General features: G+C 31.7%; 4 protein-coding genes and 1 long non-coding RNA gene across 7 annotated transcripts; 3 read left to right on the top strand and 2 right to left on the bottom strand.

Annotated features, from left to right (window-relative positions):
- Positions 1-4,571: 4,571 nt before the first annotated feature.
- Positions 4,572-5,737, top strand: LOC148784494 (uncharacterized). The gene is made up of 2 exons (XR_016063757.1): positions 4,572-5,245; positions 5,420-5,737. It is a non-coding gene; the product is annotated as an uncharacterized LOC148784494 (long non-coding RNA).
- Positions 5,738-24,843: 19,106 nt separating this feature from the next.
- On the top strand, positions 24,844-28,346 carry LOC105176874 (gibberellin 2-beta-dioxygenase 1). The gene is made up of 3 exons (XM_011099809.3): positions 24,844-25,379; positions 25,453-25,792; positions 27,920-28,346. The coding sequence occupies exons 1-3, from the start codon at positions 24,985-24,987 to the stop codon at positions 28,166-28,168; spliced, it is 984 nt and encodes a 327-aa protein (XP_011098111.1). The 5' UTR covers positions 24,844-24,984; the 3' UTR covers positions 28,169-28,346.
- Positions 28,347-42,316: 13,970 nt separating this feature from the next.
- Positions 42,317-47,704, top strand: LOC105176875 (coiled-coil protein (DUF572)). 2 transcript variants are annotated; one of them, XM_088877123.1, is made up of 8 exons: positions 42,317-42,716; positions 43,451-43,600; positions 43,789-43,923; positions 44,093-44,158; positions 44,314-44,364; positions 44,503-44,616; positions 45,722-45,803; positions 46,558-46,676. In XM_088877123.1, the coding sequence occupies exons 1-8, from the start codon at positions 42,519-42,521 to the stop codon at positions 46,596-46,598; spliced, it is 837 nt and encodes a 278-aa protein (XP_088733249.1). In that variant the 5' UTR covers positions 42,317-42,518; the 3' UTR covers positions 46,599-46,676. The 2 variants fall into 2 exon arrangements, with proteins under 2 accessions (XP_088733249.1, XP_011098112.1); XM_011099810.3 differs by lacking the exon at positions 46,558-46,676 and adding an exon at positions 47,159-47,704 and having other exon boundaries at positions 42,319-42,716.
- Positions 47,705-47,876: 172 nt separating this feature from the next.
- LOC105176876 (interactor of constitutive active ROPs 4) lies at positions 47,877-50,789 on the bottom strand. Of its 2 annotated transcripts, none has more exons than XM_011099815.3 (3): positions 50,470-50,789; positions 49,385-49,475; positions 47,877-49,283 (listed from the first exon to the last, which is right to left on the bottom strand). In XM_011099815.3, exons 2-3 carry the CDS (start codon positions 49,396-49,398, stop codon positions 48,152-48,154), a joined length of 1,146 nt encoding a protein of 381 aa, XP_011098117.1. In that variant the 5' UTR covers positions 49,399-49,475; positions 50,470-50,789; the 3' UTR covers positions 47,877-48,151. The 2 variants fall into 2 exon arrangements, with proteins under 2 accessions (XP_011098117.1, XP_011098118.1); XM_011099816.3 differs by lacking the exon at positions 50,470-50,789 and adding an exon at positions 49,565-50,441.
- Positions 50,790-69,222: 18,433 nt separating this feature from the next.
- Positions 69,223-71,389, bottom strand: LOC105176877 (polyphenol oxidase I, chloroplastic). The gene has a single exon (XM_011099817.3). It carries the CDS (start codon positions 71,144-71,146, stop codon positions 69,389-69,391), a length of 1,758 nt encoding a protein of 585 aa, XP_011098119.1. The 5' UTR covers positions 71,147-71,389; the 3' UTR covers positions 69,223-69,388.
- Between the last annotated feature and the right edge of the window lie 700 nt (positions 71,390-72,089).

Genomic DNA, 72,089 nt, shown 5'->3' with positions numbered 1-72,089 from the left:
CTTGGATCCCCTCTAAAAAATACGGAATTATATTTTCTCCAAGAAAATTTTAAAATTAAACTGCACCGCTTATCAAAATTCACTGTTTACGCCTGACCTCATTTCGTTACGATTTGGACGAAAAATTGGTAAAATAATATGTAAAATTTAGTTTTGCCCCTGATTTAACATCCTTATGTAATAATTTTGTACTTATAAAGGAAAAATAATAATAATGTTAACTCACTTCATATCTATATATATATATTGTATTTATCTCCTTATAAGTATAAATATTTATATATATAGGAATGTTAAATGAGGAAAATTTATGGAATTTCTTTTTGTTGATGTCTAAATTTTTCGTCCAAATCTTAACGGTAGGAGGTCTTGTATAAACAAAGAATTTTTGGAGTGGGTGTAAGTATAATTTTAGTATTTCTTTAGGAGAAAGTATAATTTTATATTTTTAGAGGGGTCTAAGTGTAATTAAGTCATTTTTTGTCATAATTATTTATCATGATTAAAAATAAAAAAATAATACTGATTAATATGATTACACAACAACTAGAAATCATCATTTTTACAGGTAAAACAAAACCATTAGTTATAACGAAAGACCAATCGGACCAACTGACGTTGTCAGTAAGAACACTTCAACAAATGTAGGAGGTGTTTGCAAAAACATAATTAATTGCTCTTTATATTCTAGTTAGGATTAAGTTAATAAAGAGTTTGGAAATACAATTTTTAACTATGCTTTATTAAGTTAAAATAAGTAAAAAGTTGTAAGTTGGTGGGCATGTGATTATAGTTGTAATTTTTAAATTACATAAAGAAATTTATAGATTAATTTGAGAAGAAAAAGAGAAAGTGGTTTGTCTCATATAGAAGAACGATGAAAGAAGTAAAGGAATTGATAAGTATATAAGGTGTTGTGGGGGGGGTGTGAGTGCAACACACTCATAATTTTTAATCCCACGTAAGAAGTTTATTGGAACAATAAACCCTTTATATTAAAGTTCAAATCCAAAGTTGAGTTTGAAGTATTATGGAGACTAAGTGAACATTGGGGTGCTCCATATGTGTGTTGTCTGGCCTTTGTTTTGTGTATTAGGCTCAAGATATATCTTTTTGTAGTAGAAACATTTGCGTTTAATCGACGGTTACAAAACCAATGGTCAAGTTCCAGTCGTTTTTGATAGTTTCAAGAGCACATTCTTGCCCTGTTTAATGCTGCTGGGTGAGGAGTGTCTATAAAAGGTTGCAATTCCTTCATTCTCAACACACCAGCAACGAACACAAAAGTACACCTCTCCACTTCTCAAGCTATTTCTATTCTCTCTCGTTTCCCGAGAGCATTCGCTCTCAAATTATAGTTTTTGAGCTGAAGTTTCGGTAAAACAGATATTGAGTGTATTTTGAGATATTCATCAGTATAGTGTTGTACTGAATGAACTGTAACATTTTTATCTTGGGAGAAATAACGTTGTACCCGTAGCACTTGATACGGGACGATTAATGTCGTCAAGGCAAGTAATTCTATTGGGATTCGGTTAGGTGTGATATTATTCAGTTGAAATGTCGTCGCCAGTCATGCCCAACCGTCCGCTGTCGATAAATCCTGATTAACATTTCACCAGTTTCATTGCTGAATTACAATAGCAATTGCGAGACAGGATTTGATGAGATGGAGGAACTACAGACCTATTTATCTAGACAAGCCTACTACCATCACTGGAGCCGAACGGAGGGTCGATGAGTTGAATGGCAAGAACTCAATTCTTTGATGGGAGATTGAAGCTTTAAAGGCAGAACACGAAGTTGAAATAGAATAGCTTCAACAAGAAAATCAACAATTCCGTGATCAAATAGATGGTCTCTGAGAACACATAAACCAACTAACTGAGATGATACTAGACGAATCGGAGGAGGATCCTGAAGAGGACCCCATGAAATATCCGAATGACGATGGTGAACTGACTGATGGGCAGTGTTGTTGACTGAAAGGTATAACCTCTGCTGAGTTGTTGGTATACAACTTAGATCTTGATATTTATTGCTTCACGTATTCATTATTTTATTAAATCTGCTATATATATAGTTATATATATATATATGCTCAATGAATGTAATTAATTTTCAAATCAGTTTTATCCAGTAAATTTCAAAACAAAAAATGACATTGAGATCAAATTTCTCCGACAATTATTACAGCTTAAGACATTTTTTTTTTAAAATTAGATGAATTTCTTTAAGTTATGTCCTCCCAATAATTGCAAAATATACCCACTTACCAAGATAGTAAAATAATTTCATAAATATGTCTACATCAATTTTGTTCTACTTTTAATAATGAAAAAAATTAAATTTACATCTCTTAATATTAGGCTTAATTATACAAACATCTCCAACCCTTTCAAAAATTATAAGTACATCATTAAAGGGTATTAGTACAATATATTCAGGGAGTGTTTATGTCAAATTTCAACATTCAATAAGGAATGTACTTGCAATTACTACTACAAGTGAAATATCTTTAATTTTGCAAAAGTCAAGAAATATTTACGTAATTAGTTTTAACTTCAGACACTACCAATAAATTTATCATAAATATTTATTTTCAAACACTCACATCCTTTATTTCTTAATTTCTTTTTAAAGAAACGATTATATATACTCCCCTTGCCTATTTACACAAACCACCCGTCCATTATTTTTTGCATAATCAAAGAAACCCTCTTAGTAGCCAAAAAACAGGGGTAGTTTGTGCAACGATATTGACGTTTCTAGTAGATGTATGTACAATTATCCAAAAAATACGATTAATCTATACAGATAATATTAACATTTCTAATATGTGTATCTATAATTTTTTTAAAAATAAAACTAATTTATATAAATAAATTATAGATAAAAAAATATAGATAATATTATCTTCTCTCCTATTTTTTAAAATTAAGCACTTTCAAGGAATATAAGGTTTTACAAACACACACATCAACCATCGACTACTTGTCACCCAATTAAAAAACCTCGAAACGTGGCCATCAATGCGCCCATGCAACCTTTTCCTCGTAGCCTTTACAGCAATCTACCCGAGCAATCTGGGCAATTTTGGGCCACAAATATTCCAAGCCAGAAGACATTGTCACTTGCCATAATAATGACACACCACAACTATCATGAACCCCCATATTCGGAGGAAATCAATAAAATACATTCTTCTGATATAATTTATCCTAAATTACATTAATGCCCACAAAATTACATAAATATTTTTTATTGTTATAATATTATTGACACGTGTCTTATTTAGTGGCGAGAATTTACACAGACAACTACTGATGTACGTTACATTAACATCCCTAGAATTATAACTGTAATTTTTTTATTAATTAGTAGGAGATATTTGTGTAATTTAAATATAATCTTAAAGATTGTTGATGTAATTTATCAAATAATTTGTAATTCTACATAGAATAATTAAATGTTTTTATACTTATTGAGTTATAAGTACATTAATGAAATCATCTTGAACATTCCACAATAATCAAAAGAAGAATAATTCATAATTAAATTAGAGAAAATTATTATATTGGTTGTTCCTCGTTCCATACCCTATATATTAATTTATTTATATAGATATATTTCTTTTAAAAAAAAATAAGAAAACACACACACACACACATATATATATATATAGGTAAGAGATATTTGATTGAAAATGTGGTGGGGTTGGGCGAGCTGGCTGTGACCATGCCTACTTGCTGTGCTCAACACCAGCAAATATTGCATGTGATGTTAATCGCCGACACGCAAAAGAAAACACTAACACAATGACTCTCCCACGTTAATGTAAAAAAGAAATCCACTTCTGAATCATAATTTACGATTTGTAGCACTGTAGTATTGAATTTTCAAATATTAATTATACTTTTAAATATATATATCAATACAATGAGTTATATTTATTTAAATGGTCCATATATTTTAACTCTACCATCATTTATTTTTATTTATATTCAACATTTGCTTTGATTTTTAACATATATTAATTTTTATATTTAAAATTTGTATTATAACGTGCAAATATTATGTGTCGCACGATGGTTCATGAATATATGGATATATAAACCAAATACAACAAAAAGAATATATAGATATATATATTAACATTATCGCAAGTGAGAGGCCATACTTCACACACGTCTACACACGGCATCAACGGCACCTAGAAACACATGACCTCAACATTGACCACATAAATTGCCATAGAAAGAATATATATATATATATATATATATATATATATATATACTATTATTAAAAAGTTAATTTATCGTACTAATTTTTGAATACTCAAATTTGCAGTTTAATTTATTTTTTTGTAAAAAATATTTAATCAGAATAGTAATTATAATGTTCTTTGATAATATCGCAATTACAATTTTTTTTTCCTCTTAACCTACTACTCCACGTTTCTCTCTCACATACTAGCTACAAATTACATGTATGGAAAAAATGTTACCAACCACAACAAGGCATTTGAGAGTATATCAATCATTGTGTTTTAGGGCTAACCCTTTTAAATTTATACAAAGTAACTTCAAGTAAATCGAATAATTGAAATTCGTGTAAGCAATGTAGAAAATAATGTTGCTATCTTACACATAACTTTGAATATATCACGCAATTCTAATGTTTCATTAAGTTAGTTACCTTCCTAGTGAGGGTTATTTGTCGATCATCAATTCTGTTCACTCTGCACATTTCTACATTGTATTACCTGAAATTTTACGATCCATCCCATTTTGCATCCAAGTTATCAATAGATTCAATGGCTTCTGTATTTCTCATTACTGGTTTGCCTTCTCGAAAACCAAGAGGGCTCAATCGGTCGTTGTAAACTTTCATCATCTTTCTCTTGTACACTTGTACTTTCGTTCTCGACTTTTGTTTCATTCCTCTACCAAATTCTAATCCTCTTTTTTCAACCTAGGAGTTCAACTCTAGGTTGAATAAATTTATTTACCCAAGTTTTCTTGAATCAGAGAAGCAACTCTGTAGGAGATTTTCAGACTCGAGCAGAATCGTTTCTTGCGGTCCTTCAGAAATGATCCCAATAATTTCTCATCAATGCTAGCATGTTTTCTTTCATTTACTTTGTTTCACGGAGTTCTATCCATGCTCTAAGGTCTTCTCCCTTGCCCCAAGGTTATAGGTTCATGATATTGGTGGAGTGAGTATTAGCATACTTCTTAAGGTAACCTCTTTGAATTTGCTTTGTTATTTTATTTTTTAAATGGTAACAATATTCAATATCATAATCCCGATCTTTATGAAATTGGCAATATGTGCCAGACATTTGCCATTTTGGATTGTCCTTGATCTTTCTCGATCATTACACTATACCCTGTTGTTCGGTGTTGAGATGCAGGATGCTACATTGCAGCTGACCAATAAAAACAGCAAAGCACTCTCAGTCGAGCTAAGGAAGAAGAAAGAGTACTGTTCTGAAGTTGTGTTCTTTACTTATAAGGTTGTGCTTTTATTTACACGACTTTTAGTGTACGTTGGTTGATGTTCTATTTATTAGTTGGGTTAGTTAGTCAGTTAATTTCAGTTAGTCTTCTTCCTTTTCATTAGCCGTGTACAGTCAGTTTTTCTTTCTCTCTCTTTTCTTGTATTCTGTAGCTACTATCTCTGTTACATTTTTCTTGTGGTTCAATGGAGTTTCTTTCTTCTTTTATGCTCTTGCGACTTGTCAACATGGCATCAGAGCAGTAATCCTAATTCTATTATTTCCGAAATTCGTATTCCAATTGATCTGATTCAATTATAACAGTTGAAACACCGATTCTTTTCCAACGACAAACAAGAGTGCCATTGAACAGAGCAACATGAGCGACAATAAAGCTTCACATTTTTCAAAGAACTTCAAACTGCAAGGCAACGACCATCCAGGGATGAGTTTAGTCACCATACCACTTACAGGGAACAATTATTTCTCATGGGTGAGATCTATTAAATTTGCATTGGGAGCTAAAGAAAAATAGGGTTCAATGATAGAGCATTCCATAAGCCAACAGATGACGCCAATGCCATGGAACAATGGCAAAGAAATGACTGCATGGTGGTGTCTTGGATCCTGAATTTCATGTCGAAAGACATAGTGAAAGCCTTTCTCTATGTTGCGTCAGCGAGGGACCTGTGGCGTGAGTTGGAATCAAGATTTGGTGAGAGCAACGGTCCAATGCTCTACAAAATTCAGAGGGAGATAACGTCAATTTCACAAGGTAACATGTCTGTAGCAGTGTACTAAACTAAGCTGAAAGAGTTATGGGATGAATTAAATAGCTTAAATCCTTTACCCATATGCAGTTGTGGAACTAATAACAAGATGTTTAAAAGAATTGAATCATACTAGTTGATGCAATTCTTGATGGGTCTGAATGATATATACAACCATGTAAGGAACCAAGGGCTCTTGATGGATCCACTTTCCACTGTTGGGAAAGCCTATTCTATGGTTCTGCGAATGGAAAAACAAAGAGAAATCCACTCAGGGATCATTGCCATTGATAGAGAGGGAATTATGGTTGTTCAGCTGGGAAATGAAAAGAAATTTAGCTGGTAAAGGATTTCAGAAAAGGAAGCCTCATGGACAAAAGACTCTTGCATTGTGAACAATGCAAGAAGAATGGGAATTCAAAGGATACATGCTTTGAGTTGAACGGATTCCTAGAATGGTATAAGAATCTCACAGAACAGAAAAAGAAGAATAGTAGGATGCCCAACTTGAAGGCTCTAAGTGCAGAAATTGAAAGAAATAACAACTCACTAAGTACCCTTTCAAGCCTGATTAGAACAGAGATCCCAAAAGCACTCCAGAGACCAGACATCAACTAGGAATACTCTAATTTTCAGACATCGAGGAATTTGGAGTTATGACTTCGTATCTTATGCCTGTTCAATGAAGTGCACTAACCCCTGGATAATCGACTCTGGAGCATCAGCTCACATATGTACTAATGCTGCAATTTTTACTTATTAGAGCAACTTAAAAAGGAATCATCCATAAGGCTTCCTAATGGACCACTACAAAAGGTTAAACTAGCTGGTAACATACATATGTCTGAGGATATTACACTTAAAGAGGTGTTATATGTCCCATCATTCAAATATAACCTCTTATCAGTTTATCAACTCTGCAATGAAAATCATGTAAATGTGATCTTCACACACAAGAATTGCATTGTGCATGACCCTCAGACTGACAAAGTGATTGCAATGGATAAACAAGAAGAGAAATTGTATGTTATAAATTAAGAGATAGACCTCGAGAAAGAGAATAAAAGCACAAACCTAGCAAATATAGCAGAGGAATGCGATTAAGAAAAAAGAGTTGTATCCAAAGCGAGAAATATGGAAAATAGAGATTTGTGGCACTGCAGGTTAGGACATGCTGGGGTGGATGTAATGAAACATTGACATCTTTGTAGTAAAGAGAAAACTGATCAATTGAGTTGTGAAATATTCCTTTTGTTCATAGTGAATCTAAAACCAAATTACCATTTGAATTTGTGCATGTGGATGTTTGGGGGCCGTACAGAACGTATTCAATTTCACATTGCAGTGTTATGAGTACCATTGTGGATGATTTCACTAGAGCTACCTGGTCTTACATGATGATGCATAAAGCACAAACACAACAAAAACTGGAAAGCTTTTATAACATTATTCTTACTTAGTTTAATAAGAAAATCAAACAAATAAGAACTTGTGCATCAAAGGAACAGAATTTGTTAATAAACAATGCCAAAATTTCTTTCAAAATATAGGAATAATACATCAAAGGACTTGTGCATACACCCTTTAACAAAATGGAAGAGTAGAGAGAGAACATCAACATTTACTACAAGTGGCTAGGTCTTTGATGTTTCAAGCAAATATGCCTTCAAAGTTCTGGACTGAAGCCCTATCAGTTGCCACATACATAATGAATAGGTTACCTACACACACCTTAAATTGGAAAGCACCCTATGAGCTCTTATATAAACGAACTCCTAGCTATAACCACATTAAAGTCTTTGGACGCATGTGTTTTGCTACAAATGTTTTACCCTCTAAAGGAAAGTTTGAGACAAGGGCCATCAAATGTGTATTCTTAGGATATACACATGGACAAAAGGACTATAAAGTGATGGACTTAGAAAATGAAAAGGTATGCCACTAGGGATGTTATTTTTCATGAAAAATCATTCCCTTTTGTTAATAACTCCGATCAGAAACTTATCTGCCCACTGCCAAATATACTTCAAGAGGAAGACTTTGAACAAACTGAAACTGAAACCTACAAAGTGACTAGTGAGGAAGTTACCTCAAAAGCATACACTGAACATAGAAGAACCTGGATGAAAGATTATGTATGCAATTACTATGAAAATATGAAAATACCTATTGATATATGTCTAACTTATGAATATAGATGCTTTGTGGAAAGTCTATCTTGTTTACAGGAACCCAAAAATTACTTAGAAGCTCGAGAGAGGCTAGAATGGAGGCAGGCTATAGAGCAAGAAATAAGTGAACTGGAAAAAAACAAGACTTGGGAAATTACAACTCTACCTCATGAAAAGAATACTGTTGGATGCAGACGGATATATAAAATCATACTTAAGCCTGATGCCACATTAGAAAGTTGCAGGCAAGGCTAGTAGCAAAGGGGTATAGCCAAGCTAAAGGAGAAGATTACAATGACTTTTTTGCACCTGTGGCAAAAGCAATTACTGTAAGAACTTTCTTGGCTATTGCTGCAGGTAGAGTTTGGCCTTCACACCACCTTGATGTGAATAATGCATTCTTGCATGGAACATTGGAGGAAGATATCTACATGGAGGCACCAAAAGGCTATCAAGTCCCAACAGGTAAACTCTGCAAATTAAACAAGTCTTTGTATGGGCTAAAGGAAGCTTCAAGGCAATGAAATCAAGAGTTCACTGATAAAGTCACTGAATATGGGTTCACAAAATCAACGCATGACCATTGTCTGCTTGTTAAGGGAAAAGGTTCTCACTTAATAGCTTTCTTGGTATATGTGGATGACATCCTTGTCACTACTGCTAATGATGAACTTATTGCTGAGATTAAAACCTACTTGAATGATTTATTCACCATAAAAGACTTAGTAGCAGTTAGGTAATTTTGGGACTTGAATTGGCACGTTCAGACTAAGGCATTGCTGTAACTCAAAACAAGTATGCCATTGACATTATAAGGGATGTTGGACTTGAGAAAGGTGAAGCCACTACTTCACTTTACCTGTAGGTTGCAAGTTTACAATAGAGGCAGAGGCTCCATTACATGATCCTTCAAGGTATAGAAGGTTAATTGGTAGGCTATTATACTTAAGCTTCACAAGGCCTGACATATGCCATTCTAGACAACAGCTTAGCCAACATATGCAGCACCCTTACCAACAACACTGGGATGCTACAATACATCTAGTGAGATGCTTGAAGGGGATACCTTCAACAGGTTTTTTCTATCCCTTTAATACTGATTTTCATCTCAAAGCTTATTGTGATGTAGATTGGAGGACATGTCAGACCACAAGGAAGCCCTTAATAAAGTATTGTGTGTTTTTGGGAAATGCTGAATTATCCTAGAAAACTAAAAAGCAAACTATCGTTGCAAAATCTTCAGCAGAGGCTGAATATAGGAGTATGTCAACCACAACTTGTAACATAACATGGATCATGTACTTTCTACATGATTTAGGAGCTTCAGTAAACACACCACTGTCTTCTTTTGTGACAGTAAAGTTGCCTTATATATAACTGCAAATCTAGTTTTCCACGAGATAACTAAGTACTTAGAGATTGATTGCCACGTTGTGAGGAACAAGTACAAGGAATGTGTTATTCAATCATATTACAATGTATCCAAGCAACAGATTGCTAATATCTTCACTAAACTGTTAGGAGGTACTTCCTTTCTGCTTCTACGTTCCAAGTCAGGCTTGGTTTCTTTATTACTAAGTCCAACTTGCAAAGGGGTGTTGAGATGCAGGATGTTGACATTGCAGCTCAGCAATAGAAAGAGCAGAGCACTCTCAGTCAGGCTAAGGAGAAGAAAGAGTACTGTTCTGAAGTTGTGTTCTTTACTTATAAAGTCGTGTTTTTGTTTACATGAATTTTAGTGTGTGTTGGTTGATATCTATTTATTAGTTGGGTTAGTTAGTCAGTTCATGTTAGCTAGTCTTCTTCTTTTTATTTAGTCGTGTACAGTCAGTTTTTCTTTCTCTCTCTTTTCTTGTATTCTGCAGCTACCATTGTTGTAACATTTTTCTTGTGGTTCAATGGAGTTTCTTTATTCTTTTATGTTCTTGCGACTTGTCAACATTCGGATATATTAAGACTTCGACTTGTGGGGTTTTCAATGGCATGTATCACGTAAATCCACTTGAGGGCATGTATCAGCATCCTTCTAGGGATCAACTTTTTCTTCTTCTATATTGTTTCACTTGTTTGGGCTTGGAGCTTCCTTGATTAGTATATACGTCTAGTAACTTTTCAAAATTTCTCTAGTTATTTAGAGGCTTTCCTAGAATTAACTCTAGGGACTTCCATTTTCACAAATTCTAACATAGGGTATTTTTAATACTACCTCCTAGAATCATTGCACATAATTTCTAAAACCCTACTGCTCATGCTCTACTATTGCATGAGAAGAGATACAGTATCTTGGGGTACCTCTTGTTGATGGAAAAGTGATTTAAGAATCATCAAGACATTGTTCAAAATTCTCTATAGAATTACGGCAATTGATTGAACAAAGCCACAGCTTTCCCCGCAAATATGGTGCGGAAGATCTTACATTATGCAACATCACTCAAGTCTAGCAAATTAACTTTTTCCAAAAATTTGTCTAGGTGGTCCTGGAAATCTCCTGTGCCATTATATTCACTCGAGTGTGGGTTATGTTCACCTTGGAGAAGTGATTTCATCAAAATCCTCAGGGAGAAGAACTTCTCCTTGGCATTGCTATATCTAAAGGTGGGTTCCTGGGCTGTCATTTCCCTCCTATTAGTCGCGGGGAATTCCTCCTATAATTTACATTTCTTAATTGCTCGTCCTTCTTGTATTCTCTGTCTCTCGCCCACGGAAGCCATTAGGGGAGACTCTTTACTATTGATATCATCTTCTTCTATTGATATGTTGTGAGGACCATCTTCAACCTTGGCTAGGGGAACAAGGGGGAGAAGGCTCCCGAGGATGATTAGCTAAAACCTAGTCTATCGGGTCTCTGCTTCTTGGGCAGTGACATCCTCCGTCACCTTTCGGGATGCTTGTTAAGTAATCTAGACCATAAGGGCGGGTGGCGAGGAGCCGCTCCAAAGGTTGGCCCTTCCTCAATCCTAATTAAGTTAGATGAAGATCCATATTTATGTTTTTCAATTAAGGGAGTACCCTTCAAAGATGATTCTCTTCACGATCATCTCTGTCATTCATCACTAATTCTCTAGCCTTACATAGCGTTTGCACTCTCAATACTTTAACCGCTTCCCATAGATAGCGGCAAATTAATATTTCACAAAACAAATAACTTTACATATTGATAATAAGAGGTAAGATTTCAGTTCTAAGTATGAGGAAAAGGTCTATAATGATATAAGTCTTTTTTTTTGCTCCAATTTCCACTTTCTCTGAAATGAGCCAAGGAGGGCATTGAAGGAAGTGGATCGGTCAAGGAAGCATGGCAGAAGTGCGAAAAATCTAAAATTAACGAAATTAAATCGAAGTTAAACCTTATCAAGGGTTGTACCCTTGATCTTTCCCCGATTTCGGTGTACTAATAATAAAAATAATCCAAGAACACCAAAAAGACCGACATGAACATGTATTTAAATAAGAACCTCACCCTCATAGTTTTCTTCGATTAGCTTCTTGCGTTGTTTCAATTCTCCATTTCGGATCTATTCACAGTTAGATCTCAATGAAGAGACACTCTAAATCGTTCACACCACTTCTAGAGATCGTCTTCTCCTCGTGCTAGCAAGAAAGAAAAGGGAAAGAGCAAAAGATCAATAGGACATTATTGAATTAACGGATTGATCTTTCTTATTCTTACTTTGATTCTATATCAAGAAGATAAATAGAGTCCTTCGAGAGGTTTTTGGTTGTGTGTGTGTGAGAGAGAGATGGCTGAAAATTTTCTCTTCCAAAGGGAAAAACGTGTATATGGTGGTGGTTAGAATAAAACATGTATATCGAAGACCTAGCTAGGGGTTTGCAAACTATGGTAGGAAGTATATTTTATCCCCAACCACTTCACTTAGAATGATTTTGACTTTACATTCGCTATCCCCATACCCGACCCCTGTATGTACAGGCCTTTGTAGACCACCACCAAATCAAGAGGGTTTTGATAGATACTGGAAAATGAAATGGAATATTTGCACATTGAGTACAGATAAGCAGTTTTCTTTTTACCCTTCCATACCATATGGCTTGTATACACTTGATCTCATCCTATCCTCAACCTACAACCATATGGCTGAATTCTTGGACTTATTTTAAGCCAAAACTCATCCAAGACCCCGAAAAAGAAGTCATCTTCCCTTTCGGCCTAAACTAGGTCAAATTGGATCGTGGGTTTGGTTTAAATGGACTAGGCCTTGATTAAACGAATCAAGCCAAGGTCCAAATGACTTAAGTTAAATCCAACTTAATTCTAAACCCATTTAATAAATTCATGTCTCTTAATTCAAATAAAAGACTCAAGTTATAAATTTATAAACAACTTAAGTTAAATCCAACTTAATTTATAAATTAAATTGAGCCCAATTAAGTTAATTCAATTAACTTAAAAGGCCAAACCAAAAATTAATTAATCCAAATTACTTAATATTTGGGAAAATCCAACTCAGAGAATTTTTTTTACAAATGATCCAATTATTTAAGTTCTCCAAGAAATTAATTTAATTCAATTAAATTAATTCATTTCTTTCAAAATTAATTCTAAATTAATTTCATCATATTCTAGTGATAGGTGTTAGACTCTTTATGTTCACCCTCAGCTAGACTTGGACATGTGTGACCAACACAATTAATTAAATCTAATCTAATTAATTACTTTTTATCGTCCCATAACCAGAAATAGCCCATTACCATGGGTAGCAGTCTAACAATAGTCCATAGCACTAGAGACTAGGTGAATTGTGGCGTGAACATTTTGACTCTGGATTTATATGAGTACAGTCCTACTGTCAACCGTCTCCCAGCCTTAATTTAGGGCATGAAATTGGGCATCGATTTCTAGCCTTGACTATTCAGCTATGCTTGATACTCGAGATAAATTTACTCTATTAATACTATTTAGGAACTCTATTCCTGATCAATCAATTGCTTTGACCAAAACCTTTGAGAGTCTAAACCATCTCGAAGTACATAGGAGATCCCACTGTCACATTTTGACAACTGTACTGGATAAGGCTTATAATGACCATACCTCACAATACAGCCACCACTCGTCATATTCAAGATACAGTTTTCGTATCTACGCGACTCCCATGAATCCTACTTGAGGAATAATCTCATACTAACGGAATCGGGAATCTCAATCATATCGACCAACCTTTAAGAGGCTTTTATATGACGATACCCGCGAGTCAGTTCAGTCAGTCGACTACCTTGCCAACTAACCCACTAAAAATACACAGACAACCTATGTCTGTTGCCCACAAAACACGACTGCAGTACTTAGTGCAAGTCTATATAGGACCCTTAATGTTCTATCTCAAGCTTCTCGACTTGGAACATTTTAGACTGACCCTCAGGACTTGGTTTCATAGCTATCAAATCCAAGCGCAGCCTAACTCTACGGGTTTAACCTTTCGGCTGTGAGTATTTCATTGTGATATTGCAACCCCGTTCAACATTAATGATAAGCAAAACGAAACACACTGCCAACTTGATAAATTCTTACAATATTCGTCAATTCAAAATCATTAAATAAATATCAACGAATGAAAAACAACTAATCCAATTAATTTTTTATCACCCATTCCAACAGGCATTTTATAGTATTTTGTAATAATGCCCAAATTTTATTAATCATGACTATATTAATGGTTTCAAGAAGGGCATTTGAGTTACTATTCCTTAAAGCCCTCCTATCAATATATACTCCTTTTGATGGAGCCTTTTTATTAATATTAATGTCGAAAATCACGCCTCCTCATTATTGTTAATGACGTGACTTTTGCTCTTCTATTAATGTTGATGACGTAATTATTATAAAACAAATCTTACCATATCAATTTTTTTTTCCAAATTCAAATCATTCCATTCAAGTGTAATTTTAACGAAATCTCTTGGTTATTTTGATGTAGAAAAAAGAGGATTCCTCCTCTTTTCCCCTCAATTAGCAATTATGGATGATAAAGTGTAAACCAAATATAGAAATAATACTAATAATTATAATAATCTTCTTTTTCAAGTGATTGAGATGCTCACGTTTATGTCATATTTAATACTGCACACCTTTCTCTTTCACTATCATTATTAAAAAAGCAACTTTCGGTTCTATAAAATATATCTAATTTGAATCATATATTTATATGTCAAATACAATTTAAGTAAATCACAAACAACCAACTGAAATATATAATTTATATACTATAATTGCCGATTTATGATTCAAAGTTTTATGTTTTATTAAATCTTCATTATTATTAATTCAGACCAAACTTGAAATTTCGGCCGATTTCAATCTTAATATGCCAATTTTTTTGAATTGCAAGACCTAATTAGCAAATTAAATTCCAACAGCATACATTTGCCACCTTTTGTAGTTACGTACAGAATCAAAATTGCAATTATATATATGTATATATATTTGTAGTGAAATTTTGATTGTCACTATAAAAAATATAAAATTTAATTATGATTAATTGTCACGGTTAAAATGAAAATAATTATAGTAAATAGTCATTAACTACGACCATTCAACATCTATTACTTGTAGTTTTTGTTATGGTGGCTAAAATATTTGTCATGGCTAAAATATTTGTCATGGCTAAAAGCCACGGCGAATACTTTTGCCATGACTAAGAGCCCGGCAAATACTTTGACATGATGAATAGGGTATATTTTTGCATTTATTTTATTGAACCATAATTAATAATAATCATTTGCCACTGCTTTTAGTTCATATAAATTAAAAACATAAGAAATAATTAATCTTTTCCGAATTTGTATAAATCTCAAATTTCACTATACATATACATAATAGATGAGGAACAATTAGACAATTAAATTTAAAATTTAAAAAACTTAGGAACTCAATTAATATATAAAATCGTGAAACTACCCTAACCTTGAATGATAATACAGGAAAATAAATATATACAATAAAAAACCACAAAATATTAGCAAAACTAGGAACACCCTAACTGAAAGTCAATGAATTATTGCAGTCAGTTAAAATTACATGAAATCATCCAAAACAAAATCGTACATGTGGCATCTCTGTACAAGGCATTCAAGGAAATAAACCACGCTGATGCCAAAATGTCATAACTATTTTTAATACGAAATTTCTGTTCTTACAATATCTATATATATCTATATATATATATATATATAATGTGCATAATTTAATAGTCATCTTATTTACGTCGCTTTGTAGGATATGCTTTCAAATAGAATAAATGCAAGTAATTCTACTATAATATTACAAATGAGCAAATTATCCTTTTATAAGAAAAAAAAAAGAGCAATTTATCCTCTTGTATTTTTCAAAATACAGCAATTTAAATTGTTTTATTTTAAAAAAAAGCACAAGGGAGCAAAATAATATTTTTTTTATAGAGGGGTAATTTGCTTATTTGTAATATCACCAAGGGGTAAATTGCATTAAGCTCGCTTTCAAATAGTATACGTACATTTAGATTTCTCTTGACATAAGACTAATTATAAAGTAGAAAAATCTTAAGAACCACACTGGAAAGGCTTCGGTATAGCCCTGCTATGCCTAAACTAAACGGATCATAGAGGAGAACGCTTAAGCTCATAAGAAATATTAGGATAGCAAAAGTGGATTTAGGGAACAAAGAGCTGATACTTATAAATTTTCCTAATTATATTATTTCACATGAACTACATATCTAAAAGTAATTTATTGGTGATCATAAATTCGGATCAAACCAAAGCCAGATTTAAACGACTCGAATATAAATAAAAGAAAAAAAAAACTGATAGTAGCCTATTTCATAATTTGAGACGGGGCTAAGGATATTTAGTTTGTATACGACTTTTAAAAAATTATCCCACATCAATATATATATATATATATATGGAGAGAGAAAGAGAGAGAGAGAGAGAGAATTATTGATTGAAAGTGAAGGAGGATTGGAGGTGGGGGATGAGAAAATAGACCTCTGACACATGGGCTCTCATATCATTGTCAATCATAATCACTAGCATATATTCTTTGATTCGTAAGTCAATTATCATTCTACACAAATCGCAACTCGATGGTTACATGAACCTAAATTGCTACGGGAATTTGAGGTGATGGCCTACACCAAAATGCAGCATTTATTGCTAATTTATGTTGGTTCAACCCGCAAGAACCAGTCATTTTCAATTAAATAGTTCTTGAATTATTATTTGTTTTATCATATATTTCACATTAATTACATACGAAAAATGAAGCAGTTTATGAATTTTAATGCCTATTCTCCTTAGCTAGACGTATTTTTAAGATAAAACTATAAGACTCATAGGAAGTGAAATAAATAATACATCGAGCAACGAGGCACTTATTATGTTGTACGCTACATCAATGCGGTAGTTGTATTAAGAATCTATAAGTACACATATAAGCGACTCAATTTTGAATTTTATAAATATGTTATAATATTTTTCTGGGGTGTAGCTTAAATTTTGCAAATGATAGCGGATGTTTGTGTATTTTAATCTAATTTTAAGATGTGTCAATGTAATTTATCCTAAATTTATGGTGATCGGAGTCGAAATCAATCAAAATTTATATATATATATATATATATATATATATACTATTATAAAATAAAACCCTCTTCTCATACTAATTTTTGAATACTCAAATTTACCCCTTAATTCATGTTTTGCTTTCACCCACTGCTCCATATTTATCTCACCCATTCTCCATTTTTTTTCCACACAAACTTTCATATATTTAATAAACCCACAATTACAATTATTTTTTCTCTCTCACCTTACGCTATTTTTTCTTCTTACATACTTCTTTCTTTTTTCTCAACACACACTACATTTGTGTCGTTTCAATTGATGCTATATATGTATTAAAATTAATCAAACTACATAATTTAAATACATTGATTAATGTATATTAATTTCTGAGTAAACCATATTGATAATTTTTTAAGTTACGCCAGTTTAAACAAATACCCCCTATCTTTTACAAAATTACAATTACACCCCATGAAAAGTGTTAGTGTGGGTTCTGCATCTGAATACGACTATAATCTACGGGGTATAGCTGTAATTTCACAAAATATTTATAAAATTACAACTACACCCCCTGAAAAGTGTTAGTGTGAGTTCTGCATCTGAATACGACTATAACCTATTGGGTATACCTGTAATTTCGCAAAAAGAGAGTATTCGTTTATTTTGCCCTAATCTGAGCGAGTGTTAATGTTATTTACCCTATTATTTTTATTGTAATTTTTTTTTATTTACGCATTACGTGTACCTGGACTGCTGTATATATATATATATATATATATTCATTTAGGTGAAAATATAAAGAAAAATTTGATCCATTTATATAGATAATGCTGACACTATTATTTTGAAGCCGTCAGATATTTACAAAATCTTTGATGTAATCACATAGTTAAGATATTTTTTTCTGTTACAGGTCAAGTATGGTTGTGAAAAAGCGATTAATGATCCCTTTTTTTCTTTTCTTTTTTTTCCCTTTTTCTTGAATCATTAAGCTTTACTATTTTTGTGATAGAGAGGAAGTTATAAAAATTGAGATATAATTAAATAATTCGTCACCATTTTTCAGAGAGTTCAATTTTGAGGAAAAGAAAATGTAATCTGTTTTTAAATGAATTCCACCAACCAAAATCTGCAGCCATTTTAAAAACAAAAAAGACTTCAATGTTTTGATCATATGATGTGCGACTAAAAATATTTGTTATGGTTTATAATTATAAAAAAATTAGTTTCAGTGAATGATAATTTAAGTTTTTGCGTTTGGTTTTATTAACTATGGTTAATAATATTTATTACCACGATTTTAGTGGATAGTTAATAAAATTGTGGTTATTTTAGTAATTTTGCATACTACTTTAGAAAATCATGGAGTCGACCGAAAATACGCTAACATACTAAAAATGACATGTTAAAATATTATGTCCGAACAAAAATTACAAAAAAAAATAAATATGAAAATTTGACAAAATATGCTGAAAAATAGAAAAAATTAAAAGAAATGTCTGAAAGTTGGTGTAAATATTACGTATACTTATAATTTTAGAAAAAAGGAAAAGAAAATTAACCTCCCCCCACCACCATACCTTCGCTTCATTAGTACAATGTGAATTTTTTGAGGCTATTTTTATGTGCCTCTACAACTATGAAAATTGTCTTCAATAAATATATACGCAATTTTCATATTTATAAAGGCACATAAAATAGTCTAAAAAAATTCATATTGTACTAGTGTTTCCTCCCTTCCCAGCCTGCTGCTGCCGCCGCCAACCCTCCTCCCCACCCCTCTGGCTTCTTCGCCCCCCTCCCCCCCAGTCCGTTGCCGCCACCGCCAACCCTCTTCCTCACCACCCTAGCGTCCCCGACAGAGGGGGGCAACCGTTGCTCTCGCGTCGCCTAAAGGCGGTCGCCCCCAAAGATGGAGGGTGATGGAGAGGCCGTCGCCCAGATCTGGGCGACACAATCTCCTGGGGATGAGGAGGGTGCGGCGCCCTAGCCTTCACCCAATTTTAAAAAAAATGAAAACATAATAATATTTTGATTAATTTAACTAAGGAGTAATTAAAAATTAAGTTTTTTTATTGAAAGTTAAAAAATATTTAAAAATTTTAAGAAAAGTGATTTACTTTTTTAAATTTATAAAATAATATTAAAAAGTATTTAGTATTATTATAGTAAATAATATGATTTATTAAAACATATTTTGCCAATGCATGTGTCATAACACGTGGACGTATAGGTGGATAAATTGCCGAATAAATCAACAACTATCTACTACGTGTGCAATTTTCAACTTAAATTCAAAATGGTTCCCGAAAATTTAATACAAAACCCTAAATCGGACTTGATTTCATTTTTTTTTAAACGTACAGGAATAATTCAATAAATGACATATTTACAAGACTAAAAGAAATAGAGATAAAATTAAAAGACCAAAAAAAGAATTATATATGTATATATATATGGGGTACCAATTAAAAGAAGGGAAATTCTCATCCCATATCCATAAATGAAGGTTTGTGAATGCGTCACGCCCATGCTGCAAAGACCAGCAGCAGCTTTGTGTTGTTGTAGGAACATACGACTCTCTAACCGAATCATTAATTTCAAACGGTGTTGGCCCCTAATGTTATGTTTGAATTTTGACTTTTAAATGACGAACTATCAGAATAAAATATAAAATTATGTTATTTCATTTAAGATAAGTACTCTTTATACATTGACTAGTCGTCTCTGTATGCATATAATAAATAATATTTTATGTTTTAATATATATTATGAATAAGAAAAAATATATATAAACCAACACATCGTATTTCTAAAATATATATATATAATATTTTATGTTCTAAAAATAGGGCTTGAACTCATGATCTCGAATTTGTTCGTGAAACTTCAATTTTGATTTTAATCACTAAATTAAGACATCATTGATAAGTACAATGCACTAATTACACATCTAATTTTAATTAAAAAAAAAAAAACAAAGAACAAAGGAAAAAAGACCTAATTCAAACCAGAATTTGCCCATCTACATACATGATTACTACCTCTACCCTCTAATAATAGACTGATCATCATAGACTAACATAATCCAACGTTTCATAATTCCTACCTTCCATAGATAGAAATCGGGTTAGGAAATCCGGGAATTGGCCACTCCGGGAATAGTTTGGCCACAGCTGTTGCATCTCTTTGAGACATTGGAAAAGAGTACTATCATCAAGTGTCGAATCAGAGGGCGTTGAATTTGGAATATTTAATGTATATTGCTGGGGGTGCATTGCATCTGAACTACCATACGCAAACATCATGTGCGTTTTGAGATTTTTGACATATGTCAAGTAAAAGTGAACCCAAACACACCACTCCACTGCTCATCATCTTGGATCATGTTTCGCCCTCTATTGCATCACTGTGAGGGTTGTCTCTATCTTCCATCATATTTCACATCAATCCCTAAAGATGATTGTGGATTTGATCAGATGAGTGTATGTGATACGTACAGATATTTAGGGGATGTTTGGCTAAATTATAATAATAATAAAAATGAGTTATGAGTTTGTTTGGAATACTAGAAAAAATATTATTTTTGGTAATAATTAATTATTATACTGTGAAAAATATTAATTAATTACGTACGGTTATGGAGCGGCTATACACTGTTATTTCTATAAGCGAAATTAAAATATTAGCAACAGTTAAAAGCCGTAGCAAATGTTTTTGGTTGCAATTGAAATAGTGGGCGAATATTCGTTAATTGTGGTAAGAAGTTTATTTTTTTATATCACTTTCGTTGGAGTGTGGTGGATATTATTATATAATGGTTTTTAAACTATGGTCATTATAATATTGAAAATAATTAAATTTTTTGTAATGATGTTTTATAAGGGTTTTTTAGGGTTTGTAAGATATTATTTCTTATTTTAAAAGCTTATAAGCTCATCCAAACATTCTCTAAGTTAGAAGGTCTTATACGTACGATCATCTGCTTTATTAGAAATTTATAAGATGTTCGATTTTATAAAAAAAAATCTTAAAAATATTTGAAGATTTTAAAACACTTATAAACATGACAAATATTTTAAATATGTATTATAATCTTTTTATCATCTTATAAAAATATTTTAAAAAAATTTATGAACTCGTCGACTAAAACACCTCTTGATTGATAATATAGCAATAGAAAATACAACTAATAGAAGGATTTTACATTTCTTATGTAATAAATTAATGTGTGTATCGATCACATATATTATCAACAGTTTTACATGTAATTAATTTGATACCACAACAAATTCAAATCAAAATATCCATAAATTCACAAATGGTTAAGTCTGTATGTGGGAGAAAGCTAAGATTCTGCAGAATTCTGGATGGCATCAACCTTCTTTATCACTGGAGAGCAAGAATGACTAGATAAAAGGGTCCTCGAGCTAGAGGTTTCATTTTTCTCCGGGATATTCCCTTAATCTCCAAGTATGTGATTTCTCCGAGTATTCTTGTCTTGATTTTATTATTTATGAGATAATTATTGATAGATTTGAAAATTTGATTTAGTATTAATTGTTCTATTGCTATCGATGAGTTCAATAATCCGTAATTGTCGTGAATAATTGACACGAGTAACAAGTAAATTAATTACGTGTTTTGCATGATTTATTTATAGGTCGGACAAGAAAACTAGATTAGATATATAATTGTAAACTGTCTCAGTTATTTGATTCAGTTTTAACTATTTTCACATATACAAATGTTATCATAAACTTGATATGGAATGCTATCATGCTTAGGCAATAAGATAAAAGATTTTGATTTAGGTGCTTCAGTCAAATTAAATATAATTAGAAAACAAAAATTTACTATGGCTATTCTAATAGATTTAAAAATTAAATGCTTGAGTATGAAATCGATCATTTGTGGGCGATGATCAATGTGATAATTGTGTGATACACTCCCTTAGATCATCTCTCTTGATTTTCTTTGAGATATTTGTTCTGGTTTTCGCTTTAGTTTAAATGAGTTAGTTATTTTCAACGCCTTCGAGATTGAGAAATTAACACTTTCTAGTACTGCTAAAGTTGAGAACTAGTAATTAATTTTGACGGCTTCGACAACCGAATATTTAGGAGCTTGTAGCCCTTCTAAAAAACAACGCAGAACAAGAGATGGATACAGTTTGAAAGCATATGGAAAGGCGGCAGGCGAAGGTATAGTGCCTTAGCTCCGTGGTTTGACGATGGAACTTCAAACAGCTATAACTTCGGATTCGAGAAGAGTTACGGAGTGGTTTACCTATCATTTCTATCATCTTTTCGAGGAAAGTCCAACCCTCACCACTACTATCATGTGAGGCCACCGATCGTCATGAAATTGCGTTGTTTGACCACTATCTCGGCATTTCTTTAGAATTTTTTTTTTCAGCTGATTTTAGTTAATTTTCATATTTTCTATAGTTGTAATTTGGGTCTAGTAATTTTTCAGATTATCGCCAGGATGTTAGGCTGTTTTTTGGCTGAATTTCATGGACTTTTGAGATCATTCAAAATTTAACCCATTCCAAGCATGTTTTACCTACATTATGAAATCCTTTTAAATAGTTGTAAACTCGATCTATTATGCGAGTCATTCAATAATAAAATATTTTTATTTTGAATTCCAGTTCTCAAAATATTGGAGACATGTTCTTCTTTATTCTTCAATTTCTATTGCTTCGCTCCATCAGAAAAGTAAGGAGATTTAACATATTTTTAAATCTGAACAACTCCTCCAAGTCATAGAAATTTGTCATTACTAACCTTTTATAAGCTCCATCATCTTATTTATCCAAATACTTCAGGAACTTAAGTTTAAACTAAGATCTGACATTTTATAAAATATATGAGCTTATAATTATTTTTCAAAAATAATCTTAGCCAAACACCCTTTTGTTGATGAAACTGAGACCCCAAATCTATAAGACTATGTGTTCAAATCTCCAAAATGTATAAATATTCTTCTATTTTAATAATAGTTATGGGTTTACTTTCACAATAATTAATAAATTTGACATTAATTATGGATATGCCGATAACTATAATCCTTAATAATGACTGACATTTAAAACATAATTATAATAGAATTACTAGGAAAAGAAAAAACAATTATTGCTCTGTCTAGTCAGCCCTTTCTAATGGATAAAATATATAAAATAATTTGACTATTAAAATAAATTATTATATAGTTTTAATATTTTCATGGTAACTTTGCTTTGCTTTTTAAGGGGTCTGCAAATATCCAATTGATGGGCTTCGACAGGGAAAGGAAATGAGTACAGAACTTTTGAGTTAAACTGTTAAGAGTTTTAAATGTGCATCCACCTTTTCTCATTTATTTCTAGTCTTTACGTGAAAACAGTGTAACATTTGTCTGGTGATTCGACAGCAATATCAAGTGTAATAATAATCAAATAATTCTATAGACGACTTTCTTGGAATTTGGAAATATAATGAAATAACTAATATTTTTTTCTTAAAAAAAAGCCTAAATAGTCATTCTAATAAAGTATTATGTTATAAATTCTCTCTCACCATTTAAGTTTCACAAATAAAATATAATATAAGTTAGAGATAATGACACTCTCCTCTCTTGAATGAAAATTGATATTTACCCTTAAATAATTTATTACTAACTTATTGCAGGTCAAATACTTCTTTTACTAAATTACTATTACAACAGTGAAAATATGTTTCCTTACATGTTGGCATAAAAAATGTATAAGAAAAATTTATTTAACCTATAATAAAGCATGTAATAAGTCAATCGAGAGTAAATATAATTTTGTTCGATTGTTTTGTGTATATCAGCAAATTTGATAAATTTTAACTAATAGAAGGACTAATATGGAAGCAAATTTCAGGAATACTAGATCTAATTTTTTATACTACAAAGAGTCTACGTATAATTATATCATATCTCAGGAGAAGGAAATATAATTATCCCTAAAAATTATGACAGCACCAGATATAGTATAAATTTTTAGAAAGTTGAATATTTTTTTTATAATGTACCTTATCCTTACGAGTTTTCAGTGTCAATACGAGGGGGTGATGCACAAGCTCTCTATAGAGAGGTTAAAAGAATGTATTTATTATAATACAGAGGTCAACAACAGTAATAACTTAGTCATCTCCACTACGCTATGTTCAAATTTTCATGTTCAATTGCGAATATATCCAACATCCGAACAATAATGCAAACATCAGTCTCATGGGCGTGGCATGATAAGAAACTCGATATAGAACTTTTCCTAATTTTGTAAGTAATTAGCACTCTTTACTTTCAACTTTCTAGGAGTTGCATAAACATTATTTTGGATTTAAGATTTTAATAAATGGATAGGTGTTAGACACAGACTCTTTTACTAAAAGAAAAATGTATAATTTACGGAAGAAAAAAGGAAGCCAATAGTAATGCCAACTTAACCATCCCCATGGCGCCATTCCAAACTTTTGTGGTCGATTGCAAACATATCCGGAAAGTTGACAACCAACGCAAAAGTTGGTCTCATTACCGTAGCACCACCAAGGGCCAAATATCACAAAACTCAGCATGGGTCCACAAGTCAAGGTGCAGACGGTTGGTATATGTTTATGATAAATACAGAGAAAGTACCCAAACACATAAACAAGACTTACCCAATCCCTTAAAAATTAAATTTAGAATCACTCAACCACCATCTACGACCATGAATAAGTCCATAGTATTGCATCAAGTTATTCCAAGAATTTCACCTATAAATTAAAAAATCAACAACCCCCCCCCCCCACCCCTACCAGAACCCCCTATAAATAGCGAAGCAAGCATTGAGGCCATATGTTCATATATACCTGAGCCATCTCCCACAACTCCAGCTCATCCCAAACACCATCTAATCTCACAAGAAAACCTCTCATTCATCATACGTACAAATCTCTCCTTCCCCGCACTACCCACATTCACAAACTCAATGGTGCTTCTCCCAAAACCCGCAGCAGTCCAACATTTCTCCACCACCAGCAACCCAATTCTATTCCCCGATGTCCCCTTGATAGACCTCTCCAAACCTGACTGCATATCCCAGCTCGTGAAGGCCTGCGAGGACTTCGGATTCTTCAAACTCATCAACCACTCCGTCCCAACTCAATTCATCACCCAACTCGAATCCGAAGCCCTCAATTTCTTCTCTCTCCCCCTCTCCGCCAAGCAAACAGCAGGGCCGCCCGACCCGTTTGGCTACGGCAACAACAAGATTGGCCCGAATGGAGATGTGGGCTGGGTCGAATACCTGCTCCTCACCACCCACACCGAATCCGATTACCAGAAGTTCGCGTCCATCTTCGGGGAAGCCGCGGAGAAATTCCGGTGAGTTTGACATCCAAACAGACCTTATATCGAAACTCATCCAGATTGTCTAACATTCTGTTTGTCTCCTCAGCTGCGCTGTGAATGATTACCTCTCCGCCGTGAAGAAAATGGCGTGCGAGATTCTGGAAATGCTGGCGGACGGGCTGAAGATTCAACCCAGGAATGCGTTCAGCAAGCTGCTGATGGACGAGAAGAGCGACTCTGTTTTCAGGGTGAATCACTACCCTCCGTTCGAGGAATCGAGCGGCGGGAACCTGATCGGGTTCGGAGCGCACACCGACCCGCAGATAATATCAGTTCTGAGATCCAACAACACGTCGGGGCTCCAAATATGGCTGAAAGATGGGAAATGGATATCCGTCCCGCCTGATCAGAACTCTTTCTTCATTAATGTTGGTGACTCATTGCAGGTACAACCACTTCTCCCGCCGTCAATTTTTTAGTTCTTTCTCATTTCACCTTTTCACGTGGGGGAGTTGGATTAGTTATGCTGCTTTTTTCGCCAATTTCCCTTTTTTCTTTCTCTTTTACCTTCACCTTTGGTCAGATTGTTTGTTCGTGTATATAATAAATATTTTTTTTTATGTTTTAAAATACATTATAAATATTAAAAAAATATATAAATTAATATATCATAATTTAATAAAAAAATAACTTAAGCATATTAATGACTTAATAAAAAAAATATCCCATGGCGTCATAAACCACAATAAAAAAATATATATGTAATACATATTTATATAAATATATATTCTATTATATCACTAGTAATCTTTTATTTATTTAATAATATAAATAATTAATCAAAATTGATAAAATAAATTCATTTTAATATTGTGTATAAAATGTTATTGAAAAAATTATTTAATTAAGGAGATGATTATTTGGGAAAGATAAAAGTATATTTAAAGACACTATAGTTATCTTTTATTCTGCTGATATAAAGTGGTTATTCTAAAATCTTCAACTTTATATATTAAATATATTAATAATTTAAATTAATATAATACAATCAAATGAAATGATACAAAACCTATATAAAAGCAAACTCATAACTTAATTTATGGTACTTAAATATATTTAATTTTTTCAACATTCGTTTTAAAATTTTGATTACTCGTTCATTTTTTACCTTTTTTTTCTTTATTCAATTAGGTCTCGTGGCACACCGTCCCTACGTGGATACAATAAATAATTTATTTTTATAATATATTATAAATAATAATAATAAAATATATAAATAAAATACATACATTTAAAAAATTGACTTAAGAGTATTATCAACACAACAAAAAAAATGTACAATGGTTCCACAAAAACCGTCATTCATGCATAAAAAAATATCTTTTTTGTATATATGTATAGATTAAATAAATATAATAAATCATTTAAATTGTGCATACACATTAAGCTACCGCTGGTACTATATATTAAGTGCAGAGGGGCCTATAGAGCTAATTTTCTATCAATAATCTTTATTTACGTATATTTAGGGTTAAATTCATTTTATTAATTTTTTATTTTTTTTATATTTTTTATTTAATTAAATAAATATAATAAAAAATTAAATTATACATAGGTATCGAAGGTGAAATAATTTGAAAATGAGAATTGAGGGTTAATAATGTCAAATTAATATTATTATATTAAGTTGACCGTTGAAATGCAGAGATTAAAGTATAGTCGTTGGATCTTCATTGACTAATTATTACTTCATGCTATAATTAATTACAAGTACAATCTTAGAATATCTTGGACACATGTTTCAAAGAAGAGCGTGGGCGCACGCATCCATGACGCGAGTGTTCCATCCAATGACTTTTCTCCATGATTTGAAGTTTACTAGGTTTGACTAAGAAATATTTTTGTTGAAAGTGGACAATTATGGGCCTTCTGCTTTCATTTTCAAACTCCATACTTTTTCAATAAAAATATCAACCTAATTGTATTTTTTTATTATTTATATCAATCAATACATAAATATAAAGTAATGGGCTCAATTATTATTTTTTAAATGAATATTATTATTATTTATTTAAATATTCTTATTGATTTTTTCTCCTTTTCTTCTATTCCATATTATTGCATAATTTTGAATTTCAGTTCATGTATACACGTCACATAAATAAAATATTTGCTTAAACATACGTGGTGTACATATACGAACTAAATATAATACAAAATATCAACTTAAACCAAGAAAAAATCTTAGGCATTTTTCAAAGTCACCGTCGAACAATTAATGCTTATTACGTTCGGCATAACATCACCCACATCTCAAATTTTCATAAAAGTTACTTTACGCACAACATTATTCTAATGCTACGTACATAGTTATTCACCTCAACGCATAAACGAGACTCTGTTATCCAAATCAGGTTTTTGATCGAATCTGAACCAATCAGATTTTAATCCAACTACATTGTCGGTTTCCTTGAGCTGTATCCCATTACTCACATATAAAGTATAATACTACACTTATAGTCCGATCGATTCAGGTCCGATCAAACTGACCGATTACACGTTTTTCGGGGCAGGTTATGACCAATGGGAGGTTTAAGAGTGTGAGGCATAGGGTTGTGGCCAACAGCAGCAAATCAAGGCTTTCAATGATTTACTTTGGAGGACCACCACTGAGTGAGAAGATAGCCCCATGGCCTTCATTGATGAGGGGAGAAGACAGTTTGTACAAGGAGTTTACATGGTTCGAGTACAAGAAATCTGTTTACAACTCAAGGCTGGCTGATAATAGGTTGGGCCTCTTTGAGAAAATTGCAGCTTCATAATCACCAGCTTCCCCTTTGAGTTCTGTCTCTCATCTTGTTAGGGTGTTTTTTTTTTTTTTTAAATCAAATTATAGGCTTCCTCTTTTGTGTTGTTCATTGGATTTTCGACAAAGTTTTAGTTCGAAATTAGTTTGGCCGAACCCAAATTATCAATAGAAACAATAAATTATACTTGTCATGTGATTTGTGTACAATTAAAAAAAGAATAATCGTTTACATGATTAGTCAAAAGAGTAAAAATTATTTCAGTTTTAAATTTCAATATTAATGTTGGGTATCTGAGTAATTTTTTTTTTTTTTATGAAATGATTTGATTGAGGCCCAAGTTTTGTCACAAATGTTAGGTTGATATATATATATAATATTTGATGAAGATTAATATATATTTATTTAAAAAAAATATAATTTTTCGTCATGGTTATAAACCATTATTAAAAGTAAAAATCATGGCGATTACTAACATGACTGCCAACGATTTATTAGCCCCCCCTTTTTTTTTTTTGCCTTAGCTAAAAATTGTGGCAAAATATTTCGATCATAGATAAAACTGTAGCAGATGTGTGATTTACTGTGGTCAAAACTTAAGGCTTTGTTTGGATTTGTTACTTCGCATTTCCCGAGACAAGATAAAACACAATGTTTATTTTTGTATTTTTACACCTTATCTGCGTGTTTTTCTATTTTTCAACTTTTTATATATATAATATATATATACATTTATATATATACATAATATAAAACAAACATGATTTGATAATAAACAGTAATTTTTGTCTCTCAAAAGTACAATATTAAATATAAAATATTTATATATATACATATTATATGATTTGACAATAAACAGTGATTTTTGTCTCCCAAATCCCAACATCCACCTACACCACTTTATTAAAATATTTTAAATTTTTTCAAAACATAAATCCAAACATATCATCTATTTTCAATACACACTCACTTATCTCTATTTTTCTCTCTCTATTTTCAAAACACAAAACAAAACAACTAAAACACAAATCCAAACATAATGTAAGTTTTCGTATTGATTTTGTTTTATCGTGATAGATAGTATTAATTTATTATAATTTTTAGACTATGGTGATTTTATAGTATAGAAAATAATCTATTTTTCCGTGATTTGAACCATTTTATTTATTTTTCTTGTTGTGGCTGTGTGTACCATAATATGTTTCAAGTATGCATGTTATTTATCATGACGTGTTCAATTACGTGATTAAACAAATTATATTAATTTAGCAATGTAAGTACCTAAAATGGGTAGCAATTAATAATTTAATTATTGTAAGATATAAAAGTCAATCATTTGATAACAAAAGAATATATATTGTTGAATGAAATCGCAAGATTAAAAATAAAATTTTGATAAACTTTTATTTTAAGAACCCTCACTTTCTACCCAAATTATTTATATTAGTTTAAGTTTTAAATGGTGTAATTTTCTTTTTTTTTTTTCTTTTGTGAAGTTTCACGAATCAATTTAATATTTATGAAAAAATTCGAGTATCAATTTAAAAACTCTCTCTTCTTTCAAAATGCATTAAAAATTTTTAAATTAAATAACAAAAAAGAATAGGACTAATTACACTTAAACCCCTTCCAAAAATATAAAATCACACTTCACCACAAAAAATTTAAAATCATCCTTACCACAAAAAAATTTAAAATTACACTTACACCCCATCTGAAAATTCTCCGTTTTACAATTTAATCGTTTTTCAATATGGTTTGGATGGAAAATGCACAAAAAAGGGATATTTGCATATACACTCCTGACCTATGATCTATTTACACGAATCAATCCTGTTTTTCGTATAATTATAGAAATTATTACTGATAGCCAAAAAATAGGGGTAGTTTATGTAATGATGCTAATATATTTAGGGGGTGTTTGTGTAATTTTTCAAAAAAGTGAGGGGTAGTTTGGTAAGTGATAATGATAATCTGGTGGGTGTATGTGTAATCATCTAAAAGATAGGGGTGGTTTGTGTAAATATGTCATAGATCAATGAGCATAAATATAATTATTCCAAAAAAATGACATAAATTTTCAATTTCGCCCATCATTCAATATTTTCATGTATATTTTTGTACTTATAAGGGATTAAATGTATATACATAGAGTGGGGTTAATATTATTATTATTATATTTTTTCCCTAAAAAAAAAATTATAACATGAGAATGATAAATGAAAAGTAAAACTGAAAATTTATGTAATTCTTTTTGCCAAGATCGGTATTTTTCGTCCTAACCAGGATGAAAGAGGGTCAGGTGTAAACAATAAATTTTCAAAAGACGTATAAGTATAATTTTAAAATTTTTTTAACGGAAAATATAATTTCATAGAAGGGATCTAAATGTAATTAATTAAAAATTTATTATAAAAATATATTACAGATTAAAATACTTCAGTATCAAAATGTGAACCCTTTTTGCTTAAAGTATCCTCCATTCTTCACAAACACGAAAAAAAAAAATTATATCAAACTCAACATCTCTAATTGTTCTGAAAATTATAATTATTAATAATAATGTAATCCAAATTTTTTAACCTAAATAATATTTCGATAACTATTAGTATCATCAGCACAAGAACGAACGTCGACATGAAAAGACAACTTATGAAACCATTGCAAGAAATTCCACAGCACATTCCGCACGTGTTCTTGACCTGCATCCATCCTCCATGTTCATTAACGTTACATGTTTCTCGAATGTTTGGTGAAAATGTATGTTGGAGCTGTCCCTTTTCCAATCACCGTCAAATTTTGCGACCTTAAATTATGTGCCAAGATTTTAGGGATAATTACACTCTTTTTCTTTTATGAAATTTAGCGTAATTATACGTAAATCATTTATGATCTGAAAAGTAGCATCTAGTATTTATGAGGTTTGTTTATGACTAACAAATAAGTCCTCCCGTTAGTCAAAATTTACTGAATTTAATGATATAACAAACAAAATCGTATAAAAATTCTTATTTTCTCCCAATTGACTTATTACTGATGTAACCGTATACATCTTCACACGTTAATACATGTGATGAGGTAGATTTTCATTGTTATAAAGGTAGTTTAGTTACAAAATGTTTGTTTGACCTGCAATAAGTTAATAGAGGCTAAATATTGATTTTCATTCGATTTTTTTTTGTTAATATCAACAAATTCAATGAATTTTTACTAATGGGGAGATCTATATATGTGTGTTAAATGGAAGCAAATTTCAAGATTGCTTAATATAATTTTGCAAATTATAAAGGATTTATGTGTAATTATACAAAATCTCGAAGAAAAGGAGTGTAATTATCCCAAAATTTTAACTTCTGAACCAATGAAAAGGTTAACGTGATATTTTTCCCAATTAAGCACGTTTAACGTTAGAGAGGCAATGAATAATGTCGTTCAAACCCTATAAATTAAGTGTTTTTAAGCTAATTATCGTGATTTTCAAGTACGATATAACAACATTCTTCCAAATACTAAAGTGACGCGCTACCTATCAACCTATCAACTAAAAAGACGTACTACCAATCTCAATTAAAGAGTAAAAGTGATGTACATATATATATATATATATATATATACATATACACTATAAAACACAATATATTTAACTATGGTTAATTGTTATAGTAAAAAATAAAATAACACAAATAGTTACTAACCACGACCATACAACGGTTGTAGGTCATGGTATCTATGAGGGTGCATAAACCATCTGCTACGGCTGAAAGTCATGGCAAATATTTTTACCATGGCTTTTGACCATGGTAAATAATTTTTTCTTGATGAAAATTCTATATTTTTGCATCTGTTTTATTTAATCATGGTCAATAAAGATTACGGTAAATTACTTCAACACCCCTTGAGGTTTGACATAATTATAATTACATCTCTATTAGATCAAAAATTATATTTACCTTGCTTGAGATTTGTTTCGTCATATATTTAACTCCATCGATAGGATTTTGGTGAATTTATCATATGTTATTCCCAGAATACCCTTGATAAAAAATTTGACTATGATTTGACCAACTTTTCATTTGGACCAAATTGTAATGTTTTAAAATATGGAGCGGATTAATGTATGATCTCACATACTTTATACTTAAATATAATTTTTTTTTTTGTTAAATTAGCTGGTTTGTCCAATAAATATTGCCGGGATTATTTTTTATATTAGGGTGAATTATATCCTCATCCTCTGAAATTTAGTATAATTATAAATACATTCTTGTTAGATTGAGAAATTACATACACACTTTTTTTTACCAGATAAATGATGGGTGTTTTCGAATTTGTACACTTATTTTCTATCTGATAAGAATGAATTTGTAGTCATACTAAATTTCAGGGGGTGTGAATGTAATTTGCCCGAATATACAAGATAATCCTCCAATATTTAATGGACAAAAACGGCTAATTTAACAACCAAAAAAAATTTATATTTTAGTGTAAAGTATGTGAAATCCTAGCATTTAACCCCCTTAAGTTTTTAAAACGTTACAATTTGGTCCAAATGAAAAGTTGGTCAAATTATAGTCAAATATTTTATTAGGGTTATCTTGAAAATAACATGTGATAAATTCACTAGAGTCCTACCGGTGGAGTTAAATGTAAGACGGAACAAACCTCAAGGAGGGTAAATGTAAGTTTTGATCTAATAGGGATGTATTTGTAATTTATTAAATTTCAAGGAGTGTTGATGTAATTTGTCCCTAAAAATTAATTACCACAACATAACAATTAAAATTGTAATCTATGATTATTTTTTTTAGTGATATAATATACATATATGGAGAAAATGGAAGAATAATCACGTGATGAACAAACAGTACCTTAACCTGCCACTCTTACGGACTCAGTACTTTCGACCCATGAGGTCGACGGAGCTCTAGTTGTATGTCGATGAGCTTGGTACTATCATTAGAATAGTATATATTCTTGATCTTGATAATATGTATTGAATTATTGATATTTTCTCTGATTTAATATATCATTTTCTTTTGTGTTTTATTTGTTAGGATAAATTGCAATAGCAGTCCCTGAGTTTAGATTTAATTATACGGATACTATATTTTTCGTAAAATTATAAGTATAATTATTGATATTATAGTTGTAATTACGAGTGTGCACCCTATTCAGGAGCAAAATTTTATAGATACACCTTGTGATCAGTTAAATTACATTGGCAACCCCTTAGGGAGTATAGTTGTAATTTTATAAAATGTGGGATATTTGTATAATTAAGTCTAACCTTATGAGATGTCGATGTAATTTACTCTTTTAATTAATTAAAAAAAGTTTTATTTTTAATTTCTGGGTAAATTTGAGTGTTACTATCCACCTTAGGCTCGTCTCTCCGCCCTCTTCATTCTTTGCACTAAGTGGGGTTAAAAGATAAATCAAATTATTCGATATTCGATAAAATAAAAATTCATGTGAATTCGATTTATTAAACTTAACAAACCAAACTTAATAAATTTTCTGGGTTTAATAAACTTTAGAGCTTGGCTCCAACTAGATTTGGTTAATGCATAAATAATAAAATATATTTAAAAATATCAAATTACTCGAGTTTGATTCATGTTTGATCCAATTAAACCTAAATTTGAGCTCAATTAGATTAATAATCAAATCAAATTTAAACTCAATTTTTCAAACTCAATAATAATTCAAATAAGTTTAAACAATGATAAATTCGATTGAACTTGAATCTTTTACAACCCTAGCACCAACCGGCCGGCAAAGCCCGATCAAGGATTTTCATCGCCTTCATTTGTGGGGGTAGACTCCCGATGTTGTTTGACTTAATTAGATGGTGCTTCGATGAGCTTATAAGATTTTTAACACATTTTATAAGACGTTTGACAACTTATGAGATTCTGTTCAATAAACATTTTTAATAAAAAAAAGTTTATAAGCTCTAAAAATAAGATGTTACAACTTATAAGTTCTTTTAATAAAGGTAAGGACTTCCTAACTTAGAGGGTTGTTTGGATATATAAAAGATCTCATAAGATGTTTTTAGAGTTGGCTAAATTTTATTTTTACCTCCTGTATTTTGTTAAATTAGCAAAAAAGAATCATGTGTTTTGGAGATAGGTAAAAAAATCTCTCCTATTTTGAAAACCCTAGCAAAAAAACCCCATTCTATTATAAATTGATGAAAAGTGGTGTGGACGTGCGGGTAGTGCACCTGATTGTCAATTTCAAGCGTTTTGGTCTATATTTTACTTCATTTTGGATTAAAATACCCCTTAAATGAGTATATAAGAGACTAAGGCATTTTTATTTGCTTTGTATGCATTTTTTACTTATTTTGAACTTGTTTTGAGTATTTTTTTTTTACTTTCATCTCTCTAAAAAATTAAAAAAAATTCTTTTATATATATTTATTTAAAAATACAAAAACATTATATAATTTTTAATAGTTTATAATTTAAATTAAAAAATTAAATTACAATCACAATATAAAATTTAAATATCTTAACAAATGTGGATATTAATGAAATATAAAAATTATATATTATCAACTAATGTAAATATTATATAATTAAAAAATATTAAGTAAATTATATTTAAATTTATTACATTATAGGAATCATACATTATTATTTTTTATCTCAAAATTTTTTAAAAATACTAAAAAGATAAAAATATATTTTCTAATAAATATTTATATACATTATTTTTTTATTTCAACATTTTTAACAATATATTTATATTAAATATAAAATACCAAAAAAAATTACATTATAAAATAATAAACTAAATTTTATTTTTTAAAATTTAGATATGTACATGAATATAAATCTTAAACAATTATAAAAAATTATAATTTATAAATTAATATAAATTAATGAATTATAATTTATAAATTAATTTAAATAAATGAATTATAATTTATAAATTAATTTAAATTAATATTTAAGTTAAATATTTTGTTAATTTATATTATTTTTAATAAATGACATTTGTATTTAAATTAGTATTATATATATTTAAAAGAAAAAAAATCAAATAATATCAGACAAATTATTAATTAAAATTAATTATTATCTAACATTATTTTTAATTAATCAAAATATATATTTAATGATTAATTAATTAAAAAATACGGTAAAATTAGGGGGGGCGGCGGCGACGACCGCAGCCCTCGCACAGGAGGGAGACAACATCCTGTCTGGGTTATGTCAGATCAGATTTGGGCTACGACCACGTCGGCAGATCTGGGTGCAACGACATTTTTTCGACCGTCGCCCTTTTTTAATTCGGAGTTGAGGAAAGCCAGTCTATCAGGGACTGGTGAGGCCATTTTCGTTGATGCAACAATGACGGAAACAAAACGGAGGAGAAGGAGCGTCGTGAGGAGGCAATCACAATGGTACTGATCGGTCGATAAACGAAAAGAAGACAATGGAGAAAATGGGGTCCAAATGGCTACAAAGTGCAAACAACCTTGAGTGTGTGACCGGAGAGGCGGTGATGGGGAATAGGTGGGGGTGCGTTCCAATCGCCATAGGAAGGCGAGTCGAATGGTGGTGGTTTTCGATGGTGGGTTAGGCTGTCAAAGGAGAATTAGGCAGAGAATGAAATGAGATCTAGGGAAATCGCTGGCGGGTGGGGGGAGGCAGTGGGGGAGGGAGTGGGGTTCTCTTTTCATTTGTCTAAATTATATATATAATAATAATTTATTTTTTGTAATAATAATTTTTAATTATTTATATATAATTAAAAAATTATATATAAGGACTTAAGGGTCAGATGATGTAAAAATTTAACGCCGTTACACTTCAAAATAAAAAAGAGAATGTGTGCTGAATTAAAAAAATATTGGGGGGTATTTTACCAATTTTTAGAACAGGTGGGATTTTCTGTTGCGTTTTTAAAACACAGGTTTTTCTTTTTGCAATTTAGCTTATAGAGTTTATAAGATTTTAAGTTTATTTTAAAAATAAATTGTTGAACGTGCTTAAATGAGACAAAATAATATATGGCACGTGAAACATGTTAGTAGTGATAATTTTTTAATTGATTGAAAGGAGTTTGTTATAACTTTTATAATAAAGATAGTGTTTGAGAGAGAGAGTGTGTGTGAGAATGAGGATACTTTTGTCTAATGACTAAGATATTTTGAAAATAAGTTAAATGAAGTTAACTTTTTTTTAAAGAATTTATACGTTCTCAATCATCTTATTTTCATATTTAATAATTTTTTTTAAAAAAAACTTATTAAATAATTTTGTGAACTTATAAATTCTCAGATATCTTTTAAGATGTTTTGATTGGCTTAGCCAAACACCCTAATCTTTATTTGTTTATTCAATCAAAATACATTAAAAATAATAACAAATTTCGGCGATTCAATCAATACATCAATATGACTAATAACAGTGACAAATTACAATAACTCACGTAAAGTGAAATAAATACTATACGTATGGTGAATTCAGGCCAAAATTTTAAATTTGTTCATGAAACTTAAATCTTAGCCTTAATCACTAAGCTGAGACATCACTGATAACCAGCCTCTTAATTTTAATAGAAACCATCTCAGCTTGGAGGGTGATAAGAACAAAGTTTAGGACCACAGATAATATGATCTCCCACAACAAAGCCCATGAGCCCACCTCTTTTAGGAGTTTGCTGCTGCAGGATGGGCTTAGCACATTAGCCCACCAGTACAAAGATTAATGTGAAGCAAAGCACTTCCATCCAAGTTCAAATTTTTTCACTTAAGGACCCGTTTGTTTAAGCGGAAATGCTATATTTTTTTCGGGAATTTAATTGCCAGGTATTGCATTTCTGTGTTTCGTAAGATGATTTTAAATCTGAGATTGGAAATATGCATAGAAAATCCAAACATCTATTTATGTCATAATATTTCATAATCTGAACATTCAAAAATCACCTAAATTCATTTTACTTTCTCGTTGTTTGAGAAATCACCAATACCCCTGATATGTGATGTAATTTTGTAACTCTTGGATGGTAACGTGGAAATATCAACATTATCCTTGCTGAATTTTTTTAAAAAATGATATATAAAAAATCTAATGTTGGACGAACCCTATATGAAAAAAGAATGAAATTTTTTTATGTGAAGCGACGTAATTATAAAAAAATATATAAATTTTTTAAAGATGAGTAAAGTTATAATTTAAGGTTCAATAGGGCATTTTAGACGATTTAATAGAACAAAAAACATTTAGGGTGCAACAATATGAGCCAGTCAACAACAACTTTAGAAGATGCATCGACTTGGATCTACTAGGAGAACTCAGAGGGTTGCAATTGCAATAATAGAAAACTTAAACGTGATGATGGTAAAAGCATAGAACTCAAAAGTTTGACGCTGGGGATTCCAAGTTGGAGACTTGGTACTGAGACGAGCTGATCCAACAGAGAACCTTGGGAAGTTGGATGTGAGGTGGGAAGGACCATAAAAGTGGTTGAAGTAGTAAGTAGTGGAACCTATCACCTATAGAGAATGGATGACAAAGAAGTTCCACACACTTGGAACAATGTCAATCTCTAACATGCTTTGTTTGAGATTTTGTAAGTTTCTGAAGTAATAAAATATTGGTTAATTTGTCTCCTTTTATTATTTGGGAATTCATTTTATCAAGATTAGTATAAGTAAGGCATGAGAAAAACAAGCTCTTATACCCAAAGATTGACGAATCGAGCTTCCTTGAGGGAAATAAAAAAAACATACCGAAGCTAAACAACAACAAAGCTTCATTGAGGTGAATTGTAGAACGCCCTAACTTTCATAAACTATGAAGTTTACTAGAAGCGAATAATAGAACTCCCTAAAGCTGATAACGATCAAACTTCCTTAAAACGCATAATAAAACATCTAGAAGTTGGATACGAATAAAATGCATAAAAAATTACTAAGCAAGAAATAAACATACAAGTAAGAAGAGCGAGATGAATAACAATATAATAACGTAAACCACAATAGAATCATAAGTAAAATCACCCAAACAATTAAACTTCGACATGAATTCATTGATAAAGATAACGACAAAATGCATCAAAAGTAAAATCCTAAGCAAAAGAATTTAAATAACATAGCATAGGAAACTAAAACAAAGACTCCAAGCCTCATCAACTTCAGATGTAGAAATATCATGACTATCAACTTGAGCTTCCAGTAGGGGCTTCATCATACATCTTGACCTCCCTATCTTCGTCTCTATTGTTATCCAGGACCTTTGGGTCAAGAAATATGAAATTCTCGCCGTCAAAATGGCTAAATCCCCTAAGGGTGACACGACACTGCCTAATAGCTTAATCATAAATTTCATCTGCCTTGCCAAGAATGGATTGGTCAACCTCCTCGGAAGCTTCATATTTCTCCTTGAAATCACTCCGGACACAATTTAGATTAATTTTTCTAGCTTTTGACTTCAAGAACGTCTGCCTTGATAATGACTCGAGGTCTTCTTGGCATTATCAAGATAATCATTTAGCCGTTTCAACTCCTCATAATGGTTGAAGAGTTGCTCAATGACCTTAAAAAGATTAGCCACCTAACATGAAGATAAAAAGTTTTCATAAAAAAGATACATGGGATTCAAGGAATAAAACAAAAAAAATAATAAAAACATACCCTAGTTGCCTTTCCATGAAACAACCTAGTGATTGTGCTATTGGAAAGAACACCAAGGCGGGTCACATCATAGGCACTCATGATGCTCATCATTCTCTTATATGCAAGGTCAAAATTAAAAGCATTCAAAAAGGAAGCTATCCCCTCTAAACGGTTTGTCCCATAAGTAAAGAGCCCTTCACCAGCACCATAACGAGGAGATGCATAAGTACCATACCGAGAATCGTCTCTCCACCCTACCTGAATGAACATGAAACTCCTTGGGACAAGGAGAGTGGAGTCAATCACTTTCCCTTCTTCTCAGAGCGGGGAGGGGGAACATGAGACTAGTAAGCATTCTCTCTCTCAAGATCCATCTTATAGCGCTGAATGTCTTGAAGAGCGACATCTTTCTTTCAAAAGGACAAAGGATAAAGCATAAAGTAACAAGGAGAAGATTAAGACCAATATGAAAAATAAAGCAAGGCAAAATAATAAATATACCATAGAAAATAAAGACTTGATATCAAGAAGTTGGCTAAACATAATCCTGCCCCAACAAATGACATAAGAAGGTCATGAACAGGGTTAGGCACGAAAGGTGACCTTTCCCAAGAAGTCGCCAACCCCCAATCAAAGTCTTTTACATCTAAAAATCTTTCCTTCCAAGGACCCTTTGAAGATAGACATCTCTCCAAAATCATACAACAATGACCGAGTCATTGGCAACATTCCTAAGGATAAATAAAGTATAGAAAGCCTCATGGGAAGGAGTTTATAATTCGAGATCCCTAAAGCACCGAAAAAACCCCTCAAAATATGTCAATATGTCAATTGGCTAACACCTAAGTTGGTACAAGAAATTATTTATAAGACTATAATGCACAGACACTTTAAAAAATTACTCAATGCAATGTCGGACATGACATCCGCGTGTCCAAAAATAGAAAAAAAAAAAAAAAAAGGACATGGCATCTTGAAGGTTTTCAACATGTTTTGGACTCGTTTAGAAATTTTTGTATAATTTCAAAAATATTTAGGTTTTCTTTAAAAAAAAGAAAAGAGTTCTTGGCTAAACAAAAAAAAAAAAAAGAATTCATTCACTTCTACGAGACTAAAAGTTTTACGATGAAATTACTAACAATAGAAGAGATGGTCATGATGATTTAACTAATTTGAATGATCAGAAATTTTTCGTTGCATACTTTTTAAAATTAATTGATTATGCATATTTTAAGCCATGTATTTTGGTTAAAAATTTAGATGTAAAATATTTTAAAAACTGTATTATATATAGTCGTGTCAATGCTATTGTGAAAATTGTATCTCAACGCTTATTCTTTAATTGAAAGTTGTTTGAGAAACGTAAGTCATATTCATTGAGTATATATATATATATATATATATATATGAATAAATGAAACTGTTATTATCAATATACTGAACACATGAGAGTAGTAAATCAAGCAGTAAATTGACTCACTCGAGTTGTATAGTAACAACTCGTTACTGCATATAACTTTCAGTCAATAACGCTACCATCAACTAGCTCATCATCTGTTCGGATATTCCATTGGATCCTCTTCAGGATCCTCGTCTGGTTCTTTAGGAACCATTTCAACTAACTGATCTATAGTCTCTCTGAGGTCGGTTACTTCATGGCGAAGTTGGTTTTCCTATTGTAGTTGTTCTACCTCAACTCCATGTTCAGCCTTCAATGTTTTTATCTCCCATCGAAACCTTGAATTTTTCTCTTCTAGTTCATCGGACCTTCTTTCAGCCCAGTGATAGTAGTAAGCATGTCTAGATAAGTCATTCCGTTGTTCCTCCATTTCGTCAAGTCTGTGTCATAGTTGCCATTGTAATTCAACAATTAGACTAGTAAAATGTTCATGAGGGTTAGATGCAAGTGGAGAATTTGGTTTGAACGGTGAGGTTCTGCTTGCCTTGAAGAAATTAAACGCCCCGTATAAGATGCTTTGGGTACAACGTTACTTCTTCGAAGATAAGACGGTTATTGTTCGTTCAATATAACACCTGTACTGACGAACAACTCAAACAACACTCAGAAGCTTTTTATCGAAATTAGAGCTCAAAGCTTTGGAATTTTTCGAGGAAAAATCCGAGAGCTAGAGGATAATTCTTGGTTGAGAGGTTTGTGAAAATGAGGAATGGAGCAGCTTTTTATAGGCATCCCCTAATAGCAACCATATCTCAAAAGGCTTTTGATTTTTAAAAATAAAAAATAAAAAATTTCTAATTTATTTTTAAGATTTAAAAAATTTTAATTTCATAATCTTATTTTATACGAACACTTTTAAGAACTTATTTTAAAATTATATAAAACATGTTATCATTTCTATAAATATTTTATAATATGCATGGATTATAAAATCTTATAAATAATAAGGAAAAATTTGGGATAATTATAATTTTGGTTCTCAAATAATTTGAAGTTATAGTTTTGGTCCTCAAATAGTTGTTTTTTTGGCGTTTTTAATCTTTTTGTTAATAAAACCATTAAATTAACAGAAATTTCATTTGAATGGAAAAATATCCATTTTTTCTTTTTATTTTTTGTAGTATTCTTCAAAATTTGGTCCTATGCACTTATTTTCCTCATTTTTCTTTAAGCTTCAAGAGAATAAAAACTAAAAAAATAAATTTAAGCAACAAAATTTCTATATAACCTTAACAAAATAAAGTTCATAGTCTGTTTGTATATAATGCAATACCTGCAATATAAGCGCAACCCATAAATTGACTTTATTTATTTTATTGTCTTTATCGGATTTATTTTATTTTTAGAAAATTTAAAAAGAAAAACAAAATAAATAAAGAAAAGTTAAAAGTTAAAATTATAGAAATTTTCCTACTTAAATTCTTTTTTTTTTGTGAAATTTTTTTTCTTGAAGCTTAAAGAAAAATGAGAGAAATTGGTACATTAAATTAAAACTTGGAAAATATAAAAAAGAAAAAAATAGCTATTTCTCCCCCTTTTAAAATGAAACTTCCAATTTTGCATTAGTTTTAATAATTTTTTATTAATTAAAAATGTGTAAAGAACAACCATTTGACAACTAAAACTCAAACATAATGATTGGATTTGTTTTTTGAGTGTTTTGTTGTGTTTTATGGAGATAGAGAGAAAAAAACAAAGATAAATAAGTGTGTTAGAGATAGCATGCATGTTTGGATTTATTTTTGGAGATAATTCAAAATAAGTATTATATGTTTAATGTTGTGTTTGGTGAGACAAAAATTATTATTCATTGTCAAGTCATGTCTTTTTTATATATATTTATGTATTGTGTGTGTATATATATGTATGTATTTATGCTAAAACAGTTAAAAACACCTAAAAAAATTAGGTGTTTTTTCAAATAGTGGCAAACATTGAATATGTTTTGACTTGTTTCAAAAATAATTTGAAAATAAAAACAAACATAGCGAAAACAGCTGCCTAAAAATTAAATCAGCTTTATTTAAGAACCAAAATTATATTTATTCCGAAAAAATTACATAAATCCTACGCTGGAAAAGTCTCCTCCTGGTGGTGGTCTATTTATTTATACGCGAAGAAGAAAGAATTAAGAGGCTATTCGGATTTTATACCCGCTTGATTCTGCTCCTAAAAACCCGAACAAATCCAAAAGTCGAATCGGAAGTTTCATTCAGGTCTTTGTTTGTTGTTCGTGATTATTGGAGGAGTAGGAAGAAGAAGGAAAAAGGATGGGAGAAAGGAAAGTTCTGAACAAATACTATCCGCCGGACTTCGATCCGGCCAAGATTCCGCGGCGGAGGCAGCCCAAGAACCAGCAGATGAAAGTGCGGATGATGCTTCCCATGAGTATTCGTTGCGGGACGTGCGGGAATTACATATACAAGGGGACCAAATTCAATTCCCGCAAAGAGGACGTCGTTGGAGAGGTGGGTTTTGGTTCTGATTGCAGTTGCCCAGCTCTTCTGGATAACTTTTGATGTTCAGTTTTGATTCTGTTCTGTTGGTAAATCTTTTGCTTGGAAATTCGTCTTTTACTGTAATTGGGCTCCGGTTGAGTAAGCTTGACGAATTTAGGGTTTTTGTGCGGTTGGTTTATTAGGGCATTGTAGTTGGACTCTCGAGTCGATTAGAATAAATTCTCCTTTCCGGCGTAGGTAAATCTTTGTTGAAAGTTCATGGCATGTCTTTTGGACCGTTCAGCAGTTTTAGGTATAGAAATGCTTGGACTATCTAACCTATATGTTAAGGCCTTGAGAATTTTTGGTGAGTGTAAACTTTATTTGGGTGTTTTGATGGTTGGGTGTTCACTTAAGTATGTTTTGAGTAAATAGCGTTGCTACAAGTTGCATTTATTGGTTTTGAGCTGTATAGAGGTATAATTTATGCACTGCTTATTGGAAATCCTATTAAATAATTTGACCTTTTGAATATTATGCATACACCAGAATTGTATATTAGCAAGCATTTGTTTTTTGTTTCTGAACCCATTTATATACGTTAATGTTGTACAACAGGCGTACTTAATATGCATGTTTTTCTGAATTTATGCAAGCAGACTGTTCTTCTCTGTCCGGACTTATCTGATAGCTCTTATTTTGACCACGAAACGCAGCTTTGATTGCTTCCTTCTGACATACGTGTTTCTCTTTTTCATGTGCAGACCTATCTGGGAATTCAAATTTTCAGGTTCTATTTTAAGTGCACAAAATGCTCAGCCGAAATAACTTTCAAGACAGATCCTCAGAATTCTGATTATGTTGTTGAGTCTGGTGCGACGAGGAATTTTGAGCCTTGGCGTGCAGAGGATGAGGTTTACTATTCTTCTTCCACTTTGCTTCTTTCTCTTCATAGTGATTTTTTCTTATGCATAGTATGCAGTTGGTGAGCTGGTGGTTGCCATTTTAGGCAGTTTACTGCAGCATAGGTTTCATTGAGTTGTAATATATATGAGAATAAATTTTCAGTATGATTTTAATAGCTATATTTTCTTATTCTCAGGAATTGGAAGAAGAGCAAAAGAAAAGGAATGCTGAAGAAATGGGAGATGCCATGAAATCACTGGAGAATAGAACTTTAGACTCAAAGAGGGAAATGGATATCCTTGCCGCTTTGGATGAAATGAAATCTATGAAGGTAATTATTGATAGGCGGAATGTAGCTAGGTGTATTCAGTTTCTCGTCAGTTGGTGATGCTCCTTTTCTCTCTGTAATTTTTTAAAACTAATGATTAGTTTTCTTATGTACATGAATCTGCTGTTATTAACATAATTTCCTCTTCCTTCCCCTTTTCTTGTATATCCAGTCAAGACATGCAACTGTGAGTGTAGATGCAATGCTCGAAGCTCTGCAACACTCAAACGAGCAGAAGGTAATGATCAAATGCTAGTTTGTAATTCTAACTTGCATGTGTTAGCATCTTATATAGTTGGAGCGCCTATAAATTACTGATTCCAGCCGCCACATTTTGCTGATTTCATTTTGTATCAATTTTTTTACCTATTTTAAGGTGGGTTTATGTTGTAGAAAAGGAAGCTGGAAGAAGAAGATGAAGCTCTTATAAAATCAGTGTTTAAGGTAACTGTCTGTCTGTCTGTCTCTCTCTCTCTCTATATATATATATATATTATTTGATTGTCCTATTAGTTATTTTTTCTCTTTGCTGTTATCCAGGAGTTCTAATTGCAAGGCTTTTCATGTCTATAATCAATTCAGGGACAAAGAGAGGCTGCTGTTGTGCGAAGAATTGACGATGACGATATTGATGATGAGGAGGATTTAAATTACTTTTCACCTGACAATGGGGGAACATCAACTGGTCCATCAAAAGTAATGTTTCGTTTGCCATCTACTTCAGTATGCTTAAGCATTTTCAGGAAAATTATTGTTAGAAGAACTTTGGAATTCAGAAACTAGAAATATTGCTGTTGTCATATCGAAAATTTTGAAGGAAACAATATACTTGAAAATCAGGATGTCAGGAATATTTTGCTTTCTGCACTTTTAAACAAATATAATGTGTGACTAGGAGTATCTATGCTTTTGGGTTAATACATTGATACATGGTGTCTATACCATTGCTTTATTGACCATATTTCAACCGAAGAGATGGTAGAAAAGGAAGCAAAGTCTGAACGGAATTGAGAAAGAAACGAATGACTATAGAAAGAAAATAGAATGTGATATGAAGGAACATATGTGGTTACATAAGTATGTATGTAGCAGCCTGGTTCTTTTTATCAAGGGGTGAGGACAGACAGATCAGGTCTGGTTTATGCCCTTTTAACAAAACCTACTCCCATAAGTAGCTGTTTGTCTAAATATCTTCAACATTTACTCCCCAGAATATCCTTGAAGTGCTTCCAGTTATTGGAGCTTGTGCAGAAGTTTGTGAAGCAATTTTTTTCTTATTAATCTTTGATTGTATCAGGGTTCTTTCTTTGAAAATGAAGATTGCCAATTCTGTCCAATACTACTGGTGTTAATATTACTGAGAATTTATAATTATATCAATTACACTGTGGCCCATGACACACACTTCAAACAATTTTGGGTTTTTGTGTTTTTGTTGAATGTGTCCTAGCAAGTCACTGAATGACGACCACACTTGTTTTCTGAGCCGCTTTATGGGCTGTACAGACCAAAATTAAAGTATTCAGCTTTAAACAAGACAAATCCATATTGCTGAAATTCTAGCACATATAAGCCCCCAAATTTGTAGTATTATATTCCAGTTTTCTGTTAATCTAAATAAAGTAGCTTAAGAGTTACTAGGAAAGATAGTTCATGTTTCAATTCAACCTGAAAAATGCATTCATTAGATGAAATATTTGTTGTGCTATGAAAATAAATCTTTCAACTAATTAGAAGCTCACCTGATTGTATCTAAATTGATTTTAATTTAATCTGGTAAGCATTTTTGTTTATGATGCAGAGAAAGGTCCCTGAAGAGCATCCTTCTAACCCAACAGATGCTTTGACAACAGCCGGTGTTGGTGACAGCTCCAACAATCAAGGTTTGCATTATAACTGTAATTTAATCATCTTTTATGTGTTTCCGTTTATCTTCTAGATTTAGTTTCTGAGTGCAATGTACATGGAGCTGCAAAATTCTCTCTTCTATATATCGGCTTCTGTCAGTCAGCTAATTGCTTTTCGATTTGTTATTGTTCTTATGGTTAATTACAGCTAAACCCCCTCTGAAAATGCAAAATTACACTTCCCCCAAAGAAGTTTTGAAATTACACTTACACCCCTCCGGAAATTCTTCTTTACACTTGGCATCCTTCCGTTAGGATTTGGACAAAGAAATGCTAACGCTAACAAAAAGAATTACATAAATTTTTAATTTTGCCCCAAATTTAATATTTTCATATATATTTTCATACTTGTAAAGGAATAAAAGTAATATATATATATATATATATATATGTGGAGTGAGGTTCAAATCATCATAATTTTTTCGTAATAAGTACAAAATTTTTACATTAGAATGTTAAAATGAAGAGTAAAATTGAAAATTTATATAATTTTTGCTAACGTAATTTTTCGTCCAAAACCTAACAAGAGGGGGGTCAGGTGTAAGTAGTAAGTCCTTGGAGGGGTGTAAGTGCAATTTTAGAACTTTTTTTGTTGGGGGGGGGGGGGGAGGAACTGTAATTTCTCATTTTCAGAGGGGGTTTAAATGTAATTAACCATTATTCATGGTTGTATGTCAAATTTAATAGTTTGCCACATCTAGTACTTGACTGAGTGAATTCATTCTTTAAGGGATTGGAAATGGGTTGGTGACTAGTCAAATTTCTGAATGATACACTTAGACTGCAGCGAAGCTATCATGCTCACTCCATGAAAATGTCTAATTGGCAAAACATTACAGGGGATAAGGTCTTGTATTCATTTTTGTAATTTTTTATTCTCTCTGTGTTATTATTTAATGATCTTATCCATGCAAATTGCTAGGTTAGTCACACAGAAGCACGAAGCACTTCAAATGATCAATGATTTTATCAATGGTATGTCAGAAGTACAGCTTGAGTCGATCTTGGCAAAGTAAATTGCCTTGAACTTGGCTCTAGCTTGAGCTTCTTCACAAGCTGGGCTCGAGCTCATGTGGAAGCTTTCATAGTGAGGGACTTATATTGATCTTATGATTGAAGGTTCTCCTCCCTTGGTTCAGTTGAGCTGGAGCTCAAGCACAGCAACGTAAAGAGTTTCTGAGAAAGAACAAACTAGGGTGAATTTATAAAATAAAACAGAATTTGAGTCTTAAGGTTTTCGTATTATCTTACGAAAGAGTGTATTAGTAGAAATTAGGCTAAAACTTAGGGAAAGTCAATGTAATTAACTTCCCTTGCATGATTGTTGACAGATAATGCTGGTGCTAGTGGGGCTTCAAATAATGGTAAATTCATTTTCAAATCCTCTTCAGTCAGAGTTTCTATCGTCAAGAAATCAGCTGCAGATTCAAATGGGAACATGCCAAGCAAGGAGTCTGAAAAGCAGGATGCAAATTCTACAGCTGTGACTAATAGTGGATTGCTATCGTTATGCCAACAGTATGGAAGTGATGAAGATGAATGATGGAAATTGGAAATAGTGTCATGAAATTTTTTCAAAATCTGAAAGAAGGACAAGCATATGCAGCTTTCCATGATGGCAGAGAAGCAGCATGTAATGTTGAATGCTAACCAGCTTAACTTGAATTTCATAACACTGAAACCTAACGAGCTCTTTCTCTGTCAAAAGCTGGTTGTGCTTGTGGAAAAGTGTAATATTGTTATTGTTTTTGTATTTCTTGAAGATTAACACTTTCAAGCTAATACAGGTGTTTGCTAGCAAACCCATTGAGTGCTGCAAATGTCCCATTTGTATTGTAAAATTTATCATCCATGAATCCTTCTTGAGATTCCTTGAATTTTGTGGTGGTTTGGTATCGCACTCATCCAATTTTTGTTAGGCATAAATTTTGATGAAAAGGTCCGAGTTAATGTGCTGAGGTTGTGAGTGGAACACTACTCCGATCTTACAAGCAACATGCATAAAACATTCAGATTGAGCTGCACATTAGAGTGTTCGAATCCCTTAAATGATGCAATAACTTGCAGCACATTCTGTTCATTGCCAGCCAGCCATCATAATACATGGAATAACCCGTTTAAGTTCGATATGAAATCTACCGGTCTTATATCAAACAAGGGCTAATAATTTAGGGGGTCTGAGACCTTCGCTTCATGAAACTACCAAAGTAGATCAATAGAGTGGTCATATTACAGGACGACTGGAGACAAATGTAAATGGTAAGAAACCATTTTCCAAAACCTAAACTCCTCATCGATACCAATGGATTTAAAGTATTGGAGGTTTACTTGTGGCCCTTCTTTTTCCACAAGTCTCCAAACATTTTAATGCCAGAACCTTTCCTCTTTCCGCCTCCAAAAACATCATCAGGATCCTCAATCAGCCCTGGAGAACCAACATAGCCCGCATATCCACCAATGGGTTCGAACGAATTGCCATAATGCTTATCCATTGATCCACACCTCTCAGATATCCGTCTCCCGTTCATCTCCACTTCCCCAGCCAAAATGGAAGCTGCAGCATCAGCTGCTTTTCTCCATTGCTCGGTCTGTACACGGAGCTTCTTCATCTCGTTTTCTAGTTCCTCCTTTGCTTTCTCAGAAGCCTCTAGCTTCTCGCTTACATGGGCAGCACCATTTTTAGTCTTTTCCAGCTCTTCCTCGACATTATTCAACCTCAACTTCAGATCCTCTATCTCAGTTACAGCTGATGATATCCTCAGCAACTTCTCATTAAGCTGGCTCTTTAGGTTCTCATTTTCCTGATGAAAAAGTTCTAGCTCTTTGCCCTTCTCATCTAACTTCGACTTCAGTGAGCTTATCTCGTCGTTCTTCAAAGCCAACTCATCAAATGAGGTATCCTCAGGCTGAGATGTGGCTAGCGATTCATTTGGCGAGCCGACATGTTTAGGTGTGAGTTCATCTTGATTGGCTGGAGGGTCAAGTTCGGGCTTAGGTTCCGGAGTCACTTTCTCGATAGTGACTTCAAAAACATCAGTTTCCCTCTGGACATCATTGGCTCTTTCATAATCAACAATGCTGTCTTTCTTGGTCTCAATTGCAGTGGAGTGCTTCACTTGGACTTCCACTGGCTCAGGAATCTTTTGCTGTTTCTTGGATTTCTTCTCAAGCTGTTCTTGAGCTGCATTTTTAGCAGCCTCAGCCGAGGCTAATTGGTCCTTCAGACTTTTAAGCTCCTCCTGCGCCTGCCCAAGTTGAGATTCCAAATCTGAAATGCGGCTTCCTAGTTTCTTTTGATTGACAGGATCAGATTGTGCGGTTCGAGGGGATCGACCGTCAGATAGCTTCGGGCTCCTGTCAGTCCGTGAACGATGGTGTACAGGATCTGAATCCGAGCTTGACGTCCTCAGACTAGGCGGTCCTCGGGGAGATGGCCGTTGAGGCATTTCTGTCCCTCTGTTTTCATTAATACAATTAGCAGATAATCAAAACCAATGCCATGAAATCGCCTACGCATTTATGCTACAATGCAAGAACAGATTCAACCGTGAAAATACCTTGATCTCGGCATTTCTCCACTTATAGTAAGACTAGTACTATATGTACTCTTTAACAGCAACAAAAGGCTGAAATTACTCAAAGCTTGATCTGCATTATTCCAATGAGAACATCAGACAACATTACATCTATGGAAATAGAGACATGTGGCTTCTTTAACATTTACAAATAACACTAACATGAGAACTAAGGAAATCTGCCCTTGTTCTTTAATGAAACACAACAGGAAGTTCCTCTACCACAAGCTGTTATTTTCTCAGATAATGGGCTTTCATCAAATTGAGGAACTTCAGAGAACATTCTTCTTTTTCCTCCATTTTCACAAGGACAAAAAATTCAAGGCTCACTGTTGTTAAGATATTTTGGATGTTATATTCACCTCAACTTTTTAGAGTGAAACAACACAATCACAGATCACCAAAGACGCGCCTTTCTTGAAAAAAGTTAAAGCATCTTTTACAGTCCAACTTATTGCAGCCATGCACACATCAATATTATGAAAAGATGTGCAGTCCTTTGCCTCTATAGCCCCACTCATTTTTGTTGTGAACCTGAAAATTCCCACAATTTTTCTTTAACATAAAATGATTCTCCCCTCTGTCTTTATAGTGAGCAAGCCATGAATCAACTGATATCAGTAGTACATCTTTACAAAGAATCAAGAGTCTCTGAGAAAAAGCAGAGAGTGCATTGTCCACAAAAGTAAAAGCTGAAGATCAGCAATAACACTTTTACCTATTTCTCTTCCTTACATCTCATATAAGATGAAAACCTTGGTACTAATCCAAAACACCCCTTCATGAAACATCAAAACCAACATAGAACAAGATCTCAAATATCCGTCTTTTCTAAACCAAAATTGAAAAAGACAATAAAAAATATTAAAGGGTCTCCCAGAAATAGCTTGAAAAGGCCAAAATCAAAAACTAAAAGGAGAAAATCAGGAAAAAGATTAAGGTAAAAGTTTCAAAAAAAGTCTCCCTTTTCATCATAACAACGGAGAAATCTCCATTGGAAATTCCAGCCCACATCATAAAACTCCTCAAAAACAACAACAAAAGATCAACAAAGTGCAGTATCTCACCCTTATTGTGTTCTTCTTGTTCTTTCTTCTTCCCTGTTAGGAATATGAGCCCCTCACTTCCTCTGGACAGCAGCAGAAAAGGCACCTCATGTAAGAGTGGGCTTAAGTTTGAATCCCGTTGCGTGGCATTTATGAGTACATGTGTGTGTATATATGGAGACAGGACAGCTCTTATTGGGACACGAGAGGAGCGGTGAAACTGTATGCAATGTACATTAACCAACAGCAGCAAGAGAGGAGAGAGAAACGGGGTAGCTGTGAATTTTTTTGAAAGTTTGAATTAAAGGTGTTAAGCTGAAATAGTGAAATGTGAGTGGGTGTTTGGGGTTTTAGAACAAGAATTTATGGGTTGGAAGAGGACAAATAAGTAATTTAGAAAGTTGAAGGGAGGGGAAGGGGACATATGAATATGTTATGTGCATGTACTGATGAATCTTGAAAACGCCAACTTGGACGACAGTATCTTGCCCTTCTTTTACTGTTGTCTTTTTTTAGCATCTTTTCAAACCAGACCTTTTACTCTCTCTCTCTCTCTCTCACACACACACGCAGACGGGCTCTCTTAGATTTCTCTCTCTCTCTTACAATACACACACGGGCTCTCTCTCTCTTTACTCTCCCACACACACACGCGTTTGTATGTGTGTGTGTGTGTGTGGATAACAGTGTGCATGTAACCCTTTGGATTTCAAGCGTTGAACTTCTCTCGCAAAAGGAAAAAAGTGTCTGTTTTGGTGTTTGAAGATTCTTGGAAGTTTGTCGAATGGAAATGCTTCTGATTAAAAGAATGTTTGAGTTGAGATGTTTGTAGAGATGAATTTTTAATGGATCCGTTGTGACTGTGAGTGATAAGTATATGGGAAATGGAGGCCATGATTTTTTCTTTTAATTTTTATTGTCAATTTCCAATCTTTATCTTGTTAAATGTGATAATTAAAATGTATTTACATTCATACGTTTCCAATGAAAATATTTTCATCATTTTTCCATGCACCTCCATCAATATATATATATATATATATATAAATTTTTTCAAGGCTAATTACACTTAAACCCCTCTAAAAATATAAAATTACACATTTTCTAAAAAAAATTAGAAATTATACGTACACCCCTTCAAAAAATTCTTCCTTTACACCTGACATACTTCCATTAGGGTTTGGACGAAAATATTAAAGTTAAAAAAATATAATATATATTTTTAATTTTATCCTTTATTTAATATTTTTATATATATTTTGTACTTATAGAGGAATAAATTTAATATATATATATATGTAGAGTGAGGTCAATATTATTATAATTTTTTTTATAAGTACAAAATTATTAAATAAAAATAAAATTAATTAAAAAATATAATTATTAGTTTCATTTAAATAAAAAAATAAATTGATCACAATAAATTTAAAGAGTACAAACCCGTCAACTAAATATATACAAAAACTAATATACATCTTTTCATAAAATAATGGACAAAAAAAATAATAAACAAAGGAAGATTAGACTTGCAAACATTTGAGGGCCATCTTAATAAAAAGGTGGGGTGTAAACGAATAATTGAAAATCTATCTGGGGGCCACGTTATATAATTGAAGGAAATTGGGAAAAGGAATGCAGCTATGAATATATTCGTTTTGGGAGGGTAGGGGTAGGGGTAGGGGTAGGGGTGGGGTGGGGTTGGGGTTATCCTTCATATCTTGGGGGGCCTCTTAGATCTTCCAAAAGATTGACTCATATATAGGAGTGGGTGTTCGAGTCGGGTAGTTTGAATTTTGACTTGATTTCAATGGGTTCGAATAGATTGAATCGGGTAATTTTTAAAATTTTCAGGTTTTGAGTTATTTGAATTTGATTTTAAATAAATCGGATGGATTATCCGACGGATAATAATGAATACACAATTTGGTTTATTGGGTATTCGATATTTACTTAAAAAATAATAAAAAATTCAAAATTCAAGCTTAAAAAATAAAATAGGATTATTTGTTATTACTAGTAAAATAAAAATGATATATGGTTGGTGATCTACTTATCAAGTTATTGATATTACGAAATTAGATTATTTTGTCTAGTAATTTGAATTAATTAGAATGTTATACTATTTTTGAATATTAATAAATTGCTATCATAATTTTATATTAAATTTTTGTATCTATACTATATATTAAAGGAAAACATCTCTTTTTTGTCTTCTTTATTTTTATATGCTATTTTTTTTCTTTATTTTCCATCCACTTCTTCCGCTTTTCCACCACTATTTACAAGTAGTAAAACCTACTTTTTAAATAATTATTTATTTTTAGTTAATATTTTTTTCTCTTTCTCCTACTCCAAATATTCTTCAAAATTATTTATTTTTTTATTATAATCTTTATTTTACATTATCATTTTTCCTACAACCAAAAGAATTAATAAATAATATTTAATTATTTTAACTTTTTTGTACATATATGCAACATACAACTAATAATATATTAAAAAAGAAAGTCACATCATGCATACCATTATGGGTACGTGGAGTTGGAATTTGAATTAAATTATTTGGTTTTTGATTGAAAAAAATAACTTATTAATATTCAAATTATATGATTATAAAGGTTATTTAGAGCCCAATTCTTTAACTATAATGATTCAAATTTGAGTATATTTCTTTTTAATATCCGCGAAATCGAACTTAAAAACTTAAGTTCAAAATATCAAATTATTTTAATTTAAGTGTATTTAATTATTTTAAGAAATTTGAAATTGAAATAAAAAAGGATAATTACACTCAACTCTTCTGAGATCTGGTGTACATGTAAACCCTCTATAATTTAAAAATTACATCTAATACCCCTAAAATTTATGTTGTCTAACAAATAAGTTCCTCTATTAGGTAAAATTCACTAAATTTATTAATATTAATAAAAAAAATTGAATGAAGATTGATGTCTATTCTCGATTAGCTTATTACTGACTTATTTCAGGTCAAACAAATTTTTCTGATTAAATTATCCTTAAAACAGTGAAGATATGTCTTCTCACATGTATTAATGTGTGAAGATGCATAAGGATAATTTAGTTATAAAAAATATTTATTTGACTCACAATAAATATGAATTTTTATCTGAATATTTTTGTTAATATCAATAAGGTAAATACCATAATTGGTCCCTTAAGTTTTTGTTTAGAATCACTTTAGTCCCTCAAGTTCATTTCTTAACTTTAACATCCTTAAACTTTAGTTTTTGTCTCAGTTTGGTCCCTCTAATCATTTTTTTAGCAAAAATGTGGCCGAGTTTTGACTCTTTGGAGGATAAAATGGTCAATAAGTTTAACATTTTAGTTCCTTAAGTTTGTAAAATTAATTAATCTTTATTTTAAACCAAAAATAACTTTTTTATATTTGTTATGCAAATATGTTGTAATTATCTTATGTGAAATGAAAATTTTGAACTTTTATGAACATCGTCATCATCATAATAATAATAATAAAAATAATAATAATAATATAATTTTTAACTTAAAAATAAACAGTCTCTTTTTTTAGTAGTTAAAAAAAATTAAAATTATTTTATAAAACTTATCTAATATGAAAATATAATTAAAAAAAATCTAAGTTAGTAAATTTTTATTTTAAGAGTTAAAGATAACTCTAAAAAAATTAAACTTTAACAATATTTCTTAAGTATTTGGATTTTCGAATAAAAAGTTGGCAGATTATACTTTTTAACTAGATTCTTTGATGTCTCATACATAATTCATTTAGAGACTTTCTATATATATAGTTCCATTTTATAGAAAAAGTTCTACAAAACCTCTTAAAATGAATTTTATATATATTTAAAACTCACTTTTTCTTCAAATTTATAACTGTTAATATTTAATAATATTGTTAAAATTTAATTTTATTAAACTTATCTTTAACTCCTAAGATTAAAAAATCCACTTAGATATTTTAATTGTATTTTCAAATTAGTTAAGTTTTATAATATTTATTCATAATTTTCGTTTTTTTTTTGTCACTTTTGAAAAAAACAAGAGGAGAGAGAGACTATTTCATTTTAGGTTAAGAAATATGTTATTATTATGTTGACAAGAGTTCAGATTTTTTATTTTTAATGCAATATAATTACATCATATTCACCATATAAAATATACAAATTTTGATTTCTTTCTAAAAAAGGATTAATTTAATAATTTTACAAATTTAAGAGACTAAAATGATAAAATCAAACTTAAATTGACCATATTACCTTCCAGAAAGTCAAACTCCGACTACATTTTCATCGAAAAATAATCAGAGGGATCGAATTGAGACAAAATCAAAATTTAGAGATGCTGAAGTCAAGAAATGAACTTGAGGGACTAAAGTGATTTTAAACGAAAATAAAAAAAATTAAATATAATAATCATTCTATCAGTAAATTTAATGAATTTTCACCAATGAAAGAACTTATTTATTAAATTACAACAAATTTTATATATATTAAATATAAATTTTTAAATTACGAATAATTTTCGTATAAATATACCAAATATGAGAAAGAGATGTAAAATAAAAATGTACGTTGTAGTATTCTACTTGGAGGGATCTAAGGCTTGACAACAAAATCTCTGAATGATTTGTCAATTGTCATCGCACGTGCAAGCTATGCTAACTATCATGATTGAGCTTTGACTTAGACATGCTGCCCACCATATCGCACAACACATTTGTGATTAGAAGTTGAGACATGAGAATCTGTCGGATCAAATTTAAACTATCACATATTAAGTAATTATACTCATATGAATAATTGAAATAAAATTTACAAAAAAATGATCGGTTTAATTATATTTAAACTTTTTTTAAAAATGTAATATTACACTTTTTTTTTAAAAAAATTCTTAAATTATACTTGCACGGTTACACCCTCTTTAAAAGTTCTCTATTTACATCTGATTCATTTCTATTAGGGTTTGAATCGAAAATATTAATGTGATAAAAAAAATATTATATAAATTTTAAATTTTACTCCTCGTTTAATATTTTTATGTGTATTTTGTACTTATAAAGGAAAAACGTAATTTGTATATATATATATATATGTACGGAGTGATGTTAAAATTATTATAATTTTTCTCTTATAAGTACAGAATTATTATATTAGAACGTTAATTGGGGATAAAATTGGAAATTTATATAATTTTTTTTGCTAACATCATAATTTTTCGTCTGAATATGATGAATAGTAGGAAGAAGGTGTAATAGCTTCATTTATTAAATGTAAATTGCTAGCTACATCATATTTTGTGATATTTTTCCTACTAAATGCAAGAGAGAAATAAAGAAATCCACCTTAAATAGTAGGAAGAAGGTGTAATAGCTTTTCCCATCAAGTTGCTATATTTTCCCTCCAAACGTCTATATTTTCCCTCCACACTTAACAGCCACTAACAGAAATAGCAGCTGCCATTATGAAATTGACGGAAATCCCTTGTAGGTCCTCAAATAGGAAAAAAAAGCTACATATGGGATTCAATGTGCGAATTGACCAAAGTATGGAACCAAAACTGAAAAGAGGTCAACTTATGAGACCAAAATTAAAAAGAGGTCCACTTAGGGGACCAAAATTAAAAAGAGGTCCGCTTATGGGACCAAAAATATAATATATTCTTAAGGGCGAAGATGTATCTTCTCATATGTATTAACGTGTGAAGATATATAAGTAAGTTTAGTCATAAGAAAAGTCAGTAATAAGTCAATTGAGCGTAAATATAAATTTTTATTTTTTTTTGTGCTAATATCAATAAATTTGATGAATGTGATTAAGGAGAATCTATTTATTGAACAAAAATAAACATAAGGGATACTAGATATAATATCTCAAATTACAAAAATTCATCTATAATTATATCAAATATCATGGAACAACGATATATATAATCATCCCACAAAAGAACTGATACAGTCTGATATTTTAAAATTTGAATGAGTTGGAATTTCCAAACTAATTGGACTATTGGTTGACTCAAATCTAATTAATAATATCGTAATTATGTAGTTACTAATAATTATATAAACAGAAATAATAAATATATAAACACTACATGTGTGAAAATTTCTGCTTTGTTTAATTACGTACTTAATTTTGATTCCTATCTATACCTCAAGATTATTTGCATCAAAGTCACATGTCAACCATATAAAGATTAACAAGAAAGGTTGGCCAAAGTTATGAAATAATTCAGCAAAATGAATAGCAGCATTCGTTCAAGTACAGTACAGGTCCAGATATAAAGTAATATATATATATATATATATATTTATTTATTTATTTATTTATTTATATAATCATACATATATAGATTTAAATTTTTTCGTTTAATGGTAAACCTGACTATATTTTGGGTTCAAACCCAATCAAAATTACGAATACTTATATTTCTTTTACAATTATTTTCACAAAAAAAAAATATAGTTTTATGTTGTAGTTAATTATCATAGTTAAAAATACAAATTATGAAGAATACTAATTACTTATGAGTGTGCAACGATTATAAGCCGTTGTCTTTTGGCACTTAGTAAAACCATAGAAAATATATTTTTTTTTTCTTAAAGGTAAATTTCATAAATATAAAACAAATTGTACAAATATAACATTGAGGCAGAGGCTCACAAAAGCTCGAAAGTTCACGACAACACGGCCATTGAATTCACCGTGTTAGTGGCCGTGCTATACAATGGCCTCGTAATATTTTTCAAATCCTATAAGTGGCTACAACAATACAGCGAATGTTCCTTTCGTTCCACGAGGGATAAACAAGTGAAGTAAGTAGCAAACAATATATAGCAATTGCAAATGTCGACTAATCGTACTCAAAATTTAAATTTTTGTATCAATTTTATTTGATTGTGGTAGATAACATTAGTTTGTCATAGTTTCTGAATTATGATAATTACTAGTAGTGTAAGGAATAATTCATGTTTTTTTATAGTGTCGTTGATTATCGTATTTTGAATTTATAAATATTAAATTGATGATATTTAATTATAACAATATTAAATTGATATTTAATTCGAAGAAACGTCTATAATAATGTGTGAGGTATCAATAACGTAAGTATTTAATCACAATCTATAATTTTTTTGACATTCAATAACTCATCCAACAATTTAATTAGTATCTAAATTAGTTAGATACTAACAATAAATTAAATTATGGAAAAAAGGAATGAATATATATAAATAACTATAAAGTTTATAGTGACTTATTCATTAACAACTACTAAAGTATGGGTCCAAATTATTTGTGTATGCAACGATGGGATTGTTCGGTATAATTACGGTTTTAGTCCTTATACATTACCACTAATTCGTTTTCAGTCCCTAAATATTTCGAAGTTCTAATTTAGTCTTTCACCTTTTAAAATATTAACAGGTTTGGTCCTTGGGCTTAACTAATGACCATGTTGCCCTTACAAATAAAACATATAATCCAATTATTTATTCCCTATGCTCATAATCAAGCCCAAAATACTTCCAAAGATAAAATTAAGCCTTCGTATATTCATACTTAATTTGACCGACTTGAAATCTACTATTGAAACATCGTTATTATTAAAAGGGTTGTTCTATCGCATCGTTTTGCATCAATTAATGCAATATAGTTTTGTATTTAGCCAATTGAGAAGGTAAACAATTATCTACATGTTGAAATTACTGGGGTGTTACTGCAATATATTGGAATGACGGTATTGTGTGTTTACTTTAATATGGGGTTTAATGCAACTTATTTTCCTGTGATATTGCAAATGAATAAATTACCCCATAAGATAAACAAATAGCAATTTACCCCTCTATACTTTTTAAAATGAATTAACTTATCTCCCTATGTAAGAAGGTAAATTACTTCATTTTAAAAAACACAGGAGGGTAAATTGTCGTATTTTAAAAAATATAAAAAAATAATAACTATATATTTTCTTTTATAAAAGAATAATTTACTCATTTGCAGTATCATATAAGTATCGATGTCTATCTATACTAATAAGATATCATAATAATAAGACAATAATTAATATCTATCTATACTAATAAGACATCATAATAACGAAATTTTGTGGACAAAATATGTATTTCTTTTTTCTTCTTAAAAGTTAAAAAATAAAAAAGTTAGATGATTTTTATAAATAGAAATTTTTTCAAACGCATTATGATAGACATTCCTCAACCTTGTATTCTTAAAAAATTATCTCTACTTTTTTCTTTATACAAGTATTATTAATTATAGATAACTTTAAATAAAAATACATTAACTTATCACTCTAAAATGTAAATGTACAACCCCGTAAACTAATATATACACATTTGTATTTTTATACGAAAATTATACAAAACCAAATATATATCTTTTCACAATATAATTGTACCAAAAAAAAAAGCACCTTAAACTTGGAAAATTTTGAGGGCCATATTGATAAAAAGGTATGGTGTAAATGAATAATTGAAAATCTATTTGGGGTCCATATTATATAATTGAAGGAAATTGGGAAAGTAATGCAGTGATAAATATATTCGTTTTGGTGGGGGTTGGTGTCTCATCCTTCAGATTTAAGGGGGACCTAAACTCCGGAGGTATTGAGATTTTATATCATATTATATATTACATAATTTTAAAAATTTAAAATATAATTAAGTTAAATTATAATTTAAAAGGTGATGTATAATCGATCACACATTTAATTGCACCAAATTATGTCAGTAAGACGGCAACGGGCCAAGTCCGAGGTGGTTTTGTCAAAACCTGAAACTGACTAGTGAAATTTTTTTTGAACTTGAGAACTGACCTACTCTCAGTAAAAAAAATAGAAAATTAGTGACAGAAAAAAAAATTAAGTGATAATTGTTAATATTATCACTAATTATAGTTATTTAGTGAAATCCAACCCTCCGTCTGGCTTTGTTGACACAAAGAATCCCATTTAAGACAGTGTATGTTATTCAATTCAACGTACCAAAAATCAGAGATAATCGAAATAAGTGTCTTAAGAAATGAATCTGATACTTGAAAACAAGTCGATGTAGGTTAGGATTGTAGGACTGGCTTTACAAGCATTCGTCTCCTTGTATAAACATCTCCCATTCCATCCAAGTGTTTTCCTTCTAATTTACTCACGTATCTTCTTAAAACATCACTTTTTGACTCACTAAAGAAAATACAATTGTTAACCATAATTAATTGCTATAATTAAAAATAAAATAATTGTAGCATATAGTCATTGACTACGGTCATGCAACGGTTGCTGGCCATGGTATCTGTAAGGGTGGCTAAAATATTTGTCATGGTTAAAAGCTATGACAAAATATTTTTATTATAGTTCTTATTCATGACAACTAACTTTTTCTTGGTGGAAAATTTATATTTTTGCATCAATTTTATTTAATTTTGGTCAATAAAAAGTATTTTGGCTACAATTTTTAATCCATAGCTATTAAAATTATAATCAATAGTCATTTTATTTCTGGTGACTATACAACATAGCGGACAACTCGAAATAGATAGTGTACGCTTTCTCTACTTGAACCATCAAGATGTCAACCAACTCTCTTCTTCTATCTTCTTACTAAAGACCTTTGTGGATTTCTCTATGTTGATGAGTTGTCCAAACGCCAACTCACACTTTTGTAATAAATTCTTCACACGACTAAGAGCTCTAGTAGATGTGTTACAGAAAATAAGGGTAACATCTGCAAAAAGAGCTAGTATGACTAACTCAAGGCTTAGTATGTGCCACCTAAACCCTTTTTAAGTGTCCATGTTTCGTTTGTGCGCTCAGAACATCACTTAAAGCTTCGGTTCATAGGATGAACAAAAACGATGATAATGAGTCTCCATGTCTGGCTCCCCCTTTCAAACAATAAAGTCAAATTAATCTATGGGTGTAAACGAGTTGAGCTCGAGCTCGAGCTCGTAATATCCTGTTTTGAATTATAATTTTGAGCACATTTATATAACATTTTATTGCTAATCAACTAACTATTTAGAAAAACAAACAAGCCTTACCAAATTTATAAAACCAAATAGAAACCAAAAAATCACAATATATAAAGATTAAATTTGCCTAAATATCAATCAACCATTTAAATAAAAATAAATTAGTTATATTTATCATAAACCAGAAACATTTCTAAACCCATGTTTGTTCAAAAGTAACAAAGTCCACATAACGGAGTCGTTCTTGTTGCTATTGTCTTAAACCTACATAAAATAAATGAGAATGAACTAAATTAGAATCATACAACGTAATTCAACCAATATATATTTATCTCTTTGCAAGTGAATGAGAATAGCATAAGATTATCAATATGGTTTGCTAGAAAGTTAACTAACCCAATAAAAAAGATAAGAAAGTTACCACGTAATTTGATATCAATACCAATTGAAGTATCTAACCTCCAACCTCCAATCTCAAACGTCAAACCTCAAACCTCAAACCTCAAATCCACCACAATTAAGTCATCTAAAAGATGTTACAACATGATGCAATTAAAAGAAAAAAACGAGACAATTTTCAGCAGTTAAGTTACATGAAGGTGCCTTTCGCACATCACCATCAAGTGACAAATTTACATATATTGCTTTTTTGTTGCTCTACAAATCAATGAATAAAACTAAATACACTTATAATAAGTTAAAAACAATAGTGATAGTTTCAAAACTTTTAAAATACAAAAGAACTTACCAAAGATTTTTTCTTCATTAAAAGTGCTTTCTCATCCAATCTCTTTTGCATATCAATACTTAAACCGTGTCTGAAGTCAATGATGTACGATATTTATCTATAACTCTACTTTCGGGAAGAAAACGGCTTTATAAATAAATTCTATGGCATCATGAGAAGAAGACGATAATGGATCACTTTCTCTAATTGGCATAGGATTGGATAGTGGAGAAAGAGTCCAACCTTTCCCGAAAAGTACGGACAATCTAGAATGAATGAAAGAGAAACACCTACACACCATCCCACCATTCATTAGTCCTATCTTATCAGACGTATCCCTCTTTTTGATTCCGCCTGTTACATCTTACTGGATATTGCATTTTCTCGAAGAGCGTATAGTTAAAAGCGATAGACCGACCCTATCAACAAGATAAAATCAAATAAATAAAGAGCTCATTGGCTACGTAACGGATGAAGAAGTCACGACTGACATGGTAAGTCCCGAAAAGATAGAATGAAAGACTTTTAGGAGTGGTTTTTGGGGAGTAGACCGCACTAAGCAACAGTGGTGATCGGGATAGCTAGAATATCTCTTGCCATTATTGATAAAATCTTATACTTCAAGACATGAACTCTCCACCATTTCAGAACATCAAAGTCTTTCCCATCCTTCTTATCCTTCTCAAATATATAACAGTTTTCCTCAAGATATAAATCAAGTTCAGACTTATGAGGTTGAATAGATTCCATTGACTTCAGATATTCAACATACTCAGACTAGCCACATTGAGTTTCAACATTTCTAATACCTCGATTCGATAGTTTGTTTCTTCGCCCTTCTCCAATTGACTCGTCTTCAATATTGGAAATAGCCATATACTTAGAATAGAGCTCATATAATGTCTTCCGAACACTAGTAATCTACCTCTCAACATTTTTTGAAGAATATAGTCTTGGAAAGCAAAAGTCAAGTGCTCTTAACTTACGCCTTGAATCCAAAACAGTTGCTATAAACATTAGCAAATTGGTCTCTCCCCAATATTTGCCAAACTTGTTCTCCATTCTTGCAACCATGTCCTGAATGAATATATCTTTATCTAATGTATTCTTATCTAACAAAACTTTCATTCTGCTCACCTTATTAAGGAATAAATTTGAAGTAGGATAATCACTTCCGGAAACAATGTGCATAGCATTCTAGAATAGCTCTAATACCAAGCACACTTTCTCTGCTTTTGTCCAATCCTCTGCATTTGGACAAATATGACAATGTCCCAAGCAACAAACCTTGGGAAGACATTTTTGAATTTGATTGCAGCAGTCAATATTTTATATGTTGAGTTCCACCTTGTCCGACAATCATCAACTAACTTCTTTTCTGGTAAATTTAATTGCATCACTATCTCAGAGAATATTTTAAGTCTTACATCAGATCGTCGGACATACTCTACACTATATCATATAACATTAACAATATTTTTAATCTCACAAAGTCCATCTTGAGCAATGAGATTAAGTATATGGACGCAACATCTTACGTGAAATAGTCTTCCCCCACAAAGCAGTCTCCTTTTATTTTCACATAAATCTTTAGATTTTCAGTAGCTGAATCATTGGTAGAAGCATTATCCACAGATATGGTGTGGATCTTACCATCGATGTCCCAATCCTCCAAGCAGCGCCAAATGGCATTTGCAATTTCAAGACTTTGACGTGGAGGTGGAATATGAACAAAGTTAAGCACACGCTTCTGTAATAGCCAACTTTCATCAATCCAATAACCCGTTATGACCATGTACTCGATCTTTTGGTTCTTTGATTTTCAACAATCCGTTGTGAGGCTGATTTTGTTCACATTTTTTAATAAACTCTTTAGCTTCTTCTTCTTGCCTCATAAACGTTGATGCAATAAGCTTTTGCTGTGTTTCTTGTAATTGCTAGCCACTCAGGCATTCCTCTTCTTTGCATCAAATTGAATCCTTCTTTTTCCACAATAGAAAAAAAGATGCTCATGCATCATGATCCAATGAGCCACTGATTCTTCCATCTTCTCCATATCAAACTTCCCAACATACAAACTTGGACAAGAAGTTGGATTTATAGTATTGGTTACAAAATCAAGTTGTGTTTGCAAAAGTCCATCTTTAGTCTTTGTTAGCTTTTGCTTTAAGATAGTTAGCACAACTTTTCAAGTGTCGATGCAATTGATTTGTTGGAGTACTCTTGGTTTTGGTATACATTCTCTTACAATGTATACAAGAGATTTTCATAACTCCATCTGCATCCTTCATTTCAGTGAAATCTGACCAAACTGCTGATTTGTTTTTACGTTTGGGTTTTGACCCTAAAGTTTCATCATCTTTCGTATCAACTCTATTAGTCATCTTTCATTAGGACTGGTTGTTTGTTCAAGTATTTCCTCCTCATTTTGCATTATTGGACTTGTGAATCGATTATAGAAAAAGAAGTACTTGCTAACAAAACAACAAAACTAATGAACTTGAAGTTCAGGCGCATAGCTTTCTCAACACTTTTATCACATTTCAGAAACTCTATGAACAAATTGTGAGTGCAGCAAAATACAACTGCAATTTAGAAATTTACCCATTAATAGATAATAAAGATAAATAAAGAAATTCACCCACTAATGCAAAGGAATTGGAATCTAGTACGCGTAGTGCGTATTAATTGTGGTCAGATGCAACCCTCCATCCATGTAGTCAGAAGTAACGAAATTCAGCTGCCAAATTATGATAGCAAACAGAGTTTTTTTCTTTGGTAAAAAAGAGTGGGAAAAGAACAAAAATCATCAATGAAAAGCCAAAGACAAGCTCTAAGCTCATGCCCAAAGCTTGTGGGTATTTGTGCAACTATTGCTCCTATCCCTTGATGAACCCTTTAAATTTTATAAGATTAAGAATAATATAATCTTTGTGGTTTATATGTCTCTGCCTTTTTTTTTAAGGCAAATGCACACAACAGACTTTGCCTTAAAGCAAAACATTTCATATGTCAAAAGGAAACAACCACTTACACGCCTGCATGTGAATAGCAGTACACAAAGAACTATACATCTATGTAACAGTGTGGCATTAGATGCATGTTCAAGCCTCATTTTGGAAGAATTACCACATGCAAGTGCCCGTTCATCCCGTCTCGGTCTGAGACGGGCACATGCAGTTATATACTTTTTTGGAAAAATTATATTTAATCCTTCATTCTTCTCATTTTTGGACTCTTAAGATGACCAAGTCATGGAGGTTGAGGAAAATCCTCCTCACTTGCTGATTTTTTCTTTTGCTGATAAGAGTCCTGCCGCTTCTTTTTCTCAACCAACTGATCTAGCTCCTCTATAAATAACCTCATTTCTGATTCATTTGACACCAAAATCCAAGCTCTTGTCTTCTGTTTCTCTCGTCCTTTTTCCTGAGTGTCATTTAGTTTGTTGTTCCAAGCTCTCTACCATAGGTGCGTGTATTAGAGAGTTATAGTTGTGTTAACCTTGAGGAGCAAACGATTTATGCTATCTACACCAAATACTAAAATTTCATTTTCAAGACTGTAATTTATCCACGGCATAACTTTTAATTTTCCAACAAGTGCCAATCCTCTTCTCTTTTTTTCTTGGCCAAGGTTGGGGATCATGGAGAGGCATTGGCGGCTAGAATGACTGTTGAGGCTGCAGTGGAATTTTCTGAAAGGGGAGTAGAATTTCAAGGGTGCAATAATTGGGTCTGGAGTCAGTTGAATGGTAATAAAATTGAATCTGCTTTCCTAATTATGCTGATGTGAAGTATTGAAGTTTGGATCTGTACGTATTTTGGTTGTTTCATTGGTGGGTGTGTTTGGACAAATCCTTGGGATGTGGCACCGTGTCAATTGATGAGTTGGTTTCTTATCTACTGTAAGATGACCTTTGATTTTACATGAATGAAATGTTTTTTACCAAAAAAAAAACAAAATAATTATTCTTAGACCCTTTAAAAACACTAATTACACTAATCCCTAAAAAAAATTTAAAATTACACCTTGCAGCCACTTTGAAAATTTTTAATTTACACCTAACCCCTCTCCATTAAGGTTCATTAAGATTTGGATGAAAAATGCAAACATAAACAAAAAAACCAATTGCGTAAATTTTAAATTTGATCCCTAATTTAATATTTTCATGTATATTTTTATACGTATAAAGAAATAAATATAATATATATAGAGTGAAATTAACATTATTATATTTTCACAATATATATATATATAGAGAGTGAAGTTAACATCATTATATTTTTTCCATTATAAGTATAAAATTATTCCATGAAACGTTAAATGAGGGGTAAAATTAAAAATCTATGCAATTTTTTTTTTTTTTGCTAATGTCAATATTTTTCGCCCAACTCCTAACAAAAGGGATTCAGTATAAATAATGAACTTTTGGAGGGATGTAAATGTAATTTCATAACTTTTTTAGGATAAAGTATAATTTTGAATTTTTAGAAGGGCGTAAGTGTAATTAATAAAAAAGATACAGTTTTGATGTTGACACTCAAAACTAATTTACAACATAATCATCTTCTTTCTTAGTAATTTATCATGTTCTTTTCTTTTTTCTTTTTTTGCTTTAGGGGAAAATAAAAATTCTTTCATAAATGAAATAGGTTTATCAGTCTCAATGGCTTCAAACAGTAAACAGGATGAAATGTCCCCTCTGCGTTTGCAATAGTGTGGACTGCAAAATTGGCTATTCTATTAACATGTCACTATTCCGTCTCTTTTGACTTTGTATAATTGTGGGCTTCATAATCTTGTCGTGATTTTATTGTCTGCGTAACTGATGATGTGACAATTGTTACCTCTTAATTTGTCATTACATGATCTTATGATATGCTTTTATGAATGTTAGTAGAATCTAAGTGATTGGATTTTTTTAGTTAAATTATGTTGCATCCAATTAATATATATACGCAAATGTGTATGATTTTTTTTAAATGAAATGAATGATATAATGTTAAATTACATACGTGGTATGTATACATTGAATTTAAAAATTCAGTTCGAAGTTAAGAGGGTGTTTGTATATGAAAAAAAGATATAATCTTTTCATTTACATCTAGATGAGAATATGCATAGAACATATTTGTTGGGAGTGTTCGACTGTTTTGCTCTTGTTTTGAACGAGTTCAGGGCATCTTTCACTAGAAGAATTATAATATTTAACTATGGTATATTGCCATAGTTGATAATAAATAGCTACAACAAATAGTTATTAATCACGACCACGCAATGCTGGTTGGCTATCGTTTTTGCGAGGATGGCCGAAACATTAGCCACGCTAAATATTTTGACCATATCTTTTAGTCATTGAAAATAATCTTTTCATGGTGAAAAAGCTAGTTTGTTGCATCGATTTATTGATTGTAGTTAATTGTGGTCATTTATCATGATTTTTAGCTATAACCACTAATATTACAACCAATAGTAAATTTTTTTCTAGTATTCTATGTGGAATGAGCACACCCATGATTAAAATAAAAAGAAAGAAATAAAGAAAAGACCTTGAAAATCAAGTCATAGAAAATTGCAAATAGGATATAAACCATATGCCACTACAAGAAATATAATATTTAATCATAATTATTAATTATCATGGTTAATAATAAATAGCCGTAACAAATAGTTATTTACCACGGCCATGCAACGATTATCGGCAATATATAGCTTTTTCGAAGGTGGCCAAAAACGATTGTCATAGATCGATAAAAGCTACGACTAATATTTTCACATTTGCTCTCAGTTGTGGAAAATAAGTTTTTCATAGTAGAAAAACTAATTTGTATCAATTTTATTTAGTCGTAGTTTACAATAGTTATATGCCATGATGTTTAACCATAATTATTAAAATATTTTGGTCAATTATAATGTTGTTCCTTTAGCGTTAAATGAAGTACAAAAAATACTGTAGAAGCTTGCCAACATGATATTTGAATATAATTATATAAGTAATTAAGGTAGCAGCCCTGTCTTTATATTCAGTTCTGACTTCATGTAATTGGAAGGACTGCATGAGGCCGACAGTGACATCCAAACCTAATTCTGACCAAGTGTTGGGAGCAATTAAGCACATGAGTTTGGAATTGAATTTTTTTATATAATTTCTATGTATTTTGGGGTCTGCACAATTTGCTAATTGACTGTACCAATCGAATTAAAAATTTGATACGTATTCAATATCGAATCGAAATTTGATTTGGTATTCTGTAATCAATTTTGTTGATTTTATGGTAAGATATTGGTATTTGATATCCATATATAATAAACGTAATATAATTTCTTAAAAAAAATATATATTATATATAAATATAATAATAATTCATATATAAATATAAGGATGAATTATATTTTGCCATCCAAATTATAATTATTTTTACACTTTACCATCTAAATTATTTTTTTGTGTCAACTTACCATGTTAACTATACGAAATTTTGTATTTTGCCATTTTTAATTATTTTTTCACCAAGTTTTTTGAAAAAAAAATCACATGCAGTGCAGATGTGATATGATATTTTTTACATATGCACATCATGTGACTTTTTTTGGTAAAAAAATCAGCAAAAAACCGATCATATATATGGTGAAGTACAAATTTCGCAAAATTGAGATAGCAAATTGACACAGAAATAAATTCAGATGTCAAAGTATAAAAACGAGTAAGTTTGAAATAATTTACTCTAAATATTATATATTTATCTGTAAATATGTAGGATTTTTTTAAGAAAAAAGTAGTAGAAAAGCAAATCGAATTGATTTTATTTTTGTTTTTATCGAATTTGGTTCAGCATTCGATACACCATTTTGACGTACCAAAATTTTAATTCGATTTGATATAGTTTTACCAACACCCTTAGTCATATCTTCTATTTATTTTATATATACACATTAGATATATATATATATATATATATATATATTTTCTTAAATATAAAATTAAGGACACAATGGTTGAAGACGTGGGTTAGTATAGGTAAAACGAAATAGAAAATACAGTAAAAACTCCAGTAAAAAGTTCAATCGCAAGACGGCGGTGGCTGCCGATCACCCCAACCTCGCAAGCAGGGTTAGAAGATTTTTGCACCAGTTATTTAGATCGGTGTTTAAATTATAAGTTCTTGAGTAATTACGTACGTATTATATAATAATATTATAAACTAAAATGATGATTTTTATGTGTCATTCAAAAGCTTACAGTTCAATTCGAATTATATATAAATGGATGAATTTCTATTTTCAATTATTATTATATATATATATATATATATATATTCAATTTCTTGCCCATATGTTATACATCTACACTTGAGAGCACTTTTTAGTGTCTCACTTAATTTTGATATGCCAATTTTTATTATGTTAATATTTAATTAATTTTTTCTTAATTTTTTATTGTTCTCAATCTTTTTAACTTCTCATTTTCTCTTTTCTCGACTCTCACATATCTTTATCTTCTCTCATGTTTTTATTATTTTTGCAATTTTATTTAATATTTTTTTATATAATTAATATATTTTTAAAATAATAATAATTTTTGAAAATTTTAAATTGATACTGCACACATATATGAATGTGCCCCGTATGCTTTATCTATAATATTGACTAGACCAAAACGTTATAGAAAAAGTAAAACATTGTGGATCTCTTGTCTTACTTTTGTGGCACTTCAGTGAATGACTGGAAAGTTTTTTATATATATAAATGAAAAAATATAATTAATATAGATTGTAACTTAAAAATAAGACTGCCTAGAATTCATGCATAAAAAAACATTAGTATCAATGCGACATGAATATGGGATTGAAAATTATTTAAAGTTTTACTATATCACCACGACTTGCAACTAAAATACTGAATCGCGTGATTGTGGTTTTTGGTGCTGGTTTAATTTTTTTATTCAAATTCTATTATACCTTCTATTTTATAACAAGATTAGAGGACTTATAATGCCATTATTACCAAACAAATGAACTAAAATTGCTTATTATTGGGGGAAAAAACAAAGGGATAGGCAGAAGTTGATTCTCGATACAGAAATTATCATTTTATCAATGATCTTAGGTAAAAATTATAGCTCGGACTAAGTTTGGTCGAACCAAACCAATCAGAGATTAAATGTGATGCACTTGCTATGCAATTGGTCACTTTCTTTAACTATATATCAATTACATGACAAGTGTATTTCCCGTCAGGAAACATAGATGATCTTGATACCGCCAATGATGATATCTTCTCCCCCTGCTTTAGGCACCAAAGAAACCAATATTTTCTCATCATCTTCAACGTCCAAATCCTCCAGCAGCTCTGTTAACCCCAACCTGATCTTAGTCTTGACCTTGGTCGAATTCTTGTGTGGCACCTGGGAGTAGCATCCTGCGTACTCTGCCTTGTCCAATTCATCAGGTTTGTCATCCTCGTCGTTCACGAAAACGTCGAACTTCACAAACTTCGCGTTGTCCACCTCTATCCCTTCTATCACCAGCAGTTCCTCTTCCTTCTCCTTATCCTTCTTGCTTCTCGATTTCTTGGGCCTGTTTACCAGCACTTTCACGACCTTGTCAAGTTTCACTGGAAAAACAGTCTCCGCCGCCGGGGCCCCAGAAGACGACGCCGCTTTGGATTTCTTGACGCGAGCCGGGGGCCTACTCTTCAACCACGGAAGGTCCACGTCTTGGTAGACGTACCCCATTTTCTCGTTGTCTAGCGTGTCGACGACTTTAACGCGCACAAGCTGCGCATTTTCGTCGTAGAACAGGAAGTCGGCTTCCAACCAGTCAGAGTCGGGGAAGTCTTTCGGTTTGGGGCCCCTCAGGCCCCGCCACACTGTCCAGAGGCGATCGACATTCGTGTGGTGGCTGTAGAAGATCGGGTCTCGGGCGGTTGAGTAGAAGTTCCCCATGTCCTCCCCGGTCGGCGTGCTCTCTCCAATCCAGCCGTGCAACGCCATGTGGGAACCCCGCTCCACCGATCCAGGCCCGGGGTCTGGGGCAGTTCCGACCACATACTTGGCTCCATAAAAGTCTTCCAGCTTCGAGACGTTCCGCACCATTTCGCTGTACATGACTGTCAGGTTATTGGGGATTATCTTTTTAGGATTGGTGGGGGACCTGGAGGAGTATGCCAGATCGGCCAGAGCCGGCGGCAGGTGACTCTTGTTGCGCCGCGCATCAAACAGCGGTGAGTCTTTCCTCGCGAACACTTCAGGCATAATCATCCCGTTAGGGTTGTCCCAGTTCCAGAATGGCAGTCCGAAAGTGGGATCATCGATCAATTTGCCCAAGATTCTCTCGAAGAAATACAAGTACCATCTATGCCAGGGGAAAAAATGCCAGCAATTGTGAATCTGAAGTTTCAAGTTGGGGTCCCCCGTTTGCTGATACGTAAGATTGCAATAAGCGCAGTGGACGTTGGCCTGTTGCATAAAATTCCGGGGATCCTCGGGCGGAAGAGCCTTCATGAGCCCGACAGCTTTCTCAAACTTAGCATAATAATCCTCGCCGGCCAAGTGAGCCGCCGGACGGAATCTCATTTTTCGGACAGGGGGCAGCGTGTAGTCCATGATTTCTTTGGAGACAGGGGGGCAGCAGTTCACGTCCAGGGGCTGCTGAGTGTTCAGATTTGTGCCGGTGCTGCATTTAGATAGATCAGGGGACGTGATTGGAGTGGCCGAAGCTAGTGAGCCATCAGAGACCAGATTGACTGCTGCGCCATATAACCCTCCCATTCCCAGGAGCAAATTTCTTCTATCCAGTTTCCCTTGGGAGGTTTCAACATTTTGAGGACTCTGTTTCTCATTTTGGCCGCCGTTGGTGGCTTTGCACGACCACGTAGAAGGACGGGTTCGTGTCGTATGGGTTGACGAATCTGGTGGTTTAATGAAGAAATCAAGCCGTAATGGTAAACCCGCGGTGGAGGTGGTGGACCATGAAAGAGCGAGAGAAGCCATGGATTGTGTTTGTAGTTTGTTGTGTAGTAAATTCTTGCATGCTGAACGAGGAAAAGACTTCCATTCTATATATAGACTTCAAAAACAAAGACATGTATATGCATGTACATAGATATATTTTCGAATTTGTAATTTTGTATTTTATTTTTTATTTTTTTAGGTTGTAAAATAGTTCTATAATTTTTTTAATATTTGTGACTTTGGTCCTCTCGGTGGTGGATTTTTCAAAAGTTTTCGGAATAAATCATGTATACTTTGCAATTTTGGTTTTTGTATCCTTTATCTTATTAATATTGCAAAAGAGTCCTGTAACTTTTTAATATTTTGCAATTTTTGTCCTTCTGGTGTCGGATTTTGCAAAGTTGTTGAAATAAATCATGTGTTAGGTCATTCTCTTTTTGTTTAATTTTTCGTCCATGTTGATCAAAGTGAACCAATCAAAATACATCCCCAATTTAAATGAATCACGTGAAGCGCACATAATTTATTCTGACGACTTTTACAAAATTTAGTACTGAAAGGACCAAAAATTAAATATTAATTAGTTATAGGACTGTTTTGAAATCATAAAAAAAAATAAAGAATAGAAATATCAAATATAATAATTATCGAACCAAAAATATATTTAAACCGTGATATGAGAGAAAGTACTTACATAAGTTACATTTGATCATTGGTAATTAAAGCAACCTTAATTATAATGGATTCTTTCTATTGAAAATATAGATAAAAAGGTTCTGCAAACAAAACAAATATTGTTTTTTTTGCATGGATTATTATTCTTCTTTTTCTTTCGAAAACTATAGAAAATTACATTTTACCCTTGAGAAAATATCAATAAGCACAAAATTTCCATATTCTTTTTAATAAAGAAAAGAAAAATAAAAATGATAACACTATCTTTAAACTTTTAAATAAGAAGCTCACTATCTTCCAGGTCAGA

The sequence above is a fragment of the Sesamum indicum genome, linkage group LG13 (genome assembly GCF_026168435.1).
Source record: "Sesamum indicum cultivar Baizhima isolate 11 linkage group LG13, ASM2616843v1, whole genome shotgun sequence".
NCBI classification, from domain to species: domain Eukaryota; kingdom Viridiplantae; phylum Streptophyta; class Magnoliopsida; order Lamiales; family Pedaliaceae; genus Sesamum; species Sesamum indicum.
Note: the sequence above shows the minus strand (reverse complement) of the source record. Positions and strands in the feature narration are given on the sequence as shown.

What these genes read in the sequence shown, in the direction of transcription:
- LOC105176874 (XM_011099809.3), top strand. Translation starts at nt 24,985, where the DNA reads ATGGTGCTTCTCCCAAAACCCGCAGCAGTCCAACATTTCTCCACCACC. An exon ending in GAAGCCGCGGAGAAATTCCG is followed by an intron (nt 25,380 to 25,452) that starts GTGAGTTTGACA and finishes TTGTCTCCTCAG; the next exon opens with CTGCGCTGTGAATGATTACC. An exon ending in ATGTTGGTGACTCATTGCAG is followed by an intron (nt 25,793 to 27,919) that starts GTACAACCACTT and finishes TTTTCGGGGCAG; the next exon opens with GTTATGACCAATGGGAGGTT.
- LOC105176875 (XM_011099810.3), top strand. Translation starts at nt 42,519, where the DNA reads ATGGGAGAAAGGAAAGTTCTGAACAAATACTATCCGCCGGACTTCGAT. An exon ending in AACACTCAAACGAGCAGAAG is followed by an intron (nt 44,159 to 44,313) that starts GTAATGATCAAA and finishes TTTATGTTGTAG; the next exon opens with AAAAGGAAGCTGGAAGAAGA. An exon ending in TGACAGCTCCAACAATCAAG is followed by an intron (nt 45,804 to 47,158) that starts GTTTGCATTATA and finishes GATTGTTGACAG; the next exon opens with ATAATGCTGGTGCTAGTGGG.
- LOC105176877 (XM_011099817.3), bottom strand. Translation starts at nt 71,146, where the DNA reads ATGGCTTCTCTCGCTCTTTCATGGTCCACCACCTCCACCGCGGGTTTA.